The sequence below is a fragment of the Scyliorhinus torazame genome, chromosome 2 (genome assembly GCF_047496885.1).
Source record: "Scyliorhinus torazame isolate Kashiwa2021f chromosome 2, sScyTor2.1, whole genome shotgun sequence".
NCBI classification, from domain to species: domain Eukaryota; kingdom Metazoa; phylum Chordata; class Chondrichthyes; order Carcharhiniformes; family Scyliorhinidae; genus Scyliorhinus; species Scyliorhinus torazame.
In genome coordinates this window covers 186,360,665-186,421,612 of record NC_092708.1, presented here as the reverse complement: position 1 = coordinate 186,421,612, position 60,948 = coordinate 186,360,665, and the positions used below count along the sequence as shown (strand labels likewise).

The 60,948-nt window shown below is 50.2% G+C and overlaps 1 pseudogene; it reads right to left on the bottom strand.

Annotated features, from left to right (window-relative positions):
• Positions 1-12,335: 12,335 nt before the first annotated feature.
• Positions 12,336-12,581, bottom strand: LOC140407829 (V-type proton ATPase subunit e 1 pseudogene; annotated as a pseudogene).
• Between the last annotated feature and the right edge of the window lie 48,367 nt (positions 12,582-60,948).

Here is a 60,948-nt window from a genome sequence, read left to right as displayed (position 1 = left end):
AGTCGGGGCTCCTTGATGCCATACTCGATCAAAGACTGCCTTGATGTCAAGGGCAGTCACTCTCACCTCCCCTCTGGAGTTCAGCGCTTTTGTCCATGTTTGAACCAAGGCTGTAAGTAAGTCAGGAACTGAGTGATCCATACTGAGCATCTGTGAACAGGCTATTGCTATGTGAGCGCCGCTTGAAACCATTGTTCACTTTGCTGATGATTGAGAGGAGATTGATAGAGCTGTAATTGGCCGGGTAGGATTTGTTCTGCTTTTAGTAGACAGGACATACCTGAGCAATTTTCTGCATTACCAGGGTTATAGCGGTGCAGGAACAGCTTGGCTAGGGGTGCAGCAAATTCTGGAACATAATTCTGGAACATAAAGTCTTCAATGCTATTGCCGCAATATTATCAGGACCCAGAGCCTTTACAGGATCCAGTGCTATTGCCGCAATATTATCAGGACTCATAGCCTTTACAGGATCCAGTGCCTTCAGTCGTTTCTTGATATCATGAGGGTGAATCGTATTGGCTGAAGACTGGCGTCTGGAGGAGAATGAGATGGATCATCCACTTGGCACTTCTGGCTGAAGATTATTGTGAATGCTTCAGCCTCGTCCTTTGCACATACGTGCTGGGCTCCTCCATCATTGAGGATGGGGATATTTGTGGAGCCTCCTCCTCCAGTGAGTTGTTTAATTGTCCCCACTATTCACGGCTGGATGTGGCAGGACTGCAGAGCTTAGATCTGATCTTTTGGTTGTGGAATCGCGTAACTGTCTATCATTTTCTGCTTATGTTGTGTGGCACACAAGTAGTCCTGTGTTGTACATAAGAACATAAGAACTAGGAGCAGGAGTAGGCCATCTGGCCCCTCGAGCCTGCTCCGCCATTTAATGAGATCATGGCTGATCTTTGTGGACTCAGCTCCACTCTCCGGCCCGTACACCATATCCCCGAATCCCTTTATTCTTTATAATGGCATCTATCTTTTTCTTAAAAACGTTTAAAGAAGGAGCCTCAACTGCTTCACTGGGCAAGGAATTCCAGAGATTCACAACCCTTTGGGTGAAGAAGTTCCTCCTACACTCCGTCCTAAATCTACCTCCCCTTATTTTGAGGCTATGCCCCCTAGTTCTGCTTTCCCCGACCAGTGGAAACAACCTGCCCGCATCTATCCTATCTATTCCCTTCATAATTTTATATGTCTCAATAAGATCCCCCCGCATCCTTCTAAACTCCAATGAGTACAGTCCCAGTCTACTCAACCTCTCGTCATAATCTAGTCCACGCAACTCTGGGATCAACCTAGTGAATCTCCTCTGCACTCCTTCCAGTGCCAATATGTCCTTTCTCAGGTAAGGAGACCAAAACTGAACACAATACTCCAGATGCAGCCTCACCAACACCCTATACAATTGCAGCATAACCTCACTAGTCTTGAACTCCATCCCTCTTGCAATGAAAGACAAAACTCGATTAGCCTTCTTAAACACCTGTTGCACCTGCACACCAACTTTTTGCGACTCGTGCACCAGCACACCCAGGTCCCTCTGCACAGCAGCATGTTTTAACATCTTACCGTTTAAATAATAATCCATTCTGCTGTTATTCCTCCCAAAATGGATAGCCTCACACTTGGCAACATTGAATTCCATCTGCTAGACCCTAGCCCATTCACCTAACCTATCCAAATCCTTCTGCAGACTTTTTAGTGTCGTCTGCAAACTTTGACACATTGCACTTGGTCCCCAACTCCAAATCGTCTATGTAAATTGTGAACAACTGCAGGCCCAACACTGATCCTTGAGGGACCCCACTAGTTACAGGTTGCCAACCAGAGAAACACCCATTTATCCCCACTCTCTGCTTTCTGTTAGTTAACCAATCCTCTACCCATGCTACCACTTTACCCTCAATGCCATGCATCTTTAGTTTATGCAGCAACCTTTTGTGTGGCACCTTGTCAAAAGCTTTCTGGAAATCCAGATATACCACATCCATTGGCTCACCGTTATTTACTGCACTGGTAACGTCCTCAAAAAATTCTACCAAATTAGTCAGACACGACCTACCCTTTGTGAACCCATGCTACGTCTGCCCAATGGGACAATTTCCCTCCAGGTGCCCCGCTATTTCCTCCTTAATGATAGATTCCAGCATTTTCCCTACAACCGAAGTTAAGCTTACCGGCCTATAATTACCCACTTTCTGCCGACCTCCTTTTTTAAACAGTGGTGTCATGTTTGCTACTTTCCAATCCTCTGGGACCACCCCAGAGTCTAGTGAATTTTTATAAATTATCACTAGTGCGTTTACAATTTCCCTAGCCATCTCTTTTAACACTCTGGGATGCATCCCATCAGGGCCAGGAGACTTGTCTACCTTTAGCCCTATTAGCTTGCCCAATACTGCCTCCTTAGTAATTACAATCATCTCAAGGTCCTCACCTATCATATCCTTATTTCCATCAGTCACTGGCATGTTATTTGTGTCCTCCACTGTGAAGACTGACACAAAAAACCTGTTCAGCTCCTCAGCCATTTCCCCGTCATCTATTATTAAATCTCCCTTCTCATCTTCCAAAGGACCAATATTTACCTTAGCCACTTTTTTTTGTCTTATGTATTTGTAGAGGCTTTTACTATCTGCTTTTATGTTCTGAGCCAGTTTATTTTCATAGTCTACCTTACTCTTCTTTATGGCTTTTTAGTAGCTTTCTGTTGTCCCCTAAAGACTTCCCAGTCCTCTAGTCTCCCACTAATTTTTTGCCACTTTGTATGTTTTTTCCTTCAATTTGATACTCTCCTTCACCTCCTTAGATATCCACGGTCGATCTTTCCCCTTTCTACCGTCTTTCTCTTTTGTCGGTCTGAACCTTTTCTGAACACTGAAAGATCGCTCAGAATGTTCTCCACTGTTCCTCAACTGCTTCACCATGAAGTCTTTGCTCCCAGTCTACCTTAGCTAGTTCTTCTCTCATCCCATTGTAATTGCCTTTGTTTAAGCACAAAACACTAGTGTTTGATTTTACCTTGTCATCCTCCAACTGTATTTTTAATTCCACCATATTGTGGTCGCTCCTTCCAAGAGGATCTCGAACTATGAGATCATTAATCAATCCTGCCTCATTACACAGGACCAGATCTAGGACCGCTTGTTCCCTTGTAGGTTCCATTAGGCCACACTTGGAGTATAGTGTTCAATTCTGGTCGCCACACTACCAGAAGGATGTGGAGGCTTTAGAGAGGGTGCAGAAGAGATTTACCAGAATGTTGCCTGGTATGGAGGGCATTAGCTATGAGGAACGGTTGAATAAACTCGGTTTGTTCTCACTGGAATGAAGGAGGTTGAGGGGCGACCTGATAGAGGTCTACAAAATTATGAGGGGCATAGACAGAGTGGATAGTCAGAGGCTTTTCCCTGGGGTAGAGGGGTCAATTACTAGGGGGCATAGGTTTAAGGTGAGAGGGCAAGGTTTAGTGTAGATGTACGAGGCAAGTTTTTTACGCAGAGGGTAGTGGGTGCCTGGAACTCGCTACCGGAGGAGGTGGTGGAAGCAGGGCCGATAGTGACATTTAAGGGGCATCTTGACAAATACATGAATAGGATGGGAATAGAGGGATACGGACCCAGGAAGTGTAGAAGATTGTAGTTTAGTCGGGCAGCATGGTCGGCACGGGCTTGGAGGGCCGAAGGGCCTGTTCCGGTGCTGTACATTTCTTTGTTCTTTGTTCTTATTACATACTGTTCCAGGAAATTATCCCGGGCACATTCTATAAACTCCTCCTCAAGGCTGCCTTTACCAACCTGGTTAAACCAATCGATATGCAGATTAAAATCTCCCATGATAACTGCTGTACCATTTCTACATGCATCCGTTATTTCTTTGCTTATTGCCTGCCCTACCATCCTGTTACTATTTGGTGGCCTATAGACTACTCCTATCAGTGACCTTTTCGCTTTACTATTCCTGATTTCCACCCAAATTGATTCAACCTTGTTCTCCTTAGCACCAATATCATCCCTTACTATTGCCAGGATGCCATCCTTAAACAACAAAGCTACACCACCGCCCTTGCCGTCCATTCTATCCTTTCGTATAGTCTGATACCCTTGGATATTTAACTCCCAGTCGTGACCATCTTTTAACCATGTTTCAGTAATGGCCACTAAATCATAGTCATTCACGATGATTTGCGCCATCAACTCATTTACCTTATTTCGTATACTACGAGCATTCAGGTAAAGTACACTTATGCTGTTTTTTATGTCTTTGTTATGAATCCTAACACCTTGATCAGTAACTTTTCACAATTTATTTTTCCTTTTACCCTTTCTCCTAATTTTCCTTGTCTTTGAACCCATATCTCTACATAATAACCTGTCACGTAACCTGCTGCCTTGATCTCCATTAACCATTATACTGTCCATAGCTTTACACTTCCCTTCCCCCCAACTTGCTAGTTTAAAGTCCTTGTAGCTTCAGGTGAACACCTCATTTTTCAGTATGCTTGATCCTGCTCCTGGCATGCTCTCCTGCACTCTGCATTGAACCAGAGTTGATCCCCTGGCTTGGTAGTAATAGTAGAGTGGGGGTATGCCGGGCTGTGAGGTTATAGATTGTGGATCAGTACAATTCTGCTGCTACTAATGGCCCATAGCTCCTCATGGATGCCAGTCTTGAGTTGTTAGATATATTCTGAATCTATCCCATTTAGCACGATGGTAGTGCCACACAACATTATAGAGAGTATCCTCAATGTGAAGGGGGTAATTTGTCTCCACAAGGACTGTGCTAAAGTTACTCCGACTAATACTGTCATGGACAGATGCATCTGCAGCAGGCAGATTGTTCAGGATGAGGCCAACTATGTTTTTTCATCTTGTTGGTTCCCTCACTACCTGTTGCAGGCCCAGTCTAGCAGCTATGTCCTTTAGGACCCAGGCAACTCGGTTTGTGCTGATACTACCAAGCCACTCTTGATGATGGACATTGATGTCCCTACCCAGAGTTCATTCTGTGCCCTTGCCACCCTCAGTGCTTCCTCCAATGTGGTAATCAGCAGGAGGTTTCCTTGCCCATGTTTGACCTGAAGCCAAGATACCTTCATAGGGTCCAGAGTTGATGTTGAGGACTCCCAGGGCAACTCCCTCCCACCTGTATACCGCTGTGCCTGTCTGCTGGTGAGACAGGACATACCCAGGGATCTAATAGTGGTATCTGGGGCATTATCTACAAGGTATGATTCCGTGAGCATGACTATGTCAGGCTGCTGCTTGACCTGTCAGATAGCTCTCCAAATTGGCGAGTAGAAGAGCTATCTTCTGCGCGTCGGTCGCGCCATTGGAGTCGGACGCTTTCACGTGTAATTGAAATTTCTGCTTGAATTATCGCCAGTTGGCACTAAGATTGCCGGTGGTCCTGAGCTGATGAGGAGCCTGAATCTTGTCCATTGTGCCTGTATTCAGTAGCTGGTTGTCACGACCTTGCTGAGTTGAACTAAATAGATTCAACAGTCACTCCTGGGGCGGGAGTCTCCGACCCCCCGCCGGGTCAGAGAATCGCCGGGGGGCGGTGTGAATCCCGCCCCCGCCGGCCGCCGAATTCTCCGGCACCGCAGATTCGGCGGGGGCGGGAATCGCGCCGCGCTGGTCGGCGGGCCCCCCCGGCGATTCTCCGGCCCGCGATGGGCCGAAGTCCCGCTGCAGTAATGCCGGTCCCGCCGGTGTGAATTAAACCACCTCCCTTATCAGCGGGACCAGGCGGCACGAGCGGGCTCCGGGGTCCTGGGAGGGGTACGGGGCATTCTGGCCCTGGGGGGGTGCCCCCACGGTGGCCTGGCCTGCAATCGGGGCCCACCGATCCGCAGGTGGGCCTGTGCCGTGGGGGCACTCTTTCCCCTCCGCCTCGGCCATCAGCCTCCATGATGGTGGCGCGTCAACAACTCCGGCGCGGGCCTAGCCCCTAAAGGTGAGGGCTTGGCCCCTAAAGGTGCGGAGAAATCCGCACCTTTGGGGCGGCTCGACGCCGGAGTGGTTCACGCCACTCCATCCCGCCGGGACCCCCCCCCCCCGCCCAGCCGTGTAGGGGAGAATCCCGCCCCTGGTATCAAGTTGTGTTATGCTGATCGGATAACACAGGCTGCTACTTGATGCAGTCTTAACTAAGGGCTGCTCCAGACTCTGAAATGGGTTCAACGTGTTTATTGAACTATTAACACAGTTCTCAAATGAGTTCAACTCTCTGCTGATCTAACTGTAGTAACTCAGTCTAACTGTACCAGCCTGCTCTAAGCTACGTGCTGGGGTGTGATGCTGCTGATCAACCCTGTCTGACTCTCTAGATGTCTGTCTGTGGAAAGAGGCAGGGTGTGAGTGCCTCACCCTTTTTATAGTGTTTATATCATGCCCCCTTGTGGTGATGCTATCTCTGAGTGTCCTGACTGCCCATTGGTTGTGTCCTGTTCTGAGTTTTCATTGGTTGCATGTTTGCATATCATGACAGGCACAAGCCCCAAGATGTTAGTAAGGGTCGACAGGGCTGGGTTTGGCATTGTCGTTTCAGTGCCTGGTTCGATGTCGGGTGATCCGTCCGGTTCTTTCTTTTTTATTGTCTTTTTAGCGGTTTGACACAAACTGAGTGGTTTGCTAGGCCATTCAGATGGTTTCCACTCTGATCACCATAGCAACTGAAATTCGAGCCTGTTATAACTAAATATGCAGAGTGTTGAGAAGCATGGGTAATTAAATTTGAAGGACCAAAATGAAAATTAGTCCCTTTTTGTTTTCTTAAACCTCCTGGCACTTGGGTTCCTGGGAGCTTCTGGTGAACGTTGGATATTTATTCTCTTTGTGCTGGGGAGAATTTCCCTATTCAAAATGACAGGACAGATCCTGCAAGAGTGCGCCATGAGAGGTGCCCTGTGCCCAGCTGGCAATAGCTCCATAAACAGTGCATGTTGAGATTCGTTAGGCTGTGACTGCAGTCACAGGTACTTGTGAAGACTTGACCAACAGTTCTGTTGCATAGTTCAATGGACATGAACCCATCGCGTGCTTTATGTGATACTCAATGAAGGAAGGCAAGCCAGGGCAGTTGTTCACTTCCTCCCAACAGCATTGCCAGGTACTGACACATCCGCCTGGCAACCGTTGCAAAGGAAGACTTTTCACAAGGTCTGGACTGGTCGATACCCAGGTGCTGTAATGTGCCAGCTATAAACATGAGCCAAACACATTACAGAAATAGGCAGTGAATAACAGTGCAAAGAAGGGGACCCAGGAAATTGTAGTGCTATCTGTTTGTTCCCTCCTGACACTTGGGTTCACATGAAGCCTTGTGACAATTTTTTTAATATTCATTCATGGAATGTGGGCGTTGCTGGCTAGACCAGCATTTATTTGCCCATTCCTAACTGCCTTTGTCAATAAAGCCAATAAAATAAGCAGAGGGAAATTGTGACATATATACAAGCGAATGGCACAGAGAATCTGTCCCATATCCTATTGCCTAATTACTCCAACCCACTATCAGTACAATGAGATTGAAGCTTGAAGATGAATCTTAATTAAGGTTCACACTTGGATTTCCTCCACATCATAGTCCAGCACAGGTGGAGGCCATTCGGCCTGTTGTGTCTGTGCTAGCTCTCCTCAAGCGAAACTCATCTAGTCCAATTCTTTTGCCTTTTCCCCCATAGACCTGCATTTGATCCAATTCTTTTTTCAATGCCATGATTGAATCTGCCTCCACCATGCTGTCAGGAGTGCATTCCACTAACCACTCACAACATGATAAAAACTTTTCTCTTGTCGCCATTGCTTTTTCTGCCGATCACCTTAAGCCGGTGTCCTCTGGTTCCATGCCAATGGGAATAATTTCTCTCTATTGACTCTGCCCAGACCCCTCATGATTTTGAACATCTCCATCAAAATCCTGTCAGCCTTTGTTTCTGTCAGGAGTATAGCTCTGAATTTCAGCAGCTTTGGCAGGAACAGCTGAGTGAGGGGACAAGGGAGAGCGTCACTGTGATGGGAAAATTACTTCCAAGTTTGGTGCTGGGAGAGTTGGACAAAAATAAGTTGTACAAAGGAATTCATGGTGAAATCTTCAGACTAATTGGACTCTTCTGTTGGAGGGTTACATAGACACTGAGGACTGCGTCAGAAGTTCAAAAACAAAATTTTGCAAAGCAACGTGTAAAAAAACAGAGTAGCAAGTTGGGAAAGCAAGACATCGTATGAGATAAAGCCTGAAAATCACGTGACAAATTTGTGGAAAATGATTTACCAAATATGTATTTTTTTGTCTATTTACAAAACTGCTGTCACGATGATCTGTTGTGCGAAACATGGAGCTATAATCATTAGCTTCATTGGCTGGTGAAATGTCTTGGATTGTCCTTGAACAGGAAAGAAACAGCTAGAACTGCAAATCCACTGTTTTAAAATGGCTGCAGTAGTCACCTATCCTATGAACTTGCCAGGTGTTAGCTGCCTCTGAACATGGATTACCAGAAGGACCAAGCCTAGGCAGTTAGTTCCCACATGGACCTCGTACCTGCCAATCTCTGAATTCTCTGAAAAACATAAAGACAGTAGGTCACCAGATTTCATGACCCCAGGAACTTCCAGGAACAAAGAAGGACTAACAAAACTCATTAAGCAAGGAGGGTGCGAAGGATCCTTTCCCTGTTAGATGGCATTTTGATAACCTTGATAATAGAAGACTGAAGCTTCTTAGTTAATATGGAATACACTTCAGTGTGCGCCAGTAGCCACATCACATCATCAGAAGCCCACTTGAGAAAAGCTACGATTATAAGCTTGTCTGTTACAGCAAAAGAGGAGCCTGCGTAAACATCCAGACTTCTGCAGAGAGTGACATTGGGGGGGGATTTTCCAGCTGTTCACGCCAGCAAAATCTTGGGACCTATCAACGGCAAACCCCTGCTGCTAGGTTTCCTAGCGCCGAGGTGGGGGTTGGGGGTTGGATTAAATGGGAAATCCCATTAACAGTGGTAGGACCAGAAAATCTTGCTGCCAGCCAACAGTGGGCTACTTCCCACTGCCGAGAAACACGCAGCAGGGGGCGTGGAAAATTCCCTCCATTATCTCTCTCGTGATATTCTCAAGTTCAGACCCAATCTATGTTACATTTTGGCATACATCACAGAGATAGAGGGTGGAATTTTCCCAAAGTATGGCAAAGTGTCAGGTTCTGACTGAAAACCGGTGAAACAGGTAGGTTTTCCGTCAAGATCTACCCACAACGTCGAGAAATGAGGTGTGTTTTGCGACATCATTGTGAGGGGAGGGCCTCAAGACATTGGCAAGCCTGGAAGGGTGCCTTAATCTCAAAATGAAGTTAAACTAGTGCTTAAGGCCCCTTTGAGGATGACTAGGTTGTTTGCGGGAGTGCAGGGTAAGAGTGTGTTGTAGTCACCACCAGCTGTATTATATGTATTAAGGTAAGACACATATACTAGAGGTACATGAGTAAATCCCTGCCTGCTGGCTCCGCCCAGTAGGCGGCGTATAAATGTGTGTGCTCGCCGGTGCTGCAGCCATTCTGGTTCCAGCTACAGGAGGCGCAACATCTTTGCTCAATAAAGCCTTGATTATTCCACTACTCTCGTCTTTGTGGTAATTGATAGTGCATCAATTTATTGAGCAAAGATTTTTAAAACGATGGATCTTCGCATCAAGCCTGATTGCCTACAGCTGAGCCCTCAAGCAGCCAACGCTACGTCCGCTTTTGACCACTGGCTAGCCTGCTTCAAAAGCTACCTCCGAACATCCGCTGAGGAACCCTCGGACTCGCAGAAGCTCCAAGTCCTCTATTCATGGGTGAGCCCTGACATTTTTCCTCTCATCCGGGATGCGCCACTTACTCTGAAGCGATGGAGCTCCTGGTTAAGAAGGCGTACGGTGCGTTAGCTTGAGATTTACCAGAATGTTACCTGGTATGGAGGGAAGATCTTATGAGGAAAGGATGAGGGACTTGAGGCTGTTTTCGTTAGAGAGAAGAAGGTTAAGAGGTGACTTAATTGAGGCATACAAGATGATCAGAGGATTGGATAGGGTGGACAGTGAGAGCCTTTTTCCTCGGATGGTGATGTCCAGCACGAGGCGGACATAGCTTTAAATTGAGGGGAGATAGATATAAGACAGATGTCAGAGGTAGGTTCTTTACCAGAGAGTAGTAAGGGCGTGGAATGCCCTGCCTGCAACAGTAGTGGACTCGCCAACACTAAGGACATTCAAATGGTCATTGGATAGACATATGGACGATAAGGGAATAGTGTAGATGGGCTTTAGAGTGGTTTCACAGGTCGGCGCAACATCGAGGGCCGAAGGGCCTGTACTGCGCTGTAATGTTCTATGTTCTATGTTCTATGAAGGGACATTACGTTCAGCCAGTCAATCAACTATACGCCAGGCACCTCCTGTCCACGAGACAGCAACTCCCCGGTGAGTCCCTGGACGATTTCTTGCGTGCCCTGCACATCCTGGGAACTGTGACTGCCAGGCAGTTTCGGCAGTCCAGCACACAGAGCATTTAATCTGAGATGCCTTTGTTATGGGCATGAGGGCTGCGTACGTCCGCCAGCACCTATTGGAAGGGGATACGCTTGATCTTGCGAGAACTAGGCAGCTCGCGAACCCGTTAACAGTGGCCTCCCATAATGTCCAGTCGTACGCCCCCGACCGCGCGGCACCCTCATGGGCATCGTGGGCCCCACCAGCTGCCGACTCCAGCTCACCGCAAGCCTGCGCCGCGCGGCAGCCAGCCAACCCTGGGTTGCCCAAATGCTATTTTTGCAGGCAGAACAAACACCCCCGGCAGCGCTGCCCGGCGCGGAGCGCAACCTGCAATGGATGTGGTGAGAAGAGACACTTTGGGCAAGATTCTCCGACCCCCGCCGGGTCGGAGAATCGCCGGGGGCTGGCGTGAATCCCGCCCCCGCCGGTTGCCGAATTCTCCGGATCCGGGAGATTCGGCGGGGGCGGGAATTGCGCCGCGCCGGTTGGCGGGCCACCCCCCGCGATTCTCCGGCCCGGATGGGCCGAAGTCCTGCTGCTAGAATGCCTGTCCCGCCGGCGTGGATTAAACCACCTCTCTTACCAGCGGGACAAGGCGGCGCGGGTGGGCTCCGGGGTCCTGGGGGGACGCGCGGGGCGATCTGGCCCCGGGGAGTGCCCCCACGGTGGCCTGGCCCGCGATCGGGGCCCACCGATCCGCGGGCGGGCCTGTGCCGTGGGGGCACTCTTTTCCTTCCGCCTTCACCACGGTCTCCACCATAGCGGAGGCGGAAGAGACTCCCTCCACAGCGCATGCGCGGGGATGCCGTGAGCGGCCGCTAATGCTCCCGCGCATGCGCCGCCCGGCAATGTAATTTCCGCGCCAGCTGGCGGGGCACTTCCGTCAGTCCGGCGCGGGCCTAGCTCCTCAACGTTAGGGCTCGGTCCCCCAAGATGCGGAGGATTCCGCACCTTTGGGGCAGCGTGATGCCCGACTGATTTGTGCCGTTTTGGGCGCCGGTCGGCGGACATCGCGCTGATACTGGAGAATTTTGCCCCTTGTTTCTGTTTGCCAGACCCGGTCAGTCGCCGCTGTTTCTAGGCCCAGCGTCCCTGCACCCCCCACGTGCGACCCAGGGACGCCGCCATTTTCCTCTTCGCAAGCCACGTGCGGCCTGTGGGCGCCGCCATCTTTGATGCTGCAAGCCACGTGCGACCCGTGGGTGCCGCCATCTTTGATGCCGCCCGCCATGGGCGCCGCCATCTTCGGCGCAATTTTGGACAGAGCCTCAGGACCCCTGCTCGCCTGGAAGCTCGACTGGCCGTTCGTTGCCTGCCGCTACCTCCACCACCGATGACCAGCCCGGGGCCTCCCAGCATCTGCCGCAGCTCGCCTCGATCACCCTGGACCAGTCCCAGCCCCGCAACCTTGCGACCGCAACGACAGCGGTGAAAATCGATGGGCCGAGACGTCCTGCCTTTTTGACTCCGAGAGCACAGAGAGCTTCATCCACCAACATTAGTATAAATGTTGTAGAAATTGTCCAAAATGCTTTAAAGCTGAAGGGTTTAAGAACATTTAGGTTTCCAATACATTGCTGCTAAATATTAACATTAGTCTTATTACTTCAAATTCCAAGAATAAATTTTAATTCACGCGTTATAAATCCAAATGCAAAATTTAAAATAATCCACTGCCGTTGAATGCCGTTTGGGACAGTTTCCATTTAAGAAAGCTATACAGGTGCAAGAGAAGTGAATCATTTTCAGTGATATCTTCTTTCTTTGATCTCCATGGAAAGATCTTTGCTGATGAATTCAGGGCCACTGGTTGCACAAGTACCAGATTGTCTCAGTTTTCAATTGTGGACCAAAGAGGGGTTTTAACTGGGACCGGATTGCAATCTGCCAGAAAAGACTGCAGCAAACAGCACGTGTTACCAGTATAGTGTTCATAACACCCCTATTCGGTCCTTTAGGAATGAACCAGGACACCACACCACCTATGACACCCCAGAAGACAGTGAGGACGATGATGGGCACAGTCAGGCCACTGTAACCCATGGTGCAGGCGTTTGTCATTGGTCCTGATAACCGATTCTAATCTAAGTAGAATAGGCATTAGGAAATTGGCCTAATACTTGTTCTATAGTGTGACCATGGGATGCATTTGAAGGTTTTCCCTATGCTTAATTTAAAATCATGGGCCTGACTCCAGTCAGTCTTATGAATTAAGTGCCTCTTTTAGTAGTGGATGCACAACTGTAAATGATGCCTGAAGAGACTTGCTTGTCTATCTCAGAAAATCTTGTAACAGAAAATGAAAGAAATAAGAACCTAATTGTGGCCACTGTGAATGATCTTCAGCTCAGTGCATACATACAGTGGGTCCATCCTTCTAATGGATCGAGTTTCGATCTTCCCTTTTATCTTGGTAAACCTCATACTTTTCTCTTGCCATATAACAAGTCGCAGGAGAGTTCCTGCGGACAAAGGGGTAAAGCCAAAGTCGTAAAATTTGATTTGCTGATCTTTGCATTTTTTTTCCATCCTTGTGTATGGAAAGGAAGAGTAGTTCCATTTAATGTGGCTTTAAATCTGTAGCCAGCAACCGTTTGCCTTTAGTTTCCTGATGTTACTGTGCGGTAGATTTAGAAGTTGGCTTTTATTGTTTAATAGGAATTCCAATCCGATTGATAAATTGGAAACAGAAGGAACTCCTTGGCTTAGCTTAATCGCTATCCTTTTATCATATTTTGGATGTTGTATATCTTTCAATCCATGCTTCCTTTTATTATATTTAATCAAAATTAAGTTTATTATAAGTGTTTTTCTTCTACTTGTCTTTTTAACCCCTATTTTATTTTATTCTTGTTGGACTCGTTGAGTAGGCCAGCATTAATTGCCCATCTCTAATTGCCCCTTGAGAAGGTGGTGAGCTGCCTTCTTGAACCATTGCAGTCCCTGAGGTGTAGGAACACCCACAGTGCTGTTAGGGAGAGACTTCCAAATCTCACGGTCCTATCGCCACCACTTCTCGCCAATCGCCGCAGGGCTTATCTGTCTGGGGGGGTGCTGCTTTCCTCTAGGTAGACGCCTGGAGTGGGACATCTTTTAACGTGGGATTGCCGTTGCACAGCAGCAGACACACTGGGCGGGATTCTCAGCATGTTGACGTCAGAATTAGGAAACGCGATTGGGCGGAGAATGGGTTTTGACACCAAAATCGTGGCAAGCGCCCGTTTCACATCGAATCGCAATTCCCCAGCGCCTCGACAGCGGTGTCAATACATTCCACTCTGCACGTACAGTAAACGCCGTTGGCATATCATTATCAGGCCCGCCCTGGTATTATCCGGAGCCTCCGCGATTCTCTGTCTCCACTGGGGCGAATTCCCGATGCTGAGGTTCACTCACGCTTTTAAAAATCGCGAAACAGGCGCCGTGGCTGCTGAGGGAGAGTGTCCAATATCGCCATAGTGTGCTGACAGTCGTGCCGCAGGCCGGGGGGGCTTCCACCAGCTGGAGTAGCGGGAAGTGGCCAGGAGATGGGCTGTGGGGCCAGGGTGGAAGGGCACAGCATTGCTGCGGCCTGCAAGGCAGCCATGCAGCTGCGCATGCCGCTGACTGCCCACTGTGGACTTAGGGCCACAAGCTGTATGGGTGCCCCCCAGGCCACCCTCAGGTGCCTCTGGCCCCAGCTGACCCATCAGTGGGATGGGGGCGCTCCAGTGCAAGCAGTGCCATCTTGCTGGCTGGGATGAGTGTGTGGGGGGAGTGAAGTATGGATATGCGGCTGCAGCTTGTCAGCCTCATGAGCATCGATCATGGACCCGCCGATTCTCGCACCGTTTCCCATTGGAATTGATTGTGTTCCATGTGGTGCCGGTGCTAGACCCTCAGCAATCGCTGAATCATAGAATTTACAGTGCAGAATGAGGCCATTCAGCCCATCGAGCCTGCACCGGCCCTTGGAAAGAACGCCCTCCCCAAGTCCACGCCTCCACCCTATCCCCATAACCCAGTAACCCGACCTAACCTTTTGGACACTACGGGGCAATTTATCATGGCCAATCCACGTAACCTGCACATATTTGGATTGTGGGAGGAAACCGGAGCACCCGGAGGAAACCCCGCAAATACAGGGAGAAAGTGCAAACTACTCTCTGTCAAGAACAGTTGGCGTGGACAGCACATTGACGCAGTGGGTTAGCCCTGCTGCCTCACGGTGCTGAGGTGCCAGGTTCAATCCTGGCTTTGGGACACTGCCCGTGTGGAATTTGCGCATTCTCCCCGTGTTTGCGTGGGTTTCACCCCTACAACCAAAGATGTGCAGGGTAGGTGGATTGGGCAAGCTAAATTGTTCCTTAATTGGAAAAAAATGAATTGGGTACACATAATTTAAAAAAAAAGGAACAGTTGGCGGGATTCTCCGTTCTTGAGACTAAGTGTTGATGCTCGGGCAGAATTTGTGGACTTCCACGACAGCAAAAGTGGCACCACTGCTGGAACGATTGGGGTGGCACGGTGGCATAGTGGTTAGCACTGCTGCCTCACAGCAGCAGGGCTAACCCACTGCGTCACTGTGCTGCCCACGCCAACTGTTCTTGACAGAGAGTAGGTCCAGTTCCAGTGGGAAACGGAACATCGACAACTGGGAATCTCCCTGCTGCTGCAACCTTCATCCACCATCACAGCTGTTGGTACCATATGAGTATCCTCCGCCTGATCCGCCTTTCAGGACTTGTCTGGTTCCTCCCCTTTACCATTATGGGTGACCCTGCCAAGTGTTTAAGACTCCCAATGGCATTGTTCTCGGAATCAATGGAACGCTCAAGCCTTTCACCACGAAGCAATCCAAGGAAAGGATAAATGTTCTATGGTTCTATGCAAAGAACAAAAAAACCCACTGAATGTGGGCTTGCAATCTTGCCATTTCCATGGGCCATGTACCATGTTTCCTGTCATTGGTGCATCCATCTAAAGTACGATCCTCGAGAAAGTCACCATAAATACTTCTTAATTTCTAAGATATTAAGTAAACCACGGCTTCCCAATTAGCACAATGGTCTAAACAGCTGGCTTGCAATGCAGAACAATGCCAGCAGCCCGGGTTCAATTCCCGTACCAGTTTTTTGGTGTTTAAGAAAACTGTTCTTTCGACACTAGCGACCACGCCCAACTAACACCCCAACCCTGCCCATCAAATCAAGACCACCTCAACATCTGCACCTCCCCCCGCCACTCTTCCTCGTTTGTATTCCGTCCATCCCCATCCCAAAATTTTACTCTGGGATCACGCAAAGTCTGGGCATTAAAGTAGGGACTGGGATTCTCCGTTGCGAGTCTGCCTCGCTTCCACTGTTAGCGAGGATGGAGAATTTGGTGCTCAGCCAAATCTCCCATTCAGTGCAGCGGGATAGGAGAATCCCACCCAGGGTCACACTGAGAAAACGTTTGGGAAAGCACTGAATTAACAAAAGAATATTCATTGTCGTTCATTATTCAATCTCAGTCAACTGCAGGCTTCAGGCTGCTACCCACCACATCAGAAAAATGGGAGTTCAGTATTGTCGGATTCAGGAATGTCAGCAAACCTTTCCTCAGAAAAATTAACCAGCAAAACACGCACTAATGAAGGTACAAGAATATAAATTAAGGGGGACGGCACGTGGCACAGTGGTTAGCATTGCTGCCTATGGCGCTAAGACCCGGGTTCGAATCCTGACCCTGGGTCACTGTCCGTGTGGAATGTCTGCGTGGGTTTCACCCCACAACCCAAAGATGTGCAGGTTAGGTGGACTGACCACTCTAAATTGCCCCATAATTGGAAAAGAAATAATTAGGTACTCTAAATTTATTTTTAAAAAAGAATATAAATTAAGATTTAATCAAGTGTGTTTAATACTATCAGAAACGTCCCATTGACACCAGTTAGAAACGTCCCATTGACACCAGTTAGTGCATAGACATTTAGATTATAATCTGTACTTTTCTTTACATATCACATAAAGATGACCTTTTCTAATTGTACACTTCCTGGGGGAAACGCCTCACTGCAGTAAGGATGAACAAAGTGCGTGTAAATCTGACCCATTCACTTTGGCAAACATCCATCGAAAACCATGAAGATTTACTTTGTCTAATTTTCCGTTCAGGTTTTCCAGCCACAATTAAATACCGGGAGTAGATTTTCTCATTCAGATTCCCACAAATCTGAGCTCGCTCCCTGGAAGTCCGAGCAATACCTTGCAGTCAATGTGCATCTACACAATGTACATTTTACGTGGCGACAGACACTCCAAGCCAGACTTCACATAAGCCATCAGTCCACTCCACCTCTTTTGTGCTGCTCACCTTGGTCTTCTGAGCATACATATAACATTAGAGTATGTCTGACAAGGCGAGCATTGCTAAATTGTCCCGTTCTACATTGTTGTCCCCATTACATATCTATTCAAAGAAGTTGATGTTGTGATGATACTTTGATAATGCCTCATGGTGGCAGACTGGCATGGAGGGTCACACAGCGGTGGTCACACTCACTGAGCTCTCAGCCCTAATGGGAAATGGATGAATACAAAGTAATCCCAGAGACGGAGTAAAAGCCGGATATTCACCCCGGCGTTATTCACAAGCGCCGTATATCTGCGTTTGGAAGCTTAGGATCAGGCTGCTCACCCTAGTTTTCCATCCATGGCTGATACAAGGCCCAGGAACTCCTATCTGGGAAAAGAGAATAGAATAAGTTCAAAAAGCGAAGCATAATTCCTGCCAAATAAATGAAATAACCTGCAAACGAAATGCTGGAAAGAATATCATTAAACCCAATTGTTGACTTGATTGATTGATTTATTCATTCATTGTCACATGTACCGAAGTACAATGAAAAGTATTTTTCTGCGGCCAAGGGAACATACACAGTACGTACACAGTGGACAAAAAGAATAATCGACAAAGTATATCAACAAATAGTGATTGGTTACAGTGCGGAACAAGGGGCCAAAAAAAGCAAATACATGAACAAGAGCAGCACAGGGTGTCGTGAATAGTGTTCTTATCTTACAGGGAACAGATCAGTCCGAGGGAGAGTCGTTGAGGAGTCTAGTAGCTGTGGGGAAGAAGCTGTTCCTATGTCTGGATGTGCGGGTCTTCAGACTTCTGTATCTTCTGCCTGATGGAAGAGTCTGGAAGAAGGCAAAGCCTGGGTGGAAGGGGTCTCTCCCTCCTTGTCTGCCTTCCCGAGGCAGCGGGAAGTGTAGACAGAATCAATGGGAGGATGGCAAGCTTGTGTGATGTGTTGGACTGAGTTCACCACACTCTGCAGTTTCTTGCGATCTTGGGCCGAGCAGTTGCCATACCAAACTGTGATGCAGCCGGATAGGATGCTCTCTTTCGCACATCTGTAGAAGTTTGTGAGAGTCGATGCGAGAGTCAATGCAGAGATGCCGAATTTCTTTAGCTTCCTTGGGAAGTAGAGACGTTGTTGGGCTTTCTTGACTGTTGCATCAACATGAATAACTTGGCACCTTTGGTTCTTTAGCACAATTATTTGTCAATGATGAATTATACAGAAATCTCGCCAGGTTCAAATGATCTCAGTGATTATTCATTGATCCGAGTATGCTCTTTCTCCCTGTATTTCCATCTGACCCCCCCAAAACAGAACGGTCCAATACGGCTTGGCCCTTGGCCAGGTCTCCACGCACACACCCTGACCTTAAAAGAAAATGTTTCTCAGTCAAGCGATACTGTGAAAGGATGTGGGCAAATCAATAAACGCAGAGGGATCAAAGTCCGTGCTGCAAATTCATTCCTTCTGCCAACTGGATTTTCAAATCCTCAGGGCAACCATTTGTGGTGAATGTTAACTTCACAACTGAAAGATGAAATGAGGGATGAGGGAAGAAGAGAGTGATATGACTGATGAAGTAAAGATGGCAATAGTCAGATACATTTCTCAAAATTCTGTTAAGATAGCAGTGAAACCATTGTGTGAGAACATTCTATTTACAAGTCATTTGAAAACACTGCAAATTGCGGCATTTCAAATCTAAAATGAAAGAACTTGCGACCAAGATGTTACTAATGATATCAAGATACTACTTTTTGCAACCAAAATAAAACACATGTTTGGCAGCAATCCAATGCTGCTTTCCATAGCACGTATTATTCACCATCTTTCTGAAGTTTCTTGAGTTGCTGTTTCTTTCTAGGTTTGTCTATTCCTTGGCTTGAGATCCATGGCCCATTGGATGCTTAACGTGTTCCGTACGTTCCGTAAGACTAACGTAAAGAGATTTGCTAACAGCTTCCCAAGCTGCTCCTTGACAATTATCCTTATCTGTACAGCACCATCAAGTCATGCCACTAGCAACCAGGTTTCCTGTGGTCCTGGTCACACAAGCCTGAATGAAGGCAACTTCAGAAATGTTATTCTGCAAATCTCTGAGCATGGTGCAGTATATAGAGACATAGTCCCTTGGTAGTGCAGAACTTCAGCATTGCTGAAAAGAGAGACATGTTGGGCTGGATTCTACAGTTTCCCAGCCATGTATTTCTCCGTGGCACGTCGTTCGCCGGTGGCAGGATTCTGTCTTCCCACCACTTGTCAATGGGATTTCCCATTGAATCCGCCCCACACTGCTGGAAACCCACGCTGCAAGCGGGAAAAGTGAATCACAACCTGGCACCCTGGCACTGCCAGAGTGCCCAGGCAGCATTGCCAGGCTGGCAGTGCCAGAGTGTCCAGGTTGGCACTGCCAAGGGTCAGGTCTGGGGAGTCTTGACAAGTACAGGCGGATGAGGACAGGTTCCTGGGGGCCTCCCCAAGGTTGGGGGGGTGAGGGGGGGTCAGAAATAGGGGGGGAAAGATCGAGGCAGCCTTCCAAAATGGCTCCCCAATCTGCGAGGAGCCTTTCCCGCCGACGAGCTTGAAATCACTCTAAGTACGGCCTCGGCGGAGAGAATCTCCATGAGGCCCCAAAAAAACGCCAAAGTGCTGTTGAATGGTAGGGTGTTTCTCGACGCTGCTGCCACAGAGAAACACCTCGCTAACAGTGCCCAAAACCAGACATGAAACGATTCCCGGTGAATCGCATCCTACATCTAGAGTACTGGGTACAGTTTTGGTCTCCTTATTTAAGAAAGAACATCTTCGCATTAGAATCCGTTCAGAAAAGGTTCACTTGACTGTTTCATGAAAATAATGCTGTATCCAAGGAGGAAAGGTTAAGCAGGTTCGGCCTGTATCCATTGGAGTTTAAAAGAATGAGAGATGATCTTATTGAAACACGTAAGCTCCTGAGGGTGGATGCTGAAAGGATGTTTCCCTTGTGAGAGAGACTAGAACCAAGGGACAGAATTTAAAAATAAGGCGGGGGGAGGGGGAAGTATATTTTGACTGTTCTCGCCAGGGGGATCTTCCAGTCCCACCAATGGCGAACTCCTGCCACTGATTTCTCGGGGGTGAGCGGTGGATTCAATGGGAAATCCCATTGACAGCAGTGGGACCAGAAGATCCAATGACAGGCTGCATCCTGCTGCCGAGAAACATGCGGGGGCACGGACAATCACCCCCAAGGTGTTTCCCATTTCAGACAGAGATGAGAAGAATTTTTTTCTCTCAGGTGTGGGGAGTCTGTGGAACTATCTTCTCAGAGAGCGGTGGAGACAAGGTTGGTGAATAATTTTAAGGCAGAGGTAGATAGATTCAGACTAACAAGGGGGTGAAAGGTCATTGGGACTAGGCAAGAGGATGGAGTTGAGACTTCAATCAGATCAGCCATGATCTTATCAAATGGCGGAGCAGGCTCAAAGGGGCTGAATGGCCTACCCTAGTTCCTAGTTTGTATGTTTGTTTGTACGTAAGGATGAATAACAGTGCTGTGTGATTCCAATAAAGGTCTAAGTTGAATGAAACATTCAGAAGAGTGAATCATTTTATTGAATCATATTTGCATTTAGCATATCCACTTTATTCAGGTATTCTGACAAGTTTACAGATTTGGTCACAAGACCTTCATTTCTTTAATGTATTCATGTAATAGGTGCTCTCTGTTAAAACAAAACTTACATTTATACAGTTCCTTTTGCGACCTTAGAGTGTCCCAAAGTGTTTCACAGGCAATTAAGTACTTTTTTAAAAGTGTAACCGCTGTTGTAACATAGGAAAGGTGGCAGCCAATGTGTGCACAGCAAGATCCCACAAACAACAATGTGGTAATGGTTGGATAACCTGTCTGCATCAAGTGGAGTATAGGAGGACAGAACCGAGTGCAGTAAGTCAATAGTATTGGTTTACCTCTCCCTAGTTGTACTGAAATGGCATCATTGTCAAAATATAAATTATCATGATAAACGGCAAGCACAAAGGATAGCAGCACACTCGGAAACTTATATCAATGGGGGGGGGGGGGGGGGGGGGGGGGGGGCGTCACCACACCCTCAATACCTGAATGGAAGAGTACAGTAACATTGCTTTAGCTTGTATACAGAATGCACATCTGCGATGAAGCGATTTCTGGTATGCCATCTCGATTATCGGGAACAGATGGATTTTCCGAATAGCTGTAGGGAATTATAACATTATTATTAGTGTTTTCTTTTTGGCCAATTGTGGTTCTGCAGTTCACTGGGGAGGTAATGATGTCCAGTTGTCATCTGGTTTGCTTAGTTTTAACTTCGAAGATGCAAATGGCCAAATGTTTGATCCAATATTTATGGGGAAATAAATTAAGTGAACATTGAGAAAGGGTACAACAAAAGGTTGGCAATGGGAAATGGCAATTAACAACCCTTATCCAGATCACCCAGAGTTTCTTGTGGTTGCAATCTATCTCCTCCCCATTAAACCCTGGACATGCTATTGGAATACAAGGCCTTCAATAACAATATTGAACTTGGGCCAGCCCAACCTTTACACGCACTATTTTGGATTTCATTTCAGAAATAAAATGAGCTTTAAGGACATCTAAGATGATAGGAAAAGGAGGAAGGTGTTGAATTTGTGATAGGCTATGTGATGATGCATAGATGAAAGTAGAAACAAGGTTTATTTTGATACAATTGCCATACACCTCTACTCTCCTAAGGGTCTCCATCCCTAACCTGCAGCTTTCCAGGGTTTTTATACAACTGGGACTCTCCTTGTAAAGGGGAAAACACGCCCCCTTAACGGGGAAGGCCTGCCTGTCTTAAAGGGGTAGTTCATATTCCGGGGAGGTCACGGGAAATCGTATAGTCTTGACTTCCATTGGGGTTATAACATTCCTTCTCCCTAAGTCCGGAGCAAAGTCCATATCCATGAGTAAGTGTGTCAGGCCTTTCAACCGTTTCACCTGTGGATGGCATGCAGGCTGCAACCTTGTGGCGTCAGGGAGCGCATATCTGACTGGGGAGTGCAGAACGTCTGGGCGGTAGCAGCAATGCCAGCATGGCCACGGGAGCTGGCATGGATACCTCCAGGGGTGGCAGAATGTCCATTTCAGTGTCCTCAAAAATTACTGCTGAATCCTCGGCAACCTGCAGAAATGGGGGCATTGGTGCCAACAGGGATGACCGGAGCAGCGGTGAAGACGAGATTTCTGAATCAACGGCTGGTACGACAGGAGTATCTGGTGCGCAGTTTCGGAGATAGTCCATGTGATGATTAGATTTGCGGCCCTGTGCCTGTATTTGGTAAGAAACCGGACCTCTTTACAGCAACATGACACCTGGGATCCAGGCAGTCCCTCCACCGAAGCTGTGGACGCATACTGCATCTCCCTGTGTGACCTCGCACAGTGGCCTGTGGCGACCTGTGTCTGCCTCGGTTCGGTCCTGAGCGTGGCGGACCTTTCCGCCAAAGTCCGGAAGAACGAGACTCAATCGGGTGCAGAGGCGCCGACCATCAACATCTCGACTGGCACGATGCCCATCGTGGCATCCGGAGTTGTCCGGTAGTGAAATAAAAACCTTGCTAAGTGGGTCTCCCAGGATCCAGATGTCTGTTTTTTTATGTCAAGCTTAAAATTTGCATGCTCCCTTGACCAACCCATTTGAAGCTGGTTGGTATGGGGCAGTCCTCACGTGATGGATCCCGCTGGCAGACAGGAATGCCACAAATTGCACACTCGTAAACGCTGTACCATTGTCCGATACCAGCACCTTGTGTATTTGGGTTCAAATTCCATCTTCGCCGCCAGTGTTGAATCCGCGGTAGGCAGAACACATAGACAAAAGTAGAAATTACAGAACAAGGATTATTTCAATACAATACTCTTCACTCTCCTCGGGGTCTCCTTCCCCGATCTGCAGATAGGCTGGGGTTTTTATACAACTGGGACTCTTCTTGTAAAGGGGAAACCCCACCCCCTTTTTGAAAAATACATTTAGAATACCCACTTTTTTTGCAATTCGGGGGCAATTTAGCATGGCCAATCCACCTACCCTGCACATCATTTTGGGTTGTGGGGGTGAGACCCACACAAACACGGGGAGAATGTGCAGACTCCACAAGGACAGTGACCCGGGGCCAGGATCGAACCCGGGTTTTTTGTTTCTTTTTTTGATAAATTTACAGTACCCAATTCTTTTTTTCCAATTAAGGGGCAATTTAGTGTGGCCAATTCACCTACTCTGCACATCTTTGGGGTTTGGGGGTGAGACCCACGCAGACACGGGGAGAATGTACAAAATCCACACGGACAGTGACCCGGGGCTGGGATTGAACCCGGGACGTCAGCACGATGAAGCCTCAGTGCTAACCCACTGTGTCACCCTAACTCCGCCGCTGTAAAGGGGAAGGCTTTCCTGTCTTAAAGGGGAAGTTCATATTCCGAGAAGGTCATGCGATCTCCAGTGGGGTTATAACAGATCGCCATTCAGTCTCTCGAGTCTGTTCCGTCATTGAGCTAAATTACAGATTCAGCTAAATTACAGATTGAGCAGTGTGAGCAGTTGGTGGCACGATGGCACAGTGGTTAGCACTGCTGCCTCACAGCTCCAGGGACAGGGTGTCTGTCTATGTGGAGTTTGGACGTTCTCCCCGTATCTGCGTGGGTTTCCTCTGGGTGCTCCAGTTTCCTTCCATAGTCCAAAGATGTGCAGGTTAAATGGATTGCCATGATAAATTGTCCCTTAGTGTCCAAGGTTTAGGTAATGTTAAGGGGTTGGAGCACTGGGTGGATGGGCTGGGGATTGGGCCTGGGGGCGGGGGGGATGGCTCTTTCGGAGGGTTGATGTAAACTAGATTGGCCAGGGGGCCTCCTTCTGCACTGTAGGGATTCTATGAGCTGATGAAGAATCCAGAGTATGATAGAGGCATCATCAAACCTCATAATTACGTCACACTAACAAAAGTGGAAAGATAGCTCTCGGTATCAAGGTACAGCACAAAACAACAGTCATTATATAATCGGGAACAAATAAGACCGGATAAATCTGGGACAAAATCCCCAAAATGTTCCTTCCACGGAACAATGACCAGTCGCACCCAAACAGGATTCAGGAACATTAATAGACCGACATCTCACCTTTAGGATGTTCTGAGGTTATGAGAGGTGATATATAAATGCCTGTCTTTTTATTCAAATAACTCTTGAGTGCAAAACATTCAGCATTGACATTCAGAGCAGATAGAGAGATTTTGGATGCGTGCAAAAGTAGCAGGGTTGTTGTGGTAGGGGATTTAAACTTCCCCTAAATGGGACTCATTTAGTGCAAGGGGCTGGATGAGGCAGAGTTTATAAGGTGTATCCAGGAAGGCTTCTTGATGCAATATGTAGATAATCCAACTAGTGAAGGGGCAGTACTGGACCTGGTATTGGGGAATGAGCATGGACAGGCGGTTGAGGTTTCAGTAGGGGAACATTTTGGCAGCAGTGACCACAATTCCGTATGTTTTAGGGTATTTCTGGATAGGGATGAGGGTGACCCTCGCGTTAAGGTGCTAAACTGGGGAAAGGTAAATTACGATAATATTAGATAGGAATTGAAAAATGTGGATTGGGCAGCTGTCGGAGGGTAAATCAACATCGGACATGTGGGAGTCTTTCAAGTGACAGTTGATTAGGATTCAGGAAAGTCACGTTCCTGAAAAAACGAAGGATAAATATGGGAAGTTTAGGGAACCTTGGATAACGAGGAATATTGTGAACCTCGTCAAAAAAGAAAAGGAGGTTTTTGTACAGTCTAGAAGGGTGGGGACAGTCAAAACCCTTGAATATAAAGAAAGTAGGAAAGTACTTAAGGGGGAAATTAGGAAGGGTCATGAAACGTCCTTGGCAAGTAGGATTAAGGTGAATCCCAAAGCTTTTAATTCATATGTAAAAAGCAAAAGGGTGATCAGGGAATGGATTGGAACACTTAAGAACAGTGTAGGCAATCTTTGTGTTGAGCCAGAGGGAATGGGCGAGGTACTAAATGAGTACTTTGCATCAGTGTTCACCAAAGAAAAGAACTTTGTGGAAGATTCTTGGGTAGGTTGTGTGGACAGTCTGAATCATGTTGATATCAAAAAGAAGGAGGTATTGGGTGTTTTAAAAGACATTAAGGTAGATAAGTCTCTTGGGCCAGATGGGATTTACTCCAGAATATTGAGGGAAGCTAGGGAGGAAATTACTGAGGCCTTGACTGACATGTTTATATCCTCATTGGCTACAGGTGAGATCCCAGAGGACTGGAGAACAGCTAATGTGGTATCGCTGTTTAAGAAAGGTAGCAGGGATACTCCAGTAAACTATAGAACAGTGAGCCTCACGTCGGTAGTCGATAAATTATTGGAGATAATTCTCAGGGACTGGATTTATATCCATTTGGAAACAAATGGACACATTCACAATAGACCGCATGGTTTGTGAAGAGATTGATCGAGTTTTTTGAGGAGGTGACAAAGATGATTGATGAGGGGAGGGCGGTAGATGTTGTTTACATGGACTTCAGTAAAGCCTTTGACAAGGTGCCTCATGACAGGCTGGCACAAACGGTGAAGTCACCTGGGATCAGAGGTGAGGTGGTAAGATGGATACAGAACTGGCTCGGTCACAGAAGGCAAAAGGTAGCAGTAGAAGGGTGTTTTTCTGAATGGAAGGCTGTGACTAGTGGTGTTCCACAGGGATCTGTGCTGGGGCCTCTGTTGTTTGTAGTATATGTAAACGATTTGGAGGAAAATGTAGCTGGTCTGATTAAGTTTGCGGATGACGTGGAGTGGGTAGTGTTGAAGATTGTCAGAGGATGCAGTAGGATATAGATAGGTTGGAGACTTGGGCAGAGAAATGGCAAATGGAGTTTAATCTGGACAAATGTGAGGTAATGCGTGTTGGTAGGTCTTACATTGAAGGGAAATATACCGTAAATGGCAAAACTCTTAGGAATATAGAAAGTCAGAGAGATCTGGACGTGCAGGTCCACAGATCTTTGAAAGTGGCAACACAAGTGGACAAGGTAGTCAAGAAAGTGTACGGAATGCTTGCTACATTGAACAGGGCATCAATTATAAAAACTGGCAAGTCCTGCTACAGTTGTACAGAACGTTGGTAAGGCTGCACTTGGAATATTGCGCACAATTCTGGTCGCCACACTACCAGAAAGATGAGGAGGCTTTGGAGAGGGTGCAGAAGTTTACCAGGATGGTGCCTGGTCTGGAGGGTGTTAGCTATGTGGAAAGGCTGAATAGACTCTGAATGTTTTCATTAGAATGACGGAGGTTGATGGGCGACCTGATAGAGATCCACAAAACTATGAGGGGCATGGATAGAGTGGATGGGCAGGCATTCTTTCCCGGGGTGGAGGGGTCAGTCACCAGGAGGCAAAGGTTTAAGCTCCGTGGGGTAAAGTTTAGAGGAGATGTGAGAGGCAGGTATTTTACACAGGGTGGTGAGTGCCTGGAACACATTACCACGGGAGCTTGTGGAAGCAGATACATTAACGGCGTTCAAAAGGCATCTCAGCAAATACATGGATAGCATGAGTATAGAGGGAGACGGCACTGGGAAGTGCTGAGGGTTTTGGCCAAGGTGGTATCATGATCGGCACAGACTTGGAGGTCTGAAGGGCCTGCTCCTGTGCTGTTTTGTTCTTTGTTCTCTTTGTTCTTTGACTGTTTACTCTTTTTACCAAAAGCATAAGAATTAGTGATGGGTAGCACATTTAGGATTTACGTTGATTTGATCAATTTTGTTTCAACTTCGATGCATATGAAAGACCACATGCTCCACTGTTTCTCCGTTATCACAGAAACATACAACTAAAAAGAGAGACCATTAGGCCCACTGTACCTGTGCTGGCTCGTTGAAAGAGCCGTCCAATTAGCCCCATCTCCACCCCAATGTCTTGTGTTACTTCAGCTCAGCACTTAGTGGAAGTTCTTCTCATGGTGCTTTATGATCCATTACAAATGTTCACATTTCCAGCCCCAGAAGAGAAGTTGATGTGAGCAGTACAGATATGTGTCCAAAAATGTGTAGGTAGGTGGATTGGTCATGTTAAATTGCCCCTTAGTGCCCAGGAATGTGCAGGTTAGGTTACAGGGATGGGCGGGCAGACGGGGAAATGGACTTGGGTAGAGTGCTCTTTCAGGGGGTCGATGCAGACTTGGTGGGTTTAATGGTAACCTCCTGCACTGTGGGGACTCACTATATGTGAATGTAAAGGTTAGCATATGAAAGCGAAGAGAATGGAATGTTACTCTGATAATTAGACGAGAAAGCATGGGAGTTGGAGCATGAAAGCTGACATGGGCTGGTTAGGCTAGATGGCCTCTTTCTGTTCTGTATAACCTGTGTCAATTTATGCAATATAAGATTTACAGTACCAGTGCTAATACAGCATGAATAATATGCATACAGTAAATGAAGGGCCACATATTTTGTTACTTCTATTCCCTAAGAAGAATCGAGTTAAAAGTACCATTATTAACAAAACAATAAAGGTTCTGCATTTTCTCTTGTTTTCTGCTCGTTACTTTTAACTAACCTGTAGTACAATCTTTTTTTTAATGTATTTTATTCAAAACTTATAAAAGGTTACAAAAATAAACAATTCTGGGAGCAAACTCCCCAACACACAACTATACAGTTTGTACAAAATCCGCCCCCCCCGGCGCGACGGACAGCTCCTCACATACGGCCACAAACATCCCCCGCCTTGCCTCAAAGCCCCCGCTAAACTCCTTGATTCGGATTTAATCTTTTCCAACTGCAGAAAGTCATATAAGTCCCCCAGCCAGGCTGCAACGCCTGGTGGTGTTGCTGACCGCCATCGTACAGAATTCTTCACCGGGCAATCAGAGAGTTGAAGGCCACAACGTTGGCCTTCATCCCCGCCATCAACTCCAGCTTCTCCAATATCCCGAATATTGCTAGCAAAGGGCCCGGCTCAACCTCCTCCCCCACTATCCTTGTTAGCACCGCGGACACTCCCGCCCAGAATCACTCCAGAATTTCGCAGCCCCAGAACATATGAACATGATTCGCTGATCCCCGCCCATACTTCTCACACTCGTCTGTCACTCCCTGGAAGAACCCATTCATTCTTGCCCGAGTCATGTGTACCCTGTGTAACACCTTGAACTGTATCAGGCCCATCCTTGCACACAAGGTATTTTTTACCCTTCGTAGCTCCTCAGTCCATACTCCCCAGTTTATCTATCCTCCCAGCTCCCTCTTAATCTCCATCACCTGCTCACCTCCCTGCTCTCCCAGCCAGCTGCATATGTCCCCGATCCTGCCCTCCCCTTCCACAACTGGAAGCAGCAGTCGCTCCAACACTGAGTATCTCGGCAACCTGGGGAACTCTTTCCAAACCTTCCGGCAAAGTCCCTTACCTGCAGGGACCTAAACTCACTTCCTCTCGGGAGCTCTATGCTCTCCTTCAGTTCCTCTATACTGGCAAACCCCACTTCCAGGTACAGATCCCTCACCTTAACCAGCCCCACTTCTCTCCACTTCTCTCCTCCTTTTGTGAGCCCATGTCGTTGGTGCCATATATATGGTGGGCAGCACGGTAGCATTGTGGATGGCGCTGTTGCTTCACAGCTCCAGGGTCCCAGGTTCGATTCCGGCTTGGGTCGCTGTCTGTGCGGAGTCTGCACGTCCTCCCCGTGTGTGCGTGGGTTTCCTCCGGGTGCTCCGGTTTCCTCCCGCGGTCCGGGGATGTGCAGGTTAGGTGGATTGGCCATGATGGATTGCCCTTAGTGTCCAAAATTGCCCTTAGTGTTGGGTGGGGTTACTGGGTTATGGGATAGGGTGGAGGTGTTGACCTTGGGTAGGGTGCTCTTTCCAAGAGTAGGTGCAGACTCGATGGGCCGAATGGCCTCCTTCTGCGCTGTAAATTCTATGATATGTCTATAGCTACAAAACAACATGGTGGAAGAAGAGAACAATACCGCGAGATCCCCAGTGCTAAGGGGAATCGACTAACTCTTCCAGCACAATTTAAATTCTTCTCCTGCCCCAGACCGGTATAGGCAGCCATCCTGCACCTTTGAGATGGCAAAAAGACAAAAATAAAGACAAAACGAGGACTGGACACAACCAAACCTTAATACTGAGCCCAGGGTCTCCCATAGAAGAAGTAGAAAAAGAGCAAGAATCCAAACTGCCATAATCCCATCCCCCAGCCCCAGATCAAAGAACAACACAGATCACAGGATCACCAGCACCAGAACCCGTCAGAGGACAACAGAATATCATTGGGCCGAGAACCAAAAGGAATATAAACTGGTCCCAATCATAAAACAGGGTGAAACCCACTCCAGGACAGGGCAGTTGTCAGAGCAACCTCAAACTGAGGAGCATCCTGGGAGGGAGGACTGACCCACCACTCCCCGGAAATGTGGGACCCCACCCCTGCAGAACCAGGACCACTCAAAAGAAGAAAGGATTGAGGGCGGCACAGTGGCACAGTGGTTAGCACTGTCGCTTCACAGCTCCAGGGTCCCAGGTTCGATTCCGGCTTGGGTCACTGTCTGTGCGGAGTCTGCACGTCCTCCCTGTGTGTGCGTGGGTTTCCTCCGGGTGCTACGGTTTCCTCCCACAGTCCAAAGATGTGCAGGTTAGGTGGAGTGGCCATGATAAATTGCCCTTAGTGGCCAAAAAAAGGGTAGGTGGGGTTACAGGGTATGGGGATAGGGTGGAGGTGTGGGCTTCGGCAGGGTGCTCTTGCCAAGGGTTGGTGCAGACTCGATGGGCCAAATATCCTCCTTCTGCACTGTAAATTCTATTTTTAAAAAATTCTATGATGACTAGGCCGCCTAAAATCCAACTTAGGTCCACATCTGAGTGTCCCTGACACCAAGGCTGAACATACCAAGAACAGAACTAACCTCACCACCCACACCCTCCACCCCTCCTCCCGCCCTGGCTCTGCTCATCTTCGGCCCCCAGGATATATTTGGATAAAAAAACTCTGCACAAATCCCAAGATCAATATTCAGTGTAACAAGATAAAATCTCATGAAAGCAGGATAACCCATGATGCAGGACAGCACACCCAAAATATCAATTTCCCTGGAAACAGATAAATTGACAACATTAACAGACAACAACATGACTACCCTGGAGAAAAGTCCAGGCTAACAACTGAGGAATGAGGCAGTCATAAGGATTAAGACCATTCTACTGATGCACAAAGAATGTAGACATTCAGGATAATGGAGGATCTGAAATGGAGAGCACACTTCAGGATCTTCCAAAGGTTCCAACGATCAGAACACAACCTCTTTGCTTCAACATGCGGTCATCTACCTAGGCTCCAGCGGATGGCGGGGGGGGGGGGGGGGGAATGGCCTGGCCAGGTCAGACAACCCACAACCCCTCTTGAATGACAACAGGAACAGGACCACACAGAACCAGATGCTGGAAGGCCAACCCAACCCCAGGTCTCGGAGATATAATGAAGTGTGCTCCATTGAATTTGAGCTGTCCGGCCTATAGATCGAAATTCCCGAAGGCAGTTCTGAAATTTGGCTGGGAACCTCTCCACCACCTCACCTCCAGCTCCCCATCAATTCCCCTTCGTCCGAACCCAACCGTGCAGAGGTGGGCCTCCGCCAGAGGCAATGCTCTCTGTGCCACAAGAACCTCCTCATGCCCCACCATTGCCTCCATAAAGATGCTTCGTAACTCTTGAAATTGGGCTTTAACGTCCTGCACTCTGTCATGTTCTGTAGGCTGGCCAAAGTGAATGATGAACTACAGAACATGTAGTTTAAAAAAAATTATTGTGGAACAACTACATGATAAGACAACTAGGATGAATTAAATAATGAACGACTAACACTAAACAACTATTGTGGAACTACTGCAAATACGTGTATCTCCCAGCACGACTAACTCCCAAATCTCAGATCACAGGGTCACGTGGTGAGTTTACAATACCACCTAGTGGTTGTAGGTCTTGGCGAGGATTAGTGGCAAACCAGAGGATTGGGAAGCCCTTAAAAGCGAGCAGAGGATAACTAAAAAAGCAATAAGGGGGTAGAAGATGAAATATGAGTGCAAGCTAGCTAGTAATATAAAAGAAGATAGGAAGAGTTTATTTCAATATATAAAAGGTAAGATTATCATATCATAGAATTTACAGTGCAGAAGGAGGCCATTCAGCCCATCGAGTTTGCACCAGCTCTTGGAAAGAGCACCCTACCCAAAGTCAACACCTCCACCCTATCCCCATAACCCAGTAACCCCACCCAACACTAAGGGCAATTTTGGACACTAAGGGCAATTTATCATGGCCAATCCACCTAACCTGCACATCTTTGGACTGTGGGAGGAAACCGGAGCACCCGGAGGAAACCCACGCACACACGGGGAGGATGTACAGACTCCGCACAGACAGCGACCCAAGCCGGAATCGAACCTGGGACCCTGGAGCTGTGAAGCAATTGTGCTATCCACAATGCTACCGTGCTGCCGAGGCAAAAATAGACATTGGACTCCTGGAAAATGTGGCTGGAAAAGTAATAATAGAAAACAAAGGAACTTTGCATCAGTCTTCACGGTGGAAGATACCAGTGGGATGCCAGAGCTCCAGGAGAATCAGGGGGCAGAGGTGAGTCCATCACTAAGAAGGTTCTGGGGAAACAGAAAGGTCTGAAGGTGATAAATCACCTGAGCCGGATGGACTACACACCAGGGTTCTAAAAAAGATAGTTGAGGAGATTGTGGAGGCATTGGTGGTGATCTTTCAGGAATCACTGGAGGCAGGAAGGGTCCCAGACTAATTCCAGGGATGGCGGGACTGTCATATGAGGGGAGATTGACTAGGTTAGGATTGTTCTCGTTGGAGTTCAGAAGAATGAGGGGGGATCTCATGTAGACTTATACAATTATAACAGGACTAGACAGGGTAGATGCAGGGAAGATGTTCCCGATGGTGTGTCCAGAACCAGGGGTCACAGTCTGAGAATTCAGGGTAAACCATTTCAGACAGAGATGAGCAGACATTTCTTCACCCACAGAGTGGTGAGCCTGTGGAATTCATTACCACAGGAAGTAGTTGATGCTAAAATATTGAATATATTCAAGAGGCGGTTAGATATAGCACTTGGGACGAATGAGATCAAAGGTTATGGGGAGAAAGCAGGATTAGGCTATTGAGTTGGATGATCAGCCATGATCGTGATAAATGGCGGAGCAGGCTCGAAGGGCCAAAAGGCCTCTTCCTGCTCCTATCTTCTATGTGTCTAAGTCCCAGAGGACTGGAAAGGGGCTAATGTAACACCGCTGTTTAAGAAGGGAGGGAGGCAGAAGACGAGAAATTATAGGCCGGTTAGCCTGACTTTGGTCATTGGTAAGATTTTAAAGTCCATTATTAAAGATGAAATCGCAGAGTACTTGGAAATGCATGGTAAAATAGGACTGAGTCAACACAGCTTTGTCAAGGGGAGATTATGTCTGGCAAATCTGTTAGAGTTCTTTGAGGAAGTAACAAGGAAGTTAGACAAAGGAAAACCAGTGGACATGATTTCTTCAGATTTCCAGAATGCCTTTGACAAGGTGCTGCATATGAGACTGTTAAATAAGTTAAGAGCCCATGGTGTTAGGGGTTAGATCCTGGCATGGATAGAGGATTGGCTGACTGGCAAAAGGCAGGGAGTGGGGATAAAGGCGTCTTTTTCAGGGTGAAAGCCGGTGACTAGTGGTGTGCCTCAGGGGTCTGTGTTGGGACCATAACTTTTCACAATATACATTAATGATCTGGAAGAAGGAACTGAAGGCATTGGTGCTAAGTTTGCAGATGATTGGGCAGCACGGTGGCACTGTGGTTAGCACTGCTGCCTCGCGGCGCTGAGGTCCCAGGTTCGATCCCAGCTCTGGGTCACTGACCAGGTGGACTTTGCACATTCTCTCCGTGTTTGCGAGGGTTTCGCCCCCACAACCCAAAGATGTGCAGGGTAGATAGATTGGTCACGCTAAATTGTCCATTAATAGAAAAAATGAATTGGGTACTCTAAATTTAAAACAAAAGTTTGCAGAGGGACAGGCAGTATTGCGGAAGCAGGAGGGCTGCAGAAGGACTTGGGCAGGCTAGGAGAGTGGGCAAAAAAGTGGCAGATGGAATACAATGTGGAAAAGTGTGAGGTTATGCACTTTCAAGAAGAAATGGAGGCATAAACTATTTTCTAAATGGGGGAATGCTTAGGAAATCAGATGCACAAAGAGACTTGGGAGTCCTTGTTCACGATTCTCTTAAGGTTAACGTGCAAGTTCAGTCAGCAGTTAGGAAGCCAAAAGCAATGTTAGCAGTCATGTCAAGAGGGCTAGAATACAAGACTACGGATGTACTTCTGAGGCTGTATACGGCTCTGGTCAGACCCCATTTGGAGTATCGTGAGCAGTTTTGGGCCCTGTATTTAAGGAAAGATGTGCTGGCATTGGAAAGGGTCCAGAGGAGGTTCACAAGAATGATCCCTGGAATGAATAGCTTGTCGTATGAGGAACGGTTGAGAACTCTGGGTCTGTACTCATTGGAGTTTAGAAGGATGAGGGGGGATCTTATTGAAACTTACAGGATACTGCGAGGCCTGGATAGAGTGGATGTAGAGAGGATGTTTCCACTTGTAGGAAAAGCTAGAAGCAGAGGACACCACCTCAGACTAAAGGGACGATCCTTCAAAACAGAGATGAGGAGGAATTTCTTCAGCCAGAGGGTGGTGAATCTGTGGAACTCTTTGCCGCAGTAGGCTGTGGAGGCAAAATCACTGAGTGCCTTTAAGACAGAGATAGATAGGTTCTTGATTGATAAGGGGATCAAGTTTTATGGGGAGAAGGCAGGAGAGTGGGGATGAGAAAAATATCAGCCATGATTGAATGGCGGAGCACTCGATGGGCCGCGTGGCCTAATTCTGCTCCTATGTCTTATGGTCTTATGGTCTTATAACATTATGTACAAACTTGCCTATGCATATCATCACACCCCTTTCTTTTGTAAAAGAAAATTATTTACAAGCATTAAATTACTTTTTACATTTTACCATGATATGCATAAGTATATACATGTTCAGATATCTTATGAATGACTTTACAGTCTGTTACAAGTTCAGTCTTTCTGGCTTGCGTCTTACTCTTGTGGATCTTCTCAGTGTCTGCTGAACTGGAACAGGTTCTTCATGTCCTTTAATATTTGTTGTTTGCGTTTGATCTTGTTCATGTGTTGACGTATCATGACTGCAGGCAGCTGGCTTTATCGTGGGCAGCCTCCTGATATTTTAGTTTGGGGCGGGAGGGGTGGGGTAACCACATGTTGCCCCATAAAATCCAGCCCAATATTTCTCAATCTGTGGATGTGGACTACACTTTCACTAGTTCTGCATTGCTGATTTTTCAGTCTTCCCCTGAACCCTTATCATCTTGCTGATCCCTGTAGACCATTTCAGCAATAGCATCAATGATTCTAATGGGCTAGGGCATATCCAGTTGCATACAGAAACAAAGCAGTGAATTCAAAAGATAGCTTTAACCCCAATCCTTTGGAGAACAGGCAATCATGTGTTAAAACTCCCTGGTTCTTTGCTCCTCTTTTTGCATTTTCCTCCTTTATGTTGCCCACCATAGCCACAGGATAGCCCCATGACAGTGACATTATTCACCTCCAGCCAATTGGTAAGACTATTGCCCACTTATCCCCAAAATGGACATGATTCCATCGTTTCTTGACTTTCTTTTCCCAACAGACACAATTTAAAACAAACTACAGTCAAATAGTTCAAGATTATACCCCTCAACGGACAGATTAATTTGCCATTTGTCATGCATTCTCCAAACTCTGATGGAGAATTGTTAAGTGAACCCATATACATCTCCCCTCATGGAGACATGCAATCTCCTGTGCTGTTGGATATAGTATTGTCATCTCTCTGCCAAATTGTGTAGAAAAGGCTACATGTGCATCTCATTTTAAAATCCTTTGAGATTACTCCGTACCATTGTTCAGGGTCAATCTTGACACTTGCCATGCAACAAGCAAGTTAAAAGAAATTCTCCAGATTGGGGCTTTAATCTTTCCCTTCTAATTTTCTCACATTTGCTTTTGCTGGTGACTCATTCTGATCGAGTCGTGGTCCCTTCGCAACTGCCGCTGTCCAATTATCAACTAGTTGTTCAACCATAATGGCATCACACACATGCCCAAGGCTGTCCTCATTGGAATTCACACACGTACGTCTTCCAGTAGATTACAGGACATCTGACTCATTTCTAACCGCCCCCCCCTCCCCCCCCAATGTAAGGGACCTGAGCCAAGTTGCACAGTTGAATTTCGCCGTGGGCTTCAGGACCACGGCATCAGGAGCAAATGAGGAACTCGGGCTGCCTCCAAGCCCGCTGTCCAATTAAGCCCAGCCGATGCTGCAGGCTCAACTGGAGGACTGGTAGCTCTCGAGCCCTTGGCAGGCCCATCGTGAGAGGCGGGCACTGCTGATGCAGGTCCGGGACTCTGAGGGCATTGTCAGAGAGCAAATTTGAATGTAATATTCCGAGGGAAGTGTGGTAAACCACTGTGTTCCTATATTAAGGGTTGTACGGTAGAACCTGCACTACAGGTTCACCTGGGCCCCTGCATGCTAGCTCCGCCCAGGAGCCGGGTTATAAATATGCGTGGCCTTCAGCGCGCAGCCGTTTCATCAGCTGCTGTAGGAGGCCACACTTCAGATACTAATAAAGCCTCAGTTTGAACTGAACTTCGTCTCCAGCCAAATTGATGGTGCCTCAGGAGGGCCCCACAAGAAAGAGAAAAAAGATTCCAGATGGAGTGTCGGGCACTGGGGGATTGGAGGGTGGTGATACCTTGCCTCTCCGTGGGCCCTATTTGGGAACATGGAACATCTGGCCCCAATGACACCTCGGACTGGCACAATTGGCCACTTCCATGAGGTCGGCGGCCTCCATGCATGGCAGGTGGCAATCTGTCATCAGCTCTAAAACTGGGCCATAACAGAGGACTAAATGAGTTGTCTGCCTGCTTGAGGATTGTATCAGGAACCAACGCACCCCAGCTCCCCTTATTTTACCGCTTACAGCCCTGCTCCCCCCACCCACCTCCTCCCAGCCCATAACCCAAGGGAGGGTAAACCTCTGCCCGTAGTGTTTGCACTGCAGCCTTGCTGGAACCCAGCACTGACCAGTGTCTACCTTGCTCTGCACTGATTACTGCACTTCTCAACCAACCCATGAGGACTGCCCGCAAGTATTCATCCAAATGTTAAATCCACAAGTCCAATATATGTATATGGCTTTAAAAGTCATAAGCGAAGAAACTATTTTACAGAGGTGATCTCATTGTTGCTGCCTCCTTGATGTGGCTTACAGTGTCTCTGCACATTCCTGTGGTCACTCAGTGATCACGACATTTAGCTCATGTGTTCCCTTCGTTCCCAACATCCTCTGTCCCACTGCCAATAGATAGTAAGACACAGCTCAGATTTTTGGGAGATGCACTTTAGCACTGAAAGGCCCTGTTACGATACCCCCCGGTTTGAAAATGTGGTGGAGTTTGAATCCTTGGATCAATAGGGAATCATCACATGGTGAGTTTTAAAAATGTTTTCAATTATGAAAATTTCTCTTACATTTGGCAGGCCTTAGGCTGAGTTTCATGCATGTTTTCCTACTGAATGATGTATGACTTCAGTGGGTCTAAGGCCTAACTTCATCTGTGGCCTCAAGGCAGGTAAAATATTTTTTCTGCTCTTCTCCTGGTCATTTTTGCTTCGTTCAATTGTTCTGTTTGATTATTTGAACCCCATGTATAGGGCCACCGCCCCCCCCCCCCCAGGGCCCCCATGAATAGAGGGATCCCCCAGATACCCTCTGAATAAGAAGACCCCCCCTAGGAACCCCTAACTGAAGGAAAACCCCACAGGGACCCCCTAACTAAAGGGTCCCCCACAGGGATTCCCTGACTAAAGGGACCCCCTGATTTGAGGGACACCCTCCCCCCAACCCTGAGAAATGAGAGCAGTCCAGGTCAAGGCAATGAACAAAATTACAGCTGTAACACTTACCTGGAAGCTCCATATATCTATTTCTCGAAGGAGAACAGCTGGTGACCTGTGTTTCAACCCTGCAGATTCATGAAACACATGAATTATCTGCAAGCCATTCATAACTTTATAGCAGTGTGCTGTGATTGACAGCTTCCACAAACCAGCTGCAGCCTTGATTCATTCATCTCCCTTCATGGATTAGTGATGCTAAGTGGTGAAACCCCAATGTTTACAAACACTGACCACATCAAAGAGAGGTAAGTGCATTGTAAGCAGCAAGTGCATTCCAATCACCCAAGCTTTTCATCTAGCATTCATCAGGATAAATACAAGGATGCCAAGTTTCAAAACAATCACGACAATTTGTACTTCAGCCGAAAAAGTTGCTTGCTGATTTGTTGCCAAGTCACCTCCGATAGGCCATGCAAAAGTAGAGTCTGCTTGCCAACCAATAGGTCCCCTTTTTCTCCTGGGGTATTAATTGTTGTGCTGTTTGGAATTTTACATTCTTGTGTTTGTCCTGATGTGCGAGATGAAAAACTTGGGCAACATTTCGCTCTTCTCAGCAATATTTGGTTTATGTGAGGGTTGAAGAATTAGTGGGGAGTTCGGTGACGGCATGTCGATGGAAGTTTCATTTTGGGTGGCTCCTACTCGAGGCTCTGGTTTTTGGAGTTTAATGCCTAGTTCCAGGGACAATTTTTTGATAAGTTGGTGCAGGAAAGACATAAGGAAGGTGGGGAATGCCGAAGACCCAGAAAAAAGCCGCTGGGAAGAAGGGGGCGAGCGAATGTTCACCGTCGAGTGAACAAGTGAAGGGGCCAACCCGGCAGCAGGAAAGATGGTGGAGGCTGGAACACTGGGCGGGGCAGCGCCATTCACAGTGGAGACTCTGACCGAGGTGATGGCTGGAGAGTTTGAGAGGCAGTTCACCAAACACATGGAGGTGATGCGTAAGGGGATGGTGGCTGTGTTGAAGGAGTGAGTGGAGAAGACAATGGCCCCCGTGAAGGCGGCGGTGTGGAATACGCCAGCTGAGGTACGGGAGCAAGGAGAGAAGCTGATGGGGGTGGAGGAATCTCTGTTGCAGCATAGCGACCAATTCACCTCAATGGGTGAGGTGCTGTAGAGGGTGGTGAAGACCAACTCAGGGTCAAGTTGAAGGATCTGGAGAACAGGTTGAGGTGAAATTTGAGAAGTGTGGGTTGCCTGAGGGTGTGGAGGGCCTGAGTGAGTACTTTGCGAAGATGTTGGCAGAGTTGTTGGGGAAGGGAAAAGAACCCTGCCAGTACGAACTGGACAGGGCTCATCGGTCACTCAGGCCTAAGCCAAAGACAAACGAGTGCCAAGTTTGTTCATAATTTGTTTCCCCAAATTCCACGTCAAGGAGAAGGTCCTGAATTGGGCAAAACAAAGGCGTGAGGTGCAGTGGGAAGGAGTTGGTATCTGTATACACCAGGACTTAACTGTGGAGCTGGCGAGAAGGTGAGCGGCCTTTGGTCGGGTGAAGGCGGCACTCTTCAGCAATGGTGTGAGGTTCGGTGTGGTCTATCCGGCCAAGCTGAGCAGGACCTATAATTCGAGGAACTTTTACTTTGAGACGGTGGAGGTGGCGGAGGTGTTCGTGAAGACTGAAGGACTGGGGTTGAAATGAGAGATGGGACTGGGGTATGGTTCCATAATGAAGGAAGGGTGGTGAAATGCTTTATACAGCCTCATTTCTTGTTTCTTGTTTCAGGATGTGTATTTGTTCTGTATGGGTGAGGGGAACAGTTGGGGGTTTGGTCTTAGGTTGGTTGTTGGGGAAGGGTAGTGTACCCTCTGCTATGGGTTACAGTGGATATTGCGCTTTGGAGTTATGGTGGTTTTTCTGAGGCGCAGTTCTTGTGCGTTGGTTAAGTTTGAGTGTCTTTGTTTTCCAGGGATTGGTTCACGGGGGAGGGGATTGGGAGGAGGGAGACTTGAGCAGGGGCCTCCACACTAGAAAGCGAGGGTTGGCTAGTGAATGGGAGTGTTTTGGGGGAGGGGCCACAGTCATTAGAACCTGGTCGAACAGGTTTTGATGGGCCTGGGAGGTGTGAAAGGAAGGGGGATGGGATTGATACTGGGAGAGGTGTTTTAAAGAGGAAGTGGATGGGGGAATGTGGCGAGAGTGGGGAGGGGTTTGATGACAACAAAGGGACGGGACGAATCAGGAGAATGGGAATGAGAAAAATATCAGCCTTGATTGAATGGCGGAGCAGAGTCGATGGGCCGAGTGGCTTAATTCTGCTCCGATGCATTATGATCTTATGGTCAGGCCCAGTGGGCAGGACTCAGGGTTATAGTGATGGCAGATACTCAGGGTTACAGTGATGGTGGATAGGAGGGGCAGGGTGGGGGTGAGAGACACCCGGTCAGAATAGTAACGTGGAACGTGAGGGGGTTAGGAGGACCGGTGAAGAAGTCGAGGGTGTTTGCACATTTAAAGAGTCTAAATGCTGACGTGGTGATCCTGCAGGAGACCCATCTGTGGTTGAAAGTTCAGGTGAGGCTTAGGGAGGGCTGGGTGAGTCAGGTTTTCCATTCAGGGTTTGACAGCAGGGCTCGGGGGGGGGGGGGGGGGGGGTAAGTACGTGACTGTGACGAGAGCGCTAGGGGAGGCTGCAGTGATGAGCGTATATGACCCCAACTGGGATGATGCAGGGTTTGTGAAGAGGGTGCTGGGGCCATCCCGCTGCAGGGGCCATCCCAGACTTGGACACTCACGAGTTAATAGTTGGGGGGGAGGGGGGGGGACTGGAATAGGGTGCGAGAGCCGAAGGTGGACAAGTCTCAGCCGCGTTCACCGGCCCAGTCGGGGCGGGGGGGGGGGGGGGGGGGGGGGGCTGGCGAAGGTGCTGGCTGGCCTCATGAGAGAGATGGGAGGAGTGGACCTGTGGAAGTTGCTGCATCTAAGGCAGCGGAGTATCCTTTTTTTCTCCTCGGTACATAAAGTGTACTCGAAAATATAATTTTTCTGGCAGGGAAGGTGTTATTGGCCGGGGTCAAAATGTTGGAGGAGAGGATTCAGCGATATTGATTTTGACCATGCACCGCATTGGGTGGATGTGGTTCTAGAGAAGGGGGTTCAGAGGCCGGGGTGAAGAATGGACGTGGGGTTGTGAGGGGATCGGAGTTTTTGTGATAAGGTTGGGAGGGTGATCGAGGAATATGTGGGGTTTAATTGCAAAGGGGAAGTTTCGCAGTCTATGTGGGAGACTCTGAAGGCAATGGTGAGGGGCGAGGTGATTTTGTTCAAGGCTAAGGTGGGCAAGGAGGGGAGAGAGGAACGCCAACAACTGATAGAGGAAATTCTGGAGATGGACAGGAGGTTACGCAGGGTCTCGGGTCCGGCCCTTTTGGCCAGGAGGAAGGAGCTTCAGGCAAAGTTTGACCAGTTGCCCACAGGGAAAGCGGTGCGCCAGTTGAGAAGGGTGAGGGCGCTGGTCTGTGAACGTGGGGAGACGGCGGTGTGTATGTTGGCCGGCCAGCTCCGGAGTAAGGCCGCAGTGAGGGAGATAGTCCAGGTGCAGGATATGATGGGGAAGCTAGTGGTCACCCTGGATCAGATCAACAAAGTTTTTGAGGAGTTATATGAGAAGTTGTGTAGATTGGAGCCACCGGGAGAGGAGCGAGAGATGAGAGAGTTCCTAGATGTGCTGATGTACCCGAGGTTGGGGGAAGAGGATAGGGCAGGGCTCGTGGAGCCGATGGGGGAGCAGGAGGTAAAGGAGGCAATTGGGAGGATGCAGTCAGGGAAGGTGGTGGGACTGGATGGGTTTCCAATAGAATGTTATAAGAAGTATAAGGACAAGTTGGTGCTGCTGATGGTGGGAATGTTTGAGGAGACAGTAGGTAGGGGGGGTCTTGCCACAGACGTTGGGGCAGTCTTCAATTTTCCTGCTGTTAAAAAAGGACAAGGACTCGGTGGAGTGTGGGTCGTATAGGCCCATATCCCTGCTGAATGTAGATGCCAAGATATTAGCAAAGGTTCTGGCGGCAAGATTGGAGGGGTGTCTCCCGGAGGTGATCGGAGAGGATTAGACGGGTTCATGAAGGGAAGGCAGCTGTTTTCGAAAGTGAGAAAGCTGTCAAATGTGATCATGTCGCCGACGGAGGGAAAGGACATAGAGATGGTGGTGGTACTGGATGCAGAGAAGGTGTTTGATCGGGTAGAGTGGGGTTATTTTGATGGCGGCATTGGAAAGATTTGGGTCGAGGTTTGCAGCATGGGTACGGCTGCTGTATAGGGAGCCAATGGCGAAGGTTTGCACTAATAACATGAATTTGGGGTACTTTGCTCTGCACCGGAGTATGAGTCAGGGGTGTCCTATATCCCTCCTGTTGTTTGCGCTGGCTACAGAGCCTTGGGCCATCATGCTAAGGAGCTCGGGGTTGTGGAAGGGGATAGTGAGAGAGGGGGGGGCGGTGGTGGAGCATAAGGTATCCTTATAAGCTGATGATCTGTTAGTGTACATTTCAGAGCCGAGCACTTGGGTGGGGAATATAACGGAGCTGCTCCAAAGATTTGGGTCGTTCTCGGGGTATAAATTGAACCTAGGCAAGATGGTTTCCCAGCCGGGAGTGGGGCAGGGTTGGGGCGGGGTGGGGGGGTGGGCGGCTGCCATATTATCTGGCAGCAACCCACTTTAGCTACTTGGGGGGTGCAAGTGGCGCTGGATTGGGGTGGGCTCCGGAGGTATAATTTTACTAGTTTGGTGGGGAGGGTGAAGGCAGATTTGGCAAAGTGGGACAACCTCCCTCTGACGTTGGCGGGTCAGGTGCAGGCAGTTAAAATGAATGTGTTATCGTGATTTTTGTTTCTATTTCAGTGCCGGCTGGTCTTTCTACCAAAATCTTTCTTCAAGGACGTGGACAAATTGGTCACCTCGGTTATTTAGGGGGGGAAGGTGGCCAAGGTTAGGAGGGTGGTTTTTCAGAGAGGGCGACAGGTGAGGGGGCTAGGCTTCTCAACCTTACTGTACCATTACTGGGCGCCGAACGCTGAGAAGGTGCGGGGCTGGGATGGGGGGGTGGTGAGTGAGTCCCGATGGGTTAAGATGGAGGAGGGCCCGTGTAGGGGGTCGGGGTTGTGGGCGCTACCAACGGCGCCGCTCCCAATGCACCGGGTAAGTATCAGTGTAGTCTGGTGGTGGTGGAAGGTCTGGAGGCAGTTCAAGCTGGTGGCCGGGTCAGGGAGGTGGGGTCCCAATTAGGGGGAATCATGGGTTCGAGCCGGGGATGATGGAGGAGATGGGAGGAGAGGGGGATTAAGGAAATGAAAGATCAGGGGCGGGAAAACGGGCGTGAATCACTCTGGACTTTCTTGAAGTACGTCCAGAGTAATTCTCCATTTTGCAGGAGCTAGCAGGGCCCCGGAGTGCTCCTCACAGCTCTGGCTGCCGATACAGGGCCCTGTGGCGGCGGCCCCGTGCAACATGGCAGACCGACACCGCGGACCGGCCCCAAGAATACCCCGACATCGTGCGCGCCTACCGATCGGTGGCCCCCACGCGAGCCTGGCCGTCCTGGAGGCTCCTCCCCCGGTGACGGATTCCACCCCCCCCCCCCCAAACCAGGGCGGCTGCGGACTGAGTCCGCAGCCCACTCGCGCTGGGTGGAACCATGAGTGAACCATGCCGGCGGGAACTCGGGCAGTTGTCGGAAAAGAATTGCCACGGGGGCCTCTTTCAATGGCCCCCGGCCGGCGCCGCGATGACTGCGCGCGCGCGATTGGCGGCGATTCTCCGGCCCCGGTCCGCGGTTGCGGCACGGAGGCTCGGAGAATCCCGGCCCCGTTTCCTGAGGGCCGATTTTAAAGCTTGGAGGAGCTGGGAGAGAAGTACGGACTGGCGCAGGAGGAAGTGTTCAGGTACCTGCAGCTTCAAGATTTTGTAAGGACGTTTTCCCCAACAATGCTGGCTTCCTCGTTGTTGGAGGCGGCACTGTCAGCAATTTGCGGGAGGGTTCAGGAGGAGGATAGGGGGCGAGATTCTCCGACCCCCCACCGGGTCGGAGAATCGCCGGGGGCTGGCGTGAATCCCGCCCCTGCCGGTTGCCGAAGTCTCCGGAACCGGATATTCGGCGGGGGTGGGAATCGCGCCGCGCCGGTTGGCAGGCCCCCCCGCGCGATTCTCCGGCTAGGATGGGCCGAAGTTCCACCGCTAAAATGCCTGTCCCGCCGGCGTAGATTAAACCACCTACCTTACCGGTGGGACAAGGCGGGGCGATCTGGCCCCGGGGGGGGCCCCCACGGTGACCTGGCCCGCGATCGGGGCCCACCGATCCGCAGACGGGCCTGTGCCGTGGGGGCACTCTTTTCCTTCCGCCTTCGCCACGGTCTCCACCATGGCGGAGGCGGAAGAGACTCCCTCCACTGCGCATGCGCGTGAATGCCGTCAGCGGCTGCTAATGCTCCCGCGAATGCGCCGCCCGGAGATGTAATTTCCATGCCAGCTGGCGGGGCACCAAAGGCCTTTTCCGCCAGCTGGCAGGGCGGAAATTCGTCCGGCGCTGACCTAGCCCCTTAAGGTTGGGGCTCGGCCCCCCCAAGATGCGGAGCATTCCGCACCTTTGGGGCGGCACGATGCCCGACTGATATGCGCCGTTTTGGGCGCCAGTCGGCGGACATCGCGCCGTTTCCAGAGAAGTTCGCCCTCGGTGTAGGATGGGAGGAAGAACTGGGGGAGGGTGATTGACGAGGGCCTGTGGTGTCAGGTGCGTGAGGTTGGGACTGATACAATTGAAGGTTATACGACCCACACTCCACTAGATCCTTATCCTTCTTGAGTGTTATACCGTCAATTCACTGTGAGACCGTGAGAACGAGTGAACATTAGGCTTTAATATCCATGAACTCATCTGCCAGAGTCGGCTGTACAAATGAGTGCCGCCCACAGGTGGCCGGACTATATATAGCCCCGGTGAGGGCGGAGCCAGAGGCAGAGCCCACTGGAGTTCCAGTACAGTACCTGGAAGTAGCCCGTATCATCACTTCCAGGTCATGGGTCACATCATTATACAAACACTACAGACAGCTCATGCATTAGGTGAAATATAACTTCACCACATTTACCCCCTGTTAAAAAATCAAATCCAGCGGGGGTGACGTGGGGCCATTAGAGATTCAGTCTGTCTGGAGGCCGGATCGTTCTTTTAGACCTCCTCAGCCTCTGGCGGGCACGGTCATTGCCGATGGTGACTCTGGGGGCGTTGTGTCTGGAGCTTGAGCCTTAGTCCGGTGTGTCGGAGACGGTTGGGGGGTCGGGGTAGGCAAGGGGGTGGCGGGTGGCGGCAATGTCGGTGCGGGCCAAGACAGTAGACCCAGGGGGGTGTAAAGGATGCAAGGGGTGGCTGTAGGCAGCGGGGAAGGGGGCGCATTGGCAGGGGAAGCAGCTGGCGCCAGATCTCGTAGGGAGACCGTGTTGTGCCGTCCGTCCGGGTGCGCGATGTAGGCGTACTGGGGGTTGGCGTGCAGCAGCTGGACCCTCTCGACCAGGGGGTCGGTCTTATAGCTCCTCATGTGCCTCTGGAGAAGGACAGGTCCCGGAGTTGTCAGCCAAGATGGAAGCGAGACCCTGGAGATGGACTCCCTAGGGAAGAGAAACAAGCGGTCGTGAGGGGTCTCATTCGTGGCTGTGCAGAGGAGTGATCTAATGGAGTGGTGGGCGTCGGGGAGGACCTCCTGCCAGCGGGGGGTCGGGAGACTTCTAGACTTGAGGGCCAGAAGGACGGCCTTCCATACCGTCGCGTTCTCCCTCTCCACCTGCCCGTTTCCCTGCGGGATATAGCTCATAGTCCTGCTCGAGGCGATGCCTTTGCTGAGCAGGTACTGACGCAGCTCATCGCTCATAAACGATGTGCCCCGGTCGCTGTGGACGTAAGCGGGGAAACCGAACAGTGTGAAGATGCTGTGCAGTGCCTTTATCACAGTGGCTGAGGTCATGTCGGGCAGGGGTCTGCAAAGGGGAAGCGGGAATATTCGTCGACGATGGTTAGAAAGTATATATTACGGTTGGTGGAGGGGAGGGGCCCTTTGAAGTCCATACTGAGGCGCTCAAAGGGCCGGGAGACCTTTACCAGGTGGGCCTTGTCTGGCCGGCAGAAGTGCGGTTTGCACTCCACGCAGACCTGACAGTCCCTGGTCATGGCCTTGACCTCCTCGGTGGAGAAGGGCAGTTTGCGGGCCTTAATAAAGTGGGTACGCCGGGTGACAGAGGTCATTGTGGATAGCCCGAAGTCAGTCATCTTGCGTGCTGGCGCATGTGCCGCGGGACAGGGCATTTGGGGGCTCGTTGAGCTTCCCAGGATGATACTTGATATCGTAATTGTAGGTGGAGAGTACGATCCTCCACCTCAGGATTTTGTCATTTTTTATTTTGTCTTGTTGTGCATTGTCACACATGAAGGCGACCGACCGCTGGTCGGTGATGAGGGTGAACCTCCTACCGGCTAGTCGTGCCTCCAGTGCCGCACGGCTTCCACTATGGCTTGTGCTTCCTTCTCGACCGAGGAGTGTCGGATTTCGGAAGCGTGGAGGGTTCCAGAGAAGAATGCTACTGGCCTGCCCGCCTGGTTGAATGTGGCAGCCAGTGCGACGTCTGACGCATGGCACTCTACCTGAAAGGGGACGGACTCGTCCACCGCGTGCATAGCGGCCTTGGTGATGTTGGCCTTGATGTGGATTAAGGCCGAGCGGGCCTCGTCCGTCAGGGGAAAAGTGGTGGTTTGAATAAGTGGGGGGCTTTGACCGCATAGTTGGGGACCCACTTGACGTAGTAGGAGAACAGCCCCAGGCATCGTTTGAGGGCCTTGAGGCTGTGGGGAGGAGGGAGTTCCGTGAGGGGGCACATATGGTCGGGATCGGGCCCTAGGACTCCGTTCTCCACGACGTAGCCGAGGATGGCCAGTCGGGTAGTACGGAAGATGCACTTCTCTTTGTTGTACGTGAGGTTGAGGGATTGGGCGGCCTGGAGGAACCTCTGAAGGTTGGCGTCATGGTCCTGCTGATCATGGCTGCAGATGGTGACATTGTCCGAGTACGGGTATGTAGCCCGCAAACCATACTGGTCCACCATTCAGTCCATCGTTCTCTGAAAGACCGAGACTCTGTTAGTGACGACAAAGGGGACCGCGAGGAAGTGGAAGAGTTAGCCGGCTGCTTCAAAAGCAGTGTTGTGGCGTTCTTCCGGGCGGATTGGGAGCTGGTGGTAGGGCGACTTCAGATCGACCGTTGAGAACACACGGTACTGTATGATCTGATTGACCATCTCCGCTATGCGGGGGAGGGGGCACGCATCCTGGTTAATAGTCTGGCTGTAGTCTACAACCATCCTGTTCTTTTCCCCGGTCCAGATGACCACCACTTGCGCTCTCCAGAGGCTGTTGCTGGCCTCGATGACCCCTTCACTCAACAGTTGCTGGACCTCCGACTTGATAAAAGCCATATCTTGGGAACTGTGCCGCCTGCTCCTGGGCGATGGGCTTACAGTCGGGAGTGAGGTTCGCAAAGAGTGAAGGGGGGGAGACATTGAGGGTCGCGAGGCTGCATACTGTGAGAGGGGGTAAGGGTCCGCCGAACTGTAGGGTCAGGCTTTGGTGACGGCATTCGAAGTCTAATCCAAGCAATAATGGGGCGCAGAGGTGAGGGAAGACGTACAGCTTAAAACGGGCGGACTCGGCGCCCTGCATCGCGAGGTTAGCGATACAGTACCCCTGGATCTGAACCGAATGGGATCCGGAGGCAAGGGAGATGGTTTGGGATGCGGGGTATATGGGAAGGGAGCAGCGCCTTACCGTGTCAGGGTGAAAAAAGCTCTCCGTGCTCCCGGAGTCAAAAAGACAGGGGGGTCTCGTGCCCATTGATCCGGACGACCATCATTGAGTTTTTCAAGTGCTTCGGCTGTGACTGGTCGAGGGTGACTACGCCCAGCTGCGGGTAGCAAGCGTGGTCGGCGGTGTCGTGGTCACAAAATGGCGGCCCCCATGAGTCGCACGTGTCGGGCTGGGTCGAAGATGGCGACCAAGATGGCTGCTCCCATCGGTCGCACATGTCGGTCGGTGTTGGAGCCGGCGGGCAAGATGCCGGCCCCCACGAGTCACACGAGGCTGATGACGCGTCTGAAGGGGGCGTTCCGGGCAGGCACGCAGTCACGTTGCGGGGTCTACAGGCCTGTGAGTCCACGGGTCAGGCCTGGTGAGTGTTCGATTTCTGGGCTTTAGGTCGGCCCAGACATACTCTGGCGATGGGTCCCTTTTCCCCACGGTCGCTGCACGTCACTGTGTGGGCTGGGCAACGCTGCCGGGGGTGTTGACCCTGACCGCAGAAGTAGCACTGTGGTTCCCCGGGCTGGACTGGCAGCCGCACGGCACAGGCCTTCGACATAGTTGGGTCCGACAGGGTTCGTGGCGATGGCGTCCACAAGGAGTTCGCTGGGTCCACGGGGAATGCACTGAGGTTCTGGTATGCCACCTCTAACGAGGTAGCTAACTTTACCATGTCCCACAGGTCAGTGGTCCCGTTTTCCAGTAAGCGCTGCCTGATGTAGTTCGATCGGACCCCAGTCACGTAGTTGTCCCGGATCTGTAGGTTCATCTGTTCCTCCGCTGTCACATCCCAGTAGCTGCAGTTCCTCGCGAGTAGGGTCAGTTTTTCCAGGTACTCATCTAGCGATTCCCCAGCGCATTGATGGTGAGTCGTGAGGAGATGTTGGGCGTACACCTCGTTTACAGGCTTCACAAAATGCACCTTGAGGGTTGCGACCGCCGCCTCGTACATGGCCGCTTTCTCGATCATTACGGAGATTCGATGGCTCACCCGAGCGTGGAGGAGCCGCAGCTTGAGGGTTTCAGTGGGAGGCATTGTGGAGGAGTCGAGGTAGGCCTCGAAGCAGTTAAGCCAATGTTCGAAGATCCCCTTGGCTTCCGACGCGCGCGTGTCGAGTTCGGGCTTATCTGGCTTTAGAGCAGCTTCCATGATGCTGTCGATGGATATTAACTTGTTATACCATCAATTCACTGTGAGACCGCGAGAACGAGTGAACATTAGGCTTTAATATCCATGAACTCACCTGCCAGAGTCGGCTGTACAAATGAGTGCCACCCACAGGTGGCAGGACTATATATAGCCCCGGAGAGGGCAGAGCCAGAGGCGGAGCCCACCGGGGTTTCAGAACAGTACCTGGAAGTAGCCCGTATCATCACTTCCAGGTCACGGGTCACATCATTATACAGACAGTACAGACAGCTCATGCATTAGGTGAAATACATTCACCACATTGAGCAACAACAAGGTGGAGGCCAGCCCCATCGTTTGCGGCAAGACACCTCTGTCCATTGCATCCTCAAAGTTTCCCACCATCGATGGCGCCAGCCTATCCTTTAATCTTTTATAAAATTTGACTGAAACCCACCGGGCTCTGCCGCCTTCCCTGCCTGCATCCTCCCAATCGCCACCTTCACCTCCTCCACCCCCACCGGCTCCTCCAACCCTGCCCTCTCGCCCTTCCCCCCGTGGGCACTCTAGCCCACCCAAAAACTCTCATCTCCTGCTCCTCCTCCAGTGGCTCCGACTTATACAGGTCCCTATAGAACTCCTCAAACTCCTTATTAGTCTGTTCCGGAGCCACCACCAAGTCCCCCGTCTTGTCCTGCACCTGAACCATCTCCCTTGCCGCGGCCTCCCTACGGAGCTGACCTGTCAACATGCACCCTGCCTTCTGCCCACACTCATAAACAGGCCCCTCTTTCCCGCTTTCGCCATGGACAATAGGTCAAACCTGACCTGCAACTCCTTCCTCTTTACCAGGGGACCCGGGCCTGGGTTCCCCATGTACTTCCCATCCACCTCCAAAATCTCATCTACCAGTTGTTGGCATTCCTCCCGCTCCTCCCTATCCACCTTAGCCTTAAACAAGATCATCTCCCCCCTCACCACTGCCTTCAGAGCTTCCCAGAGCACCGATTGCGAGACCTCCCCCGTGCAATTAAATACCACATGGTCCTCAATCACTTTCCATATCTTGTCACAGAAGATCCGATCCACCAATAACCCCACACCCATTCTCCACCCCGGCTTCTTGCCTGCCCCTTCTCCAAAACCACATCCATCCAACGCGGAGAGTGATCCCAGATCACAATTGCCGAATGCTCCGACCTCTTAACTCCAGCCAACAGCACCTTTCCCACCACAAAAAGTCAATCCTCGAAAACATTGTTGTTCACTGGGGAGAAAAAAAAAAATACTCCCGATCCCTTGGGTATAAAAATCACACTCCACCATCTCCTATGAGCCCAGCCAACGCCTTCACCCCTCCCCGGCTGGGTCAGCGAATGCGCTGGGCCCTGTCCACTTTTGGTTCCAGCACTAATTTCCAATTCCCCCCTACTATCAGCTCATGAGTATCCAGAACCGGGATGGCACCCAATGCTCTCTTCACGAACCCCGCATCATCCCAGTTGTGGCCATATATGCTTACCAGCGCCACAAGCCTCCCCTCCAACAGACCAGTCACTATCACGCACCTGCCCCCCTTGCCAGCTACCACCTTCTCCACCTGAAAACTCACCCTCGTGCCCACCAAGATCGCCATCCCCTGAGCCCTATTATCGAACCCTGAATGAAACACCTGACTCACCCAACTCTTCCTAAGCCTCACCTAATCCTTCACCCTCAAATGGGTCTCCTGTAGCATCACCACATTGGCCTTTAAACTCTTCAAGTGCGCAAAAAACTCTCGGTCTCTTCACCAGTCCTCCTAACCCCCTCACGTACCATTCTGACTAGGGGTACCTCACCCCCCCACCCCTCTTATCCGCTATCACATTCCCCCGGCCCATCCGGCCAGGCCTGCCCCATCCTTTTGTTACTGTCAACCCCCTTCCCCCTCCCAGAATCTCCCCATCCACTTCCTCTTGCAAACACCTCACCCAGTATCGATCCCCCTCCCCCACCACACTCCCGTTTTCTCTCCAAGCTACATTTGCTGGTGTGGTGACCGCTGCCAGAGCGTGCCCTCTTACCCATCTCCCATAAACCAAGAAACAATCCAGAACCGCACCCGTAAGGACAAATGAAAACCAAAACCCAGAACACCTGTTAATGAACCTCCCCATTCAAGAGACAGAAACAAAATCCCCAGTCAAAGAGAAAACCTTCCAAAAGAAAAACACAACTCTCATCTCAGTCCCAGTCCTTCAGCGTTAATGAATGCCTCCGCCGCCTCCACCGTCTCAAAATAAAAGTCAGTTTCACTGGGTAGACCATTCCAAATCTCATTCCGCTGCCATACAGTGCTGTGGATGCAGACTATGACCACCCTTGGTGGCTCATTCGCTTTAGGCTTCGGCCTGAGCGACTGATGTGCCCTGTCCAACTTGTAGCGGGAAGGTTCTTCCCCCTCCCCCATCAACTCCACAAACCAAAATACCAGTACCAAAAGAAGAACAAGGTAGCCTGTCTCAATGACTACCGACCGGTGGCCATAACGTCTGTTATCATGAAATGCTTCGAGCGGCTAGTCATGAGACGATGACTGCCAGCCTCTCAGATGGTCTCGATCCTTTGCAGTTTGCCTATCACCTCAATTGGTCCACAGCAGACGCTATCTCACTGGCTCTGCAATCAACACTCAAACACCTCGACAATAAGGACACACCTGTAAGACTGCTGTTCATAAACTACAGCTCTGCCTTCAACACCATTATCCCAACAAAACTAATAACCAAACTCTGCAATCTTGGACTTGACCCCTCTCTATGCAACTGGATCCTTGACTTCCTCGCCAACAGACTGCAATCTGTCAAGATAGGCAACAGCACCTCCGCCACAATAGTCCTCCACACCGGGGCCCCGCAAAGATGTGTGCTCAGTCCTCTATTGTACTCCCTATACACACGTGACTGTGTGGCAAGATTTAACTCCAACTCAATCTATAAGTTTGCGGATGATACGACTGTGGTGGGCCGCATCTCAAACAACATGGGCCAGGGTTTAGAGAACCCCAAAGTGTATCATGGAGTTCACCTGACCCACAACTTTTAATAGATTGTTGTATGGGGAGCACACGGCCCACTCTACAGGTGTGGTACAGCAGAAATGGAAAACTAATTTTTAAAGCAAAACAATGTTTATTCTATGAACTCAAGTTAACCTTTTTGAAACATACAGTGAACATCTTAGCAACCATCAATTCAAATACAACCCCCAAAGAATACAACACTAAGTAATCCTTAATAACTTCCCAAACAACATCCAGAAGACAAAAGAAACACCTTTCAACAGAAGCACATTAGGTTTGCATTCACTACTGAGAACATTTATAATTCTGAATTCACCAAATGATCAAGAGATAGTCTTTTGATGGCAGAGAGAACAGCAATACACCTGCTTGGTCTGGCTCCAGCTCCAGCAATGAAAATGAAACTAAAACACACCCTGAAGCAAACAGCCTAAAACGAAAGTAAAAAGCTGACAGACAGCCCAGCTCCACCCACTCTCTGACATCACTGCAGTAGTAAACACCCATTTCTTAAAGGTACTCTCACATGACACAATGACGAATCAGACTACAGGAGGGAGATAAATCACTTGGTTGCATGGTGTACCGAAAACAACCTCTCTCTAAATGTTGGAAAGACCAAGGAACTGATCATCGACTTCAGGAAGCGCAGCATGACACACACTCCCGTCTGCATCACTGGCTCCGAAGTGGACAGCTTTAAGTTCCTGGGGGTCACCATGACCAACATTCTGTTCTGGTCCACTCACGTTGATGCAACAGTCAAGAAAGCCCAACAACGTCTCTACTTCCTACGGAAGCTAAAGAAATTTGGCATGTCTGCATCAACTCTCACAAACTTCTACAGATGTGCGATAGAGAGCATCCTATCCGGCTGCATCACACCCTGGTATGGCAACTGCTCGGTCCAAGATCGCAAGAAACTGCAGACTGTGGTGAACTCAGCCCAACGCATCACACAAGCTTGCCACCTCCACGTGGATTCTGAATACACCTCTCGCTGCCTCAGGAAGGCCGACAGCATTATCAGAGACCACTCCCACCCAGGCATTGCCTTCTTCCAGACCCTTCCATCAGGCAGAAGGTACAGAAGTCTAGAGACCCGCACATCCAGACATAGGAACAGCTTCTTCCCCACAGCTACAAGACTCCTCAACGACTCCCCATCGGACTGCTCTGTTGCCTGTAAGAACACTATTCACGATGCCCTATGCTGCTCTTGCTCATGTATTTGTTTTGTTTGCTTTGTTTGGCCCCTTGTTCCGCACTGTAATCAATCACTGTTTGTCGATGTACCATTTGTCAATGTTCTCTGTTGATTATTCTTGTGTCTACTATGTACGTACTGTATACGTTCCTCGGTCGCAGAAAAATACTTTTCACTGTACTTCGGTACATGTGACAATAAACCAAATCAAAAAATCAAAATCAAAAATCAAATCTTGGCAAAGTACTCGGTCGATCTCAGGCCCTCCACCCCTCAGGCAGGCCCATGATTCTCACGTTCTGCCTCCTCGACCTGTTCCCCTGATCCTCCACCTTGGCTCTGAGTCCTTTGCTGGCCTCCACCACCCCCCGCAGCTCCTCACCCAACGAGGTGAACTGGTCACTGTGCTGCGATAGTGCTTCCTTCACCCCTTCAACTTCTCTCCTTGCTCCCGCATCTTGACCGACGTCTTCATCACTACTGCCTTTACTGCCTCCTCCACCCACATTTCATCGAAGCCATCATCTCCCTCCGAAACACCTCCATTTGCTTGGCAAACGGCCTCACTCGTTGGCGGACTTTCGCTTGCCCCCTTCTTTCTAGCACCTTCTGAGGCGTCGACATTTCACACCTTCCTTATATCTTCCCACACCAGAGTTTTCGGTAGCGGCCATGACCAGCTAGGTCACGCGATCGGCAGCTCCCGCCGGGATCGGTGTTTCGGGCCGCTTAAAGGAGCGGCGGCAGCAGTTAACAGGAGGGACCAGCGTGGGAACAGACGTGGGAGAGCCTCTCCCACCGCTGGTGGATGGAGAGGATCAGGAGCGGAGCCGGCAGACGTGCGACCACGGGGAAGAAGGTCGAGAAGGTCTGGGAGGACAAAATGGCGGCCGGAGAGGATTGGGATGTGTGGGCCCAGTGGGCCAGAGAACAGCAGGGGCTCTTGATAAACTGCTTCATGGAGCTGAAAACGGAGATGCTGGCCTCCATGGAGAGAATTGTGGTGACCCAGAAGGCACAGGAGAAGGAGATCAAGGAGGTGAGGAGGAAGGTGGCGGAGAACGAGGACGAGGTCCTGGGCCTGGCGGTGAAAGTGGAGGCACTTCAGACGCTCCATAAGAGATGGCAGGAGACGCTGGATGACCTTGAGTGCAGGTCTCGGAGCCACAATCTGCGGATCCTGGTCCTGAAGGAGCGGAGGGGGTGGACGCGAGCACGTACGTGGCCACAATGTTGGGGACGCTGATGGGCGTGGGGGCCTTCGCGCCGGCCTTGGAGCTGGATGGGGCGGACAGGGCTCTCGCCAGAAAGACGAGGGTAAACAAGCCACCGAGGGCGATGGTGAATGGTTTCAGTGCTTGGCAGACCGGGAGCGAGGGGTGATGTTTGGGCTCCTGCACCCGGCGAGACTGTGGGTAACATACCAGGACAGGCACCACTATTTTGACACCCCATAAGAGGCATGGTCGTTAATCAGGCAGGAGGAGCTGGACCTGAACTAAGGGACTGCTGTATGGGGGTGAAATGTGCAGGTGGGGAGAGATCGAGGGGAGGACGGCAGGTAAAGCATAAGTTTATGGGCATGTCTGCCCTAGTTTGGTTGGGTGTTCTGTTGTTTGTTTTGCTTGTTTTCCAGGTGTTTTGTTTTCCAGGTGTTCGGTGCTGGGGGTGGGAACGCTCGGGACGGGCTGTCCGGCGAACAGTGAGTCCCAGATGGCGCTTGCCCCTCTACCCTGTGGGGGAGGGGGGTGTACGGCGGCCCGAAGGAGGCAACAAGTTAAGGGTTGGTATATAGAGGCGGGAGCGGTCGGGGTCAGCATGGGTGAGCTGACTCACGGAAGCACAATGGGGGTAAACCAGAGCTAAGCGGATGCTTGGCAGGTGAGGGAGGGGGGGGGTTTGTGCGGGGGGTGCGGGGGGGGGGGGGGTGCTGCTTTGCTGACTAAAGGGGAGCCAGGTGAGGGGTATGGATGGAGAGTCGGGCGAGGGAGCCGCTGGGGGGAGAGCTGGAGGAGGGAGGCGGGGGCACGCGGTTGGCTGAAAAAGGGAGGTGTCTAGTCGGCGGGATGGGGGGTGGTCACCCTCCCTCATCCCCCCCCCCCCGCTTCCCCCCGACCAGGCTGATCGCATGGAACGTGAGGGGCCTAAATGGGCCGGTCAAGCGGTCCCGCGTGTTCTCGCATTTGAAGGGGTTGAAGGCGGACGTGGCCATGTTGCAAGAGACGCACTTAAAGCTCGCGGACCAGACAAGGCTAAGGAAAGGATGGGTGGGACAGGTGTTTCACTCGCGGTTAGACTCAAAGATCAGAGGAGTGGCTATTTTGGTCAGTAAACGAGTGGCATTTGAGGCTGGGAGCATCATGGCGGATAAGCGGGGGCAGGTATATAATGGTGAGTGGCAAGCTTCAGGGGGCCGGGTGGTGTTAGTGAATGTATATGCCCCGAACTGGGACGATGCGGACTTTATGAGGCGCGTGTTGGGTAGGATCCTGGACTTGGAGATAAGTCACCTGATTATGGGAGGAGACTTTAATATGGTCTTGGATCCGAGATTGGATCGTTCCAAGTCCAGAACGGGAAAGAGGCTGGCGGCGGCCAGGGCCTTGTGGAAGTTCATGGGCCAGATGGGGGGAGTGGATCCCTGGAGGTTTACGCGGCCAAGGACGAAGGAGTTTTCCTTTTTCTCCCATGTCCATAAAGTCTATTCGCGAATAGACTTCTTTGTGTTGAGTAGGGCATTAATCCTGAGGGTGGAGGGGGTAGAATACTCGGCCATTGTGGTCTCGGACCATGCCCTGCACTGGGTGGACCTGCGACTGGGGGCGGAACGGGGTCAGCGCCCTCTCTGGCGACTGGATGTGGGGCTGCTGGCGGACGAAGAGGTGTGTGGGCGGATAAGGAGGAGTATTGAGAATTATGTGGGAACAAACGACACAGGAGAGGTGACGGTGGCAGTGGTTTGGGAGGCTCTGAAGGCGGTCATTAGGGGAGAGTTCATCTCCATTAGGTCCCACAGAGAGGAGAGGGCGGAGAGGGAGAGACTGGTGGGAGAGATACTCAGGGTAGATAGGAGGTACACAGAGGCCCCAGAGGGGGGGCTGTTGAACGAGCGCCGGACATTACAGGCGGAGTTTGACCTGCTGACCACGGGGAAGGCGGAGGCGCAGCTGAGGAAAGCGAAGGGGGCAGTTTATGAGAATGGGGAGAAGGCGAGTAGGATGCTGGCGCACCAGCTGCGCAGGAGGGAGGTGGCCAGAGAGATTGGGGGAGTGCGGGATAGGGAAGGCAACATGGTGCTGAGCCCAGAGAGGGTCAATGAAGTCTTCAGGGAGTTCTACGGAAGGTTATACAAGTCGGAACCCCCCGGGGCAGGGGAAGGGATGAGGCAGTTCATGGACCAGTTGAGGTTCCCAAGGGTGGAGGCAGAGCGGGTGCAGAGACTGGGGGCACCGATTGAGTTGGAGGAGGTAGTCAGGGGGCTGGCAGGCATACAGACGGACAAGGCCCCGGGCCCGGACGGCTTCCCCGCAGAATTTTATAAGAAGTTCTCGGAGCTGCTGAGCCCGCTCCTGATGAGAACCTTCAATGGGGCAAAGGAGAAAGGGACCCTTCCTCCGACAATGTCGCTGGCATTGATCTCGCTCATCCTGAAGAAGGAGAAGGATCCGCTTCAGTGTGGGTCCTACAGGCCCATATCGCTCCTGAACGTGGATGCCAAGCAGTTGGCAGAAATTATGGACACCAGAATAGAGGACTGTGTCCAGGGAGTGATTGGGGAGGGCCAGACGGGTTTTGTTAAGGGCAGGCAGCTGAACGCGAATGTGAGGAGGCGCCTGAATATTATCATGATGCCCTCGGAGGGGGGGGGGAGGTGGAGGTGGTGGCTGCGATGGACGCAGAGAAGTCCTTTGACAGGGTGGAGTGGGAGTATCTGTGGGAGGCGCTAGGCAGGTTTGGATTTGGGGAGGGATTTATAGGGTGGGTCAAGCTGCTGTATCAGACCCCTGTAGCGAGTGTGTCCACAAACCGGCTACGGTCGGAATATTTCAGGCTGCACCGGGGGCGAGACAGCGGTGTCCCCTGTCCCCGTTGATGTTTGCCCTGGCAATTCAGCCGTTGGCCATTGCACTCAGGGCTTCGGGTGATTGGAGGGGGCTGGTGCGCGGAGGGGAGGAACACCGGGTCTCCCTCTACGCGGATGACCTGCTACTGTATATTTCGGACCCGTTAGAGGGGATGGGGGAGGTCATGCGGATCCTGGGGGACTTCGGGAGGTTCTCGGGGTATAAGTTGAACGTGGCGAAGAGTGAGCTGTTCGAGGTCCATGGTAGGGGCCAGGAGGAGAGACTGAGGGAGCTCCCGCTCAGGATAGTGGAGAGGAGCTTTCGGTACTTGGGGATACAAGTGGCCAGGAACTGGGATGCCCTGCACAGGCTCAACTTAACCCGGCTAGTGGAGCAGATGGAGGGAGAGTTTAAAAGGTGGGATATGCTCCCGCTTTCCTTGGCAGGACGGGTGCAGACTGTGAAGATGACGGTTCTCCCCAGGTTCCTCTTTGTCTTTCAGTGCCTCCCCATTTTCATCCCCAAGTCTTTTTTCAAGTGTGTGAATAGGATTGTTACGGGATTTGTGTGGGCGAATAAAACCCCGCGAGTCAAAAAGGTATTCTTGGAGCGTAGCCACACCACTAGTCCGGTGGTGACGGTGGCACTGAGGATCTGGGGGCAGTGGAGGAGACACAGGGGAGTGGAGGGGGCCTCGGTGTGGACCCTGATACGGAATAACCACAGATTTGCTCCGGGTAGGTTGGATGGGGGATACCAATGCTGGTATAGGGCAGGTATTAGGAGGATGGGGGACCTGTTTATAGACGGGACTTTCCCTAGCATGCAGGCGCTGGAGGAGAAGTTCGGCCTACCCCCGGGGAATGCGTTCAGGTACCTCCAGGTTTGGGACTTTCTTAGAAAACAGGTGGGGACATTTCCGCTGCTGCCCCCGCGCAGGATCCAGGATAGGGTGGTGTCTGGCATCTGGGTAGGGGAGGGGAAGGTGTCGGACATATATCAGGAGCTTCAGGAGGTGGAGGAAGCCTCAGTGGAGGGGTTGAAGGGCACGTGGTAGGAGGAGCTGGGTGAGGAGCTGGATGAGGGCCTGTGGGCCGATGCCCTGGGCAGGGTGAACTCTTCCTCATCATGTGCCAGGCTCGGATTAATCCAGTTTAAGGTGGTGCATCGGGCGCATACAACGGCGGCAAGAATGAGTAGGTGTTTTGGGGTGGAGGACAGGTGCCCGAGGTGTGCGGGGAGTCCGGCGAATCATGCCCATATGTTTTGGGCATGCCCGGCTCTTAAAGGATTCTGGCAGGGGTTTGCGAGGGTGATGTCTGGGATTTTGGACACTCGGGTGAAGGTGAGCCCAGCGGTAGTGATATTTGGGGTGGCAGAGGATCCGGGAGTGCAGGAAGCGAAAGAGGCCGAGGTTCTGGCCTTTGCCTCCCTGGTAGCCCGGAGACGGATCTTGTTAATGTGGAGGGACTCAAAACCCCCGGGTGTGGAGACCTGCGTTAGCGATACGGCGGGGTTCCTCAGCCTGGAGCGAAAAAGGTTCGCCTTGAGAGGGTCTTTGATGGGGTTCTCCCGGCGGTGGCAACCTTTCCTTGACTTTCTAGGGGAGCAGTAAGTGTCAGCAGCAGTAGCATCCTGGGGGGCGGGGGGGTTCAGGTGGGGGGGGGGGGGGGGGGGGGAGTACTGTTGATATAAGGTGAGTTGGGCATGGAGACAAAACCCACCATGTTCTGTTTAAAAAAAAGAAAAGCTTTTCTGTTGTGTAAGTAGTTTCACTGTAAGCTTTGGGATGTGTTGATTGTTATTTTTTATTACCTGTATTTCTATTTTTGTTATGTAAAAACACTCTTTGGAAAAACTTTAATAAAACATTTATTTAAAAAAAACTTCCCACACCAGCTCATCCACAAACCTCCCTTGAAACCGGGCATACCAGTCCAAAAACCAGGGGCTCGAGCAGGAGCTCCACCTACACGCCACCACCGCCCAGTGGGGGTATCTTGAACCAGGGCACACAGTTTAGAAATAAGGGGTTTCCCATTTAAAATGGAAATTAGAAATTTCTTCTTTGAGAGGATTGTAAATCTTGGGATTTTCTTCCCAGAGAGCAGTGGGGGCTGGATCAATGAATATATTTAAGGCTGAGTTAAACAACTTTTTGATCAACAAGGGAGTCAAGGGTCATGGAAATTGTGTAGCAGAGAGGAAAGTGGAGTTGAGACCACAATCAAATCAGCCATGATCTTATTGGATGGTGGAGCAGGTTCAAGGGGCCGAATGGCTTACTCCTGCTCCTAATTCTTGTGTTCTCATGAGTCAAGAGGATGAACCAACCAACAAATAAAAATCAGATGGGGTAATCTGAGAGGAAACCGATAGCTGACATTGATCACTCTGCAAATATACACACCACTTACTGTTAATGCTTGCAGTATACAGCGAAGAGGATAGATTTGCCCTGTAAACGTCAGATTATTGCTATTATCTTTTTACAGGCAGATAAATAAAATAACATTAAAAGCAAACTAACCGCCTCAACGTTTCAGTTAAAGGGAACAGCACAAACCGTGAGCTTTGATGCAAGTACTTCGACCCAATAATTGGAATCAGATTTCAGTGGAATTTCTCCAGCTGCATTTTGTTAAACCTTCAAATATATATATTTTTTTAAAGTGCTCGCTCTTCCGACACAGCAGAAAGAGCTGCAGAAACTTGATTAACTCTCTCGGAGTTATTTGCAAATCGCAAAGAACTGCAGCAAATGCTTTGGGATTAACCCTCAATATCTGTGCCCTCATCTGAGGAAAGTGCTGCCCTGTTTTTATTTGAACAGAAAATACTGGGAATACTCGGCAGATCTGGGCAGCGTCTGTGGAAGGAGAAACTGAGGGCGGGATTCTCTGGCCTCCTGCGTGTTTCTCAGCAGCAGAAGGCGGCATGCCGTTTGCTGGCCGTGGGATTCTCTGCTCCCGTCTGCATGGTCTCGCCAATGTACCACGCTTCGGGACATCCTTTCCTGCAGCGTATGAGGTAGACAACGATGGCCGAGTCGCACGAGTATGTACCGCGTACCTGGTGGTTGGTGTTCTCACGTGTAATGGTGGTACCCATGTCGATGATCTGGCACGTCTTGCTGAGATTGCCATGGCAGGGTTGTGTGGTGTTGTGGTCACTGTTCTGAAGGCTGGGTAGTTTGCTGCAAACAATGGTTTGTTTGAGGTTGTGCGGTTGTTTGAAGGCAAGTAGTGGGGGTGTGGGGATGACCGTGGCAAGATGTTCATCTTCATCAATGACGTGTTGAAGGCTGTGAAGAAGATGACGTAGTTTCTCCACTCCGGGGAAGTACTGCACGACGAAGGGTACTCTGTCGGTTGTGTCCCATGTTTGCCTTCTGAGGAGGTCGGTGCGGTTTTTTGCTGTGGCGCGTTGGAACTGTCAATCGATGAGACAAGCGCCATATCCCGTTCGTACAAGGGCATCTTTCAGCATCTGTAGATGCCTGTTACGCTCCTCCTCGTCTGAGCAGATCCTGTAGAGATGGAGGGCTTGTCCATAGGGGATGGCTTCTTTAATGTGTTTAGGGTGGAGGCTGGAGAAGTGGAGCATCATGAGGTTATCCGTGGGTTTGCGGTAAAGCGAAGTGCTGAGGTGACCGTCCTTGATGGAGATGAGTGTGCTCAAGAATGCAACCGGTTCTGGAGAATAGTCTGATGGTTGGATGGAACTTATTGATGTCATCGTGTAGTCGTTTCAGTGATTCTTCACCGTGAGTCCAAAGGAAAACAATGTCATCGATGTATCTGGTGTATAACATCAGTTGAAGGTCCTGTGCAATGAGGAGGCCTTGTTCAAACTTGTGCATGAAGATGTTGGCATATTGAGGTGCGGATTTGGTCCCCATGGCTGTTCTGTGTGTCTGCACGAAGAACTTGTTGTCGAAGGTGAAGACGTTGTGATCCAGAATGAAGCGGATGAGTTGCAGAATTGCATCTGGAGATTGGCAGTTGTCGGTGTTGAGTATTGAGGCTGTTGCAGCAATGCTGTCATCATGGGGGATGCTGGTAGAGAGTGCGGAGGCGTCCATTATGATGAGGAATGTTCCTGGTTCAACTGGTCCATGGTTGCTGAGTTTCTGTAAGAAGCCCATCATATCACGACAGAAGCTGGGAGTTCCTTGTACGATGGGTTTCAAGATGCCCTTGATGTGTTGCTATATCTTTCCATTTAAATAATATTCTGTTTTTCTATTGTTCTTACCTGTAGAATCCGCTACAGCAGTACACATGGATCAGCAAGGTAGAAAACAAAGGGCCATGCTGTGCTGGAAAGCATCTCGCCATGGCACAGCGTCGCTGGTGAAACCTGGAGTCGCCGTTCCTGGGATCTACCCGACTCGCAACGCCTTGCGAGATTCAACGCAATCTCGTGAGACTTTGCAAGGGGAATCCCACTCACAATGGGCAGGATCACGTTTTAGCAAATCTGCATATTAGAGTGAGGCAGTAAGCCTTACTCTAATGTGCAGATTCCGAAGGTACCTGAGGCTTTGGGATTCAATCCCTTCACCTCAGGGACCTCGGGTGAGCGCCGTTTGGTACTGGTCGGGGACAGATGGAACAGCATTCGTGGGTGTCTCCAAGGGGATAGGAGGCCCCCA